This window comes from Magnolia sinica, chromosome 5, assembly GCF_029962835.1.
Source record: "Magnolia sinica isolate HGM2019 chromosome 5, MsV1, whole genome shotgun sequence".
NCBI classification, from domain to species: Eukaryota; Viridiplantae; Streptophyta; class Magnoliopsida; order Magnoliales; family Magnoliaceae; genus Magnolia; species Magnolia sinica.
In genome coordinates this window covers 30924979-30997067 of record NC_080577.1, presented here as the reverse complement: position 1 = coordinate 30997067, position 72089 = coordinate 30924979, and the positions used below count along the sequence as shown (strand labels likewise).

Here is a 72089-nt window from a genome sequence, read left to right as displayed (position 1 = left end):
TCTGAATTGTTTACTGGGGATCCTGGTTCCTTGAGAGTAGCTCATATTGGGATCGTGTCACTTGGATCTGGGTAGAGTCTGATAGAATTCTGATTCAAACCTTTTCTTTTCCTTGTGCTTCTTCACTTTGCTTGTTGCCTTGGCTCTTTGTACCTGCACTTTTTTATCATTTTTGCTCGTAGCGCCCTTTCGAATTTTCACTATGACTAGCTTTCCATCATTTTTGCATGTAGCATCCTTTCAAATTTTTACCACGTCCCAGATTTTTGCTCTTGCCTGCCCCTTGGTAGCTGTGCTCTTTTTACCCATGGCGCCTTTTCAGGTTTTCACCAAGTCCGCTACATGCCTGCGTTTTTACTCAAGACGCCCTTCAAGGTTTTCACCTCGCCCTTTTTGCTTAGACATGCTATATTTTTTTCTTTTAAATATGACTGGAGAAGGGGACTGGTTTTCCTATATTGCTAGCCAATTGGCTACCCTCCTGACTTTGTCTCTGATTACAATCATAAGCTATTGTCTGGGTCCGACTATCCAGTAAGGAAAATGGGGCAGTTTTTTAAGACTCGCATGTTGAGTTTGGGTTTTCTTTTCTTCTCTTTTTTTTTTTACTATATTTGTAACATCCTGGATTTTCACTATTTTGGATCTCCAAAAATCCTTGAATTTTGTTTTAATATAATTAACTTATCTTATCACCTACTAGCCATTTGCACTCAATGTTAGTTTATGCATGGGAGGAACCAGTAAAGAACTGCACAAGTCCGATTAATCAACTGTAGGAAGCCAACGTATCCGCCCGATCACTTGAATATTAAGTTTAGCATCATGATTTACTCACATAGGGCCCAAATCTAACTGACCCATCTCTAATTAATCAAGACTATCATAACTAACTTAAAGATCTAACCGAAACTTAGTCAAATAAAGCCCGGACTTAACTAAAAAACCAAATCAACCCCGTTACTCTTTTAACCTAAAATCGACGATTTAGAGTAATCATGACTAAATCTCTACTTTCACTAGTTATGAATGGGCCACACTATGAACATAGTTAATCCAAGCCCCAATCATTGCCCATGAGAAATCTCAATACCTAATTCATTCCAAAAATACCCCGATTTTCTGAATAAGCTCTAGAACGCTCAATAGGGGGCCACTAGTTCCAAAACTATAGAATAATGTCTATCTTATTTTGCTCGACGTCCATCGCGAGAGGCAGACCAGGGTATTGTCCAGAACCTCTCAACTTGAGTCAAAGGACGAGTGCATGAGAAGTGCAAATACCCTAAAGGAAGAAGCTGAAACTTAAGTGAATTGGGTCATCCACTCTTAGGCAAAGTTGAGGATTTTGGATTGTCGGTTTACGACCAAACTTCACACGTAGAGTAAGGATATTTCCCTACTCATATCCGTATAGCCGCGGCCCCGATCGACCATCTGTGACCGTTGAAAAGACTTCTAATCAAATCTGTCGACCGGCACATCCAAATGGTGAGCTGATCATATTCATACGTAGATCATCATTAGAGCTAACTATCTTACGGTGTATATCAATATGTATGCCCCATAGTGAGGCCTAGAGGTTAGAAAGACCCTCCCATAGGTCTAGTATAGTAAAAACTTAGCCCTTGAGACCATTTACACTAAATCTGGCCCTATATAAGGGTTTCATTTAGGCACCCCTCTCCCCATACGAATTTACCCTAGGAGAAAGAAAGGGAGAAAGGGAAAAGAGAAAGAGGAGAAAGGAAGAGAAAGAGAGAGGGAGAGCTTGGAAGCATGAGGGTTTGTACACCTTCACCCTCTCATCTCCTCTATAGCAACATTGTCCTTCATTGGGGTCAATTCGGCGATGATTAAAGGTAGGTATTGAGTTATGTTTGTAGGTTTATGTCTTGTTGTTGTTGTTCCTCACATGAAATGATTATGAATTGTTGTTGTTCCTCACATGATCGGGCATGAACTTGGTGATTACATGATTCATCTCATACTTGATTCTTGAATAATATTTCCTTGTAGCATGTATGATACATTAACCCTTGTTGTATTTTTATGCTATGAGATATATATATATATATATATACATATACAATCCTTAGTCGTTTCGTTAACCACATACACTATACATACACATTTCTTTCATATTATTGTTAGTAGTTGCAATGGTAGAAAAATTTGAATTTATAGGTTTGATGTATGAATGCATGACATAACTTGTGTTAGATGATGAATTCTGATTGGTTGAAGTGTTATTGAATACCCTCAAATCCTTAATTTGGTCAGGAAACTGAGGTGAGAGAAGGTGGTCCTGTTGGTAAGACTTTCCTGAGGCGAGGCCGGCGGATTTGGGCGGATATGAATGGGCAACAGTAGTTGGACTACATGGGTTGCTTGTACTCGATGTCGTCCGTTACGTACTCGCCTGGACTCAAATGGTCTAGTCCACGTACTGACCAACCATATTTATTAACCCTGTCTGCTCACACCTGTATGGAACCTGGAACACCCTTCAACCATTGGAGCCCATTGATAACAATTTGAACCCGATCCACTGACTCGAGAGCCGGACATGGTGGAATGAGACACTCTGTCTGAGTTGTTGGCCTACGATGGGGTGACGAGCCTCCCCATAGTGACCGCGAGCGATCCCACTTCTCAGCAATCCCCATGTGCTTGAAATCGGGGATGGGGAACCCGATGGGATCAAGGATCATGGGTTCCTGGCCTCCCACGTTGAGGGGCCTTGGCCTCGAAGCTAGTTGAGGGCATTGATATGTGGGGTGTACCAGTTTTCCCAACCTGCTGGATGAATAGAATTAATTAAGAACTCGACTAACACTATCACGTTCTCATCGCATTAGTTTGGTTGGTGACTCAGTAGTTATGGTCGCAATGAGGGAATGTTGGTTATACGTGATCGTTAGACAGAGTCGTTCGAGGGAGTGTTGTTGCAAGGTCATGCATCATATCATAATACATGCATATGCATTAACAAGACTAGTCAGCGATCTGTGAATGTATGCCTTTTATTAACTTCATAATATAATTGATGCTTGTCGTAACTTAAGACTAATAGCACCCACTGAGTTGATCACTCACTCCCACTCTGGAACGGTGTTTTAAAACACCAACTAGACTCTTCAGTAACTGCAGGTGATGCTGAGTCTAAGGAGCCATGCGCCATGAGCATTGACGAGGAGGATGAGCTGTCCTCCTTCCAGCTGATGGCCGGTTCACCATAGGTTTAGCAGACAGATTTTGGATTGCTGAGTGGTGGACTCAGCACACTATTCTTTTGGACGTATTATTCTTTTCTATTTTTGCTGGGCAACGCCTTATGCGACCCATGGATATCATTTTAGACTTGTATACATTTAGCCACTTCCATTTTTGTAGTTTAGATGTAATTGTGACTCATGCTCCAACTAATTCCATGTTGCTCATTAAATCAGATTAAACTTAAAATAGTAAAATTGGTTATAAGTGATACTCGGAAACTTAAGAGTCGAGCATATGCACGACCCCTAATTTTCAAGGCGTTACAAGTTGGTATCAGAGTAATGGTTTGGAATTAATTAGGTCGTGGACTATGAACTCACTAGCACGTCTGCTGACTTGAGAAGAAACACAATGGAAAACCGGACTGTTAGGAACCACCCCATGCATCGAATTGACAAATCTTAAACGAAAGGTAAGACTTCCAGAGAGTTAGGATTGGGGAGTGAGAGAGTGTAATGACGCTAAGAAATGGATCTGAGGGTCTTACAGTACCTCAGCCCATTGATTGGAACGAGCCCCAAACTGAGCAACTAGACGGTCGAAACCATTACCCTAGACCAAATGAGCTAACATCAAGCCAAACTCGATACTTCCAACCCATTTGGGGATAAAGAACTATGGATGAATGAAAATTTGCCGTAAATAGTGAAAATGTAAATAAATTGGATTTTTACCACTAACCAGGAGGAATCTCGTTAATTGACTACGCTCATTGCATAGATCAGCTTCTCCTACCCTAAATTCATATATAGAATGTCCCAGGGGGCATTACCCATGCCCGGGAAACTGAAGAACAAGCAGCCCCTCCTGGCCGGCGTGGCCCCCGGCTAGCCCCCGCCGACGATCCAGGGGACGGCGTGGCCCCCGCCGCAGCCCCTGCCGACAGTCCAGGGAACTGCATGGCCCTTGCCGCAACCCCCGCTGATAGTCTAGGGGATTACGTGGCCCCCGCCACCAGACGGCGTGGCCCCTGCCGGATCGGCGTGGCCCCCCCACCGAAATTTCCTGCAATTTTGGGTCGACTCCAAAAATTCATATTTCCTTCGTTACAACTCCAATTTAAGTGATTCAAAAGTTATATTAAATCTTGATGAGTCTAAATTTATATAAAAATAAGAAAAAAAATAAAATATAATTTTAAATATAATTAAACTTAAGATGTTTTTCCAACTATCCAAAAAATTCTAATTTCAGACAGTTGCTACTCCTAGAATTTTAATAATTTATCTAAAAATCCAAATGAGATAAACAAAAAAAATTTATGACTTTAAGCTTAATTATAAAACATTATAAAAATTTTAAAAATAATTTAGTTACCAAAAGTATAAGAAACCTTATAAGAAATAGAGACATTTTGTAATCATCTAAAAAAAAAAATCATTAGTTTCAAACAACTGTCACTTCTAGAATTTTAATAATTTTTATACAACTCAAAATGGGATGAAATTTTATAATATGAGGATAAACTTACTGAAAACTCATTATAAAAATATAAAAAATAATTTATTTACTTTAAGTATGAAAAACGTTACAAGCAGTAAAGGTATTTTAGAAACAAACAGAAAATCATTAGTTTGGGACAACTAGCACTTTCTGAATTTTTATAATTTTTGTGGAACTTAAAATAAAATGAAATTTTATAAAATAAAAGTAAGCTTAATGATGGATTACTAAAAAAAATATTAAAAATAATATCGTAACAAAAGGTGACGAATATGTTACAAATAATAGAAAGGTTGAAAACAAAAAATTTCTGCAACTTCGAGTTGCCAATAGACTAGTCATGTCTTTTCATATTAAAGTTTAACATTGGATGTCTATTTAGGAATTATTTATAATCATGCTACAAATCATTCCGTGATTAAATTTGATTACATATATGTATTTGTTTAAGTTGTTTTGGTGTAATTAAGTTAGGACCCTTAAGTAGGATTGAGTTTCATAGTTTAATACTCTGTAAGCTCATGTTAGAGGCGGACTACAGTAAAATATATTGAGTTTTCCTATTCTCTTATGGACTCAAGGTTCAAACAACATCGAGAAGATGATATCCTTCATCTTTGCCTTTCTGCGTCCTTATTAGCGTTATTAGCACTCCAAACCTCTAGAATACCTTAAAACTTTCGACTATTCCTTCATTCTTAAAATTTATGAAACCAAAGTATAGTCTGCTCATAACCCACTAGTCATAAGATTGAAATAGTGATTCATATAAAATTTTGTGCCTTTAGAAACTTTTTAGGATAATCTTTGACCATAGGCATATTGAGAGATTTATTAACCCCAATTTGGGCATAAATTAAAATGAGGACTCTCTTAAACTAAGACCCAAAGAGCAACCTTATAAATAGGAGATTTAAACTTTTCAATGATGGTCATTCCCTAAACATTTAGATTGATCGGACTACAGAATTACAGAAGTAAACACCTGCGAAGCATTCGCGGCTTGACCCAATTCTCAATCCTGAGCGACTACCAATGGACTCACTGCTTTGACCAAGCAGAACACCAGGATCCTCAAGGACGAAGAAGGGATACGATGAGCCTTCTACCCTGGTTAGGTAGATGATCAACGTATCGGGTTCAAGCCCATTACAACCGTCTCTCCGTGTTGGTCGAAGATTAAAAATAAATATTTTTACTTTAAATAGAGAAAAATCGTCATCACGAATCCAAATCTTTAAAAATAAATAGATAAATAAATAAATTGTAGTAAACCATCAGGGTGAAAAAGTTTTAAGGGGGGTAGACTAAAATGAGCCAGACTAACATAGATAGTACACACCCTACCACATATATAAACTTGAAATCAATAAAACTTAAGTAAATGAAATAATAAAATCTTTACTTATTACCCTTAGGCAATTTCGGGGATGAAATTGTTTTTAAGGGGGGTAGATTGTAACGTCCTGGATTTTCACTGTTTTGGATCTCCAAAAATCCTTGAATTTTGTTTTAATATAATTAACTTATATTATTACCTACTGGCCATTTGCACTCAATGTTAGTTTATGCACGGGTGGAACCAGTAAAGAACCGCACAAGTCCGATTAATCAATTGTAAGAAGCCAACGAATCCGCCCGATCACTTGAACATCAAGTTTAGCCCCATGATTTACTCACATAGGGCTCAAATCTAACCGACCTATCACTAACTAATCAAGATAATCATAACTAAATTAAAGATATAACCAAAGCCGAGTTAGATAAGGCCCGGATCTTAACTAATAGACTAAATCAACCCCGTTACTCTTTTACCCTAAAACCGACGGTTTAGAGTAATCATGACCAAATCTCCACTTTCATTAATTATGAATGGGCCACGCTATGAACATAGTTAATCCAAACCCCAATCATTGCCCATGAGAAATCTCAATACCTAATCCATTCTAAAAATGCCCCAATTTTTTGAACAAGCTCTAGACCGCTCGTTAGTGGGCCACTAGTTCTAAAACTATAGAATAATGTCCATCTTACTGGGCTCGACGTCCATCGCGGGAGTCGGACCTAGGTACTATCCAGAACCGCTCAACTTGAGTCAAAGGACGAGTGCATGAGAAGTGCAAATACCCTAAAGGAAGAAGCTGAAACTTAAGTGAATTAGGTCATCCACTCTTAGGCAAAGTCGAGGATTTCGGACTGTCAGTTTACAACCAAACTTCACACGTAGAGTAAGGATATTTCCCTGCTCATATCCATATAGCCGCAGCCCCGATCGACCATTGGTGACCATTGAACAGACTTCTAATCATATCTGTTAATCGGCGCATCCAAGTGGTGGGCCGATCATATCCATACGTAGATCATCATTAGGGCTAACTATCCTACATTGTATATCAATATGTACGCCCCATAGTGGGCCCTAGAGGTTAGAAAGACCCTCCCATAGGGCTAATATAGTAAAAATCTAGCCCTTAAGGCCATTTAAACCAAATCTGGCCCTATATAAGGGTTTCATTTGGGCACCCCTCTCCCCATATGAATTTAGCCTAGGGGAAAGAAAGGGAGAAAGGGAGTAGAGAAAGAGGAGAAAGGAGGAGAAAGAGAGAGGGAGAGCTTGGAAGCATGAGGGTTTATGCACCTTCACCCTCTCATCTCCTCTAGCAACATTGTCCTTCATTGGTGTCGATTCGGCGATAATTGACGGTAGGTATTGAGTTATGTTTGTAGGTTTGTATCTTGTGTTTAATCCTTTCCAATTCTTACAAGCTTGTATGCTTATTTAGGCATCTCAATGATGATTTCTTAATACTATAACCCTACGAGCGCCGTGAATCGAGCGGTTCGTCACAAGGTGCGGACTATTATTCTTAGGTGGCCTAGCACCAATTTTAGTGTGAATTTAATGATTATGTATGTTCAGGTGATGTATTTGAATAATTTAAGAGAAAACCTAGCTAAGATCTTGTATGAAAGATCCTCCCAAATGACATGAAATGATTATGAATTATTGTTGTTCCTCACATGATTGGGCATGAACTTGGTGATTACATGATTCATCTCATACTTGATTCTTGAATAATATTTCTTTGTAGCATGTATGATACATTAACCCTTGCTGTATTTTTATGTTATGAGATATATATATATATATACAATCCTTAGTCGTTTCGTTAACCCCATAAACTACACATACACATTTATTTCATGTTATTGTTAGTATTTGCAATTATAGAAAAATCTGAATTTATAAGTTTGATGTATGAGTGCATGACATCACTTGTGTTGGATGATGAATTCTGATTGGTTGAAGTGTTATTGAATACCCTCAAATCCTTAATTTGGTCAGGAAACTGAGGTGAGAGAAGGTGGTCCCGTTGGTAAGACTTTCCTGAAGCTAGGCCGACGGATTTGGGCGGATACGAATGGGCAACAGTAGTTGGACTACATGGGTTGCTTGTACCCGATGTCGTCCGTTACGTACTCGCCTGGACTCAAACGGTCTAGTCCACGTACTGACCAACCATATTTATTAACCCTGTCTGCTCACACCTGTATAGAACCTGGAACACCCTTCAACCATTGGAGCCCATTGATAACAATTTGAACCCGATCCACTGACTCGAGAGCTAGGCATGGTGGAATGAGACACTCTGTCTGAGTTGTTGGCCTACGATGGGGTGACGAGCCTCCCCATAGTGACCGCGAGCAATCCCACTTCTCAACACTCCTTATGTGCTTGAAATCGAGGATGGGGAACCTGATGGGATCAAGGATCGTGGGGTTCTGGCCTCCCACGTTGAGGGGCCTTGGCCTCAAAGCTAGTTGAGGGCATTGATATGTGGGGTGTACCAGTTTTCCCAACCTGCTGGATGAATGGAATTAATTAAGAACTCGACTAACACTATCACGTTCTCATCGCATTAGTTAGGTTGGCGACTTGGTAGTTGAGGTCGCAATAAGGGAGTGCTGGTCATACGCGATCATTAGATGGAGTCGCTCGAGGGAGTGTTATTGCGAGATCATGCATTATATCATAATTCATGCATATGCATTAATAAGACTAGTTACAGATCTGTGAATGTATGCCTTTCATTAACTTCATAATATAATTAATGCTTGTCGTAACTTAAGACTAATAGCACCGACTGAGTTGATCACTAACTCCCACTCTGGGTTAGTGTTTTAAAACACCAACCAGACTCTTCAGTAGCTACAGGTGATGCTGAGTCCGAGGAGTCGTGTGGTGCGAGCATTGACGAGGAGGATGAGCTGTCCTGCTTCTAGCTGATGGTCAATTCATCATAGGTTTAGCAGACGGATTTTGGATTGCTGAGTGGTGAACTCATCACACTATTCTTTTGGATGTATTATTCTTTTATATTTTTACTGGGCGACGCCTTATGCGACCCATGGATATTATTTTGGACTTTTATACATTTAGCCACTTCAATTTTAGTAGTTTAGATGTAATTGTTACTCATGCTCCAAGTAATTCCATGCTGCTCATTAAATCGGATTAAACTTAAAACAATAAAATTGGTTATAAGTGATACCCGGGAACTTGGGAGTCGAGCGTATACACGACCCCAATTTTCAGGGCGTTATAATATTCCTTTTTTGGACTACTTTTTTTTCTTTTTCTTTTTTCCTTTTTTGGGGAATGAATGATGGGTATGTCTCAGGATAGCTTATTTCTTGTCTTTTGATCCCTAGCCTTATGATTGTAATTATTGATGAAGTCAGGTATGGTTATCCGTGATAGATTTTTACGTTGTCGGCGTTATGGGCTCAGAAAGATCTTCTCCTCTCATGTTGGTGAGCCGAAGGGCACTGCCTGGAATTACTTCTCGAATTATCAGCGGCCCATCCCAGGAAGGTTTAAACTTGCCTCTGGGGTCTGGTAAGTGCGACGGTAAGATGTGATTCATAATCATGTCGCCGACCCTGAAGCTCCTCTTTCAGACCCTCGTGTTGTCCTATGTGTTCCTCCTTTGATAGCAATGTGAGTGACTTAGTGCGCGCATGCACTTTTTATCTTCCAGTTGATCATATCTTGCTTGTTGCTACTCGCCTTCCTTAACTTCGCTCTCCAGTAATACTCTGAAAGATAGTATTTTGACTTCGACTAGTAGTACTGCCCCCATTCCGTATGTGAGTTCGAAAGGAGTTGCGCTTGTAACAGACCGTACAGACGTCCGATAAGCCCAAAGTATGGATGGGAGCATTTTCGACCAGTCACGATATGTTTTGACCATTTTTTCCAGTATTCGAATGATTATTTTGTTGGCGGCTTTGACTCCACCATTCATCTTAGGGCGGTAGGGACTTGATCGATGGCGTTGGATTTTAAATTTTTTAAGGAACTCACCCATCCTTCTATTGACGAAAGGCAACCCATTGTCTGTAATGATGGCATGGGAGATTCCGTATCAGCTAATGATGTTGTTCTTCATAAATTTCACCATATGAGACGCTGCGATGGTGCTATAGGATGTTGCTTCTATCCACTTCGTGAAATAGTCCACTACCACTAGGATATATTCGTACCCATTTGAAGCTTTTGGATTGACCTTCCCGATGATGTCAAGACCCCATACAGAGAAAGGCCATGGTGTTGTCAGATTGTATACTTCAGAAGTAGGCGCATGGATTTGACTTGCATGTTCTTACATTTGAAGCACTTCCTGACACATTTGTAGCAGACTGTCTCCATCGTTAGTCAATAATAGCCTAGCCATAGAATATTTTTAATCATCATGTGACCATTCATGTGTGGGCCGCATACCCTTTCATGAATTTCTAACATGATTTCGACTGCTTCTGTCTCATCCATGCAATGAAGGAGGACATGATTGGAGGATCGCTTGTAGAGGATACCTCCACTAATTGTAAATTGAGCTGCCAACCATTAGATAGTACGACGATCGATTGATGTAGCTTCTTTAAGATATTTATGGTGCTTGAGATATTCTTTAATGTCCGTGTACCAAGGATGGCTGCTAGGGGAGGCTTCTACTTCATCAATCTGCAGACAGAAGGCAGGCTCCTCTTGAAGCTCTACGGTAAGCCCCCACTCAAAAATTCCTTTAGGAATCTCTAGCATTGAAGCAAGGGTAGTGAGTGCATCTGCGAATTGATTTTTGGCTCGGGGCATGTATGAGAATGTAACTTCATCAAACTCCTCGCTTAGATTCTCCAGATAGACGTGATAAGGGATCAGCTTTTCATCCTTAGTCCTCCATTTACTGTTTGTCTGGTTGATGATGAGTTGCGAATCTCTGAAGACCCGCAATCTTTTCACATTAAGGATGATGGCTTCTTTTAGACCGGTGATACATGCTTCATATTCGGCCGCATTGTTTATGTAATTAAATGCTAAGCGCCTAGAGATGGGAATCGAGACGTCATCAGGGGAATAGAGAATTGCTCCCACTCTGCTTCCTTTTGAATTGGCGGCTCCATCGAAGAAGAGAGTCCATTCTCCTGCCTTCCTTTCTTCTTTTCCCTCGATCAGGAGGATGTCTTCGTCAGGGAAGAAGGTCTTCAATGGTTGATAATCAGGCAGGGAGTGTACTGCTAGGTGGTCGGTCAGTGCTTGCCCTTTGATTGCTTTCTGAGTAACATAGGTGATGTCGAATTCAGAGAGTAGCAGTTGCCATTTCGCGATTCTGTCTGTTAGTGCTGGCTTTTCGAATAGGTATTTTAATGGATCCATGCGAGTGAGTAGAAGGAGGATAGGAGATCATGTATTGATGAAGCCATTGTGTCGCCCAGACTAGAACAAGGCAAGTTTTCTCTAAGCTGGAATACTTGGATTCGTAAGTGGTGAATCTCCTGCTTAAATAATAGATCGCTTGTTCCTTCCTTCCTGAGATGTCATGTTGGCCGAGGACGCATCTGGTTGCTTCTGCTGCAACGAAAATATAGAGCAACAATGGTCTACCTGGTGTAGGTGGCACTAGCACTGGAGGTTTTAACAAATGACTCTTGATCTTATCGAAGGAAGCCTGACAATCGTTGGTCCATTCTTTTGGGGAATTTTTCCTTAGGAGCTTAAATATGGGCTTACAAATGGGCATGAGCTGAGCAATGAATCGGCTAATGTACTGTATTTGCCCGAGGAAGCCCCAAATTTTTTTCTCAATACTTGGAGATGGCATTTTGATGATGGCTTTTGTCATAGTTTCATCGACCCTGATGCCATCTTCGCTAACGATGAAGCCTAGCAGCTTGCCCCCGATTACACCGAAGATGTATTTCTGCGAATTGAGATGGAGTTTGAACTTTTCTAGTCAATCGAAGAGTTTTTTTAGATCTTCAAAGTGTCCTTCCATCGTGCGAGACTTGACGATCATGTCGTCCATGTAGATTTTCATTTCTTTATTTATCATGTCATGGAACAAAGCAGTCATGGCTCGCTGATATGTGGCCCCAATATTCTTTAACCCAAATGGCATAACTTAATAGCAGAAGGTTCCCCAAGGCGGGATAAGGGATGTCTTCTCGCGATCTTCAATGGCCATCTTGATTTGATTGTATCCAGAGAAACCGTCCATGAATGAGAAAATTATGTCCTGTTGTATTATCTACCAGTGTGTCGATGTGAGGCAGTGGAAAATCGTCTTTGGGACTGGCTTTGTTCAAATCCCGGAAGTCGATGCACATCCCGACTTTGCCGTCTTTCTTCAGAACTAGTAGGATATTTGCGAGCCATTTCGGGTAGTTGGAGACTACCAAGAATCCCGCGTTACATTGCTTGATGACTTCATCACGGACTTTCAAGGCCCATTCTGGTTTCATCCTTTGGAGTTTTTACTTTACTGGCTTCATCTCGGGTTTTGTTGGCAACTGATATACTACCAGCTCTTCATCAAGTCCAGGCATGTCTTCTTAGGAGAACGTAAAGTTGGGTAATCTAGGCTTCAAAAATTCTATCATCCTCTACTTGTATTCCTGAGGCAAGGATCTACCAATACGCACTTCTTTAGGGAGTTTCGATGATCCCAAGTTCATAATTTTAAAATCATTTGCAATGAGGTTGGCCTTTGTTTCGAACTTTTTGAGGAAATCCTTTAGTTTAAGAGCTAGGTCAACATTTTCCTCATCTTAGACTTCATCCAAACCCATGAGTTTGAAGTCTAACTCTAGATCAAAATCATATGAGTTGACTTTGAACTCTAGTGTTGTGACTGGTGTATTTGGCACATGTTGTTTGTGGGTTTTGAAAGGTTTTCTACTATTTTTTTTATTTTTGAAGAGTTTCTGATTTTTTTGGATTTTGACAGATATCTAATTTTTTTGGTGTTTCTGAAGTATCTAATGTTTTTAAATTTTGGGGGATTTTTTGATTTTTTTAAATTTTACTTCCAAGGGACCCCGAACAGGATGGTGTGGCAAACCATGATTGATCTTGACCTGGTTTGGGGTGCCAATTGCTATTTACGGTGGCATTTTTTTTTAGATCGGCACCCTTGGATGGCTTACCGGCCGATTCGAATGTCAGGGGGATGGCTGACCAGTTTTGTTCATGTCCCTTTTTTATCTTGTTGGCATGATCCAACAGCATCGACGGGTTATCTGATCCAATGACCATGATGTCTGTTGGATTGTGTTCAGAATCCGTATCTGACCCATGTTCTTCGCTCAGAAGTTGAAGCTCTTCTGGTTCCTCTGATCCTCTTTCCTATGGAATCCTGACGTTTGTCCAATCAAGGGAAGGCCACTTCCCTTTTTCGATCCAATGGATGGGCTGTTTTTGCCCCTTGTTGCTCTGAGTGGCCAGTGGGAGGTTCTCCCCCTGGCTGATGATGGGTGATTCCTTGTCCTTGTTTGTTGGTTCTGTATAGGGCACTTCTGGCCCTTGGTCACAGTCTTTTGCAGGTGATCCCGCTCTCATGCCCTAGTTTTATCTGATGGGTTGGGTGGTTTTGCCCCTTGTATTGTATGCTTTTTTGGGGCTCTGATGATCTTATCCCATCGTATTGCCAGCCAGATAGATTCCTGACTATGATTTTCTGATAAATTTAGCCCCTAAAATTTCTCCTCTAGGGTAAACACCTTACCTCCACAAATCATCCCGAATTTGACAAACCAAATAGGTGTGTATTTGAATGGCTTTCTCTTCTTGGGCCTTACGGCTTGCTCCTCTGGCGAGGGTCGATATTCCAGTCCCTATCTTTGTTTATTTGCCACAGCTTGTCTGACTATCGTACCTTTTCCATGAAATTCGGTACGGTATTAAGGATTTGATGTTCAGCAGGAGGGATGACATACTCTAGGGCGAGTGGATAGGGATTGGTGATGGAATTCACAGTTTCAATTTTGAAACTATGGTATGGTATGTCGCCCTCCGCTTGCTGGATGTCAATTACCAGGATATCAGGTTCTGGGGTAGCGATCGCTGCTAGTAGGATGATCTCAGGCTCAGCCAGTACAGAGATGACTCTTTTCCCGGAAGGAAATTTAACCCTTTTGTGGAGAGTTGATGGGATTTCCCTAATGGCATGGAGCAAGGGTCATCCCAATAGGAGGTTAAATGAGGTAGAGATATCAAGGACTTGGAAAGTGATAGTTGATACATCTGGTCCGATTTGTATCTCCATGTCTATTTCTACCTCTACTTGCCTTCGGGAGTTGTCAAAGACTCTAACACTCATGTCAATGGGTCTGAAGGTGGATGGTTCGATCCCAAGATGGTCAGCAGTCCTCATGGAGCAGATATTCAAGCTTGATCCGTTATCAATAAGGACCAGAGGGACCTTAGATCCCTATAACGGACAGCTATGTTTAGCGAACACCCATGTTTGCGGCCTTCTGGTGGCAACTTGTCATTAGTAAATGTGATTGCCTATGGTGCGAGGAGCTGCCCTATCATGTGCGCAATCATTTCGGGTGGTACATCTAGAGATATGTGTGCATCATTCCTAGTCTTTGCAAATATTTCTCGGTGTGACCTTGATGTACACAATAATTCCCAAACGAAGATTTATGCAGGAATGGCTTTAAGCTAAGCTGCTACATTGTAAGCAGCTTCAATCTTATTAGCAGTCCCTGACAGAGCTCCTCGGGCTTCATTTCGATTCCGATTGTCTCTCCGGAAGTACCTCCCGTTGGGATTCATGTTGTCGACCTCGGGGCACTTAGGGTAATGTCATGGGACTGCTTTTATGTCATAGGAAGGAACTGACCTTCCTTCCAGAAATACCTAATTTTGAGACGGTGGTGGTGTTGCCAATTTTGGCATGTTCTGTGTTGGGCCTGGCGTCTTTCCTTGGAGCACAGCCAAATTTCTTTGGAGGTTCAGTTATTCCATGATAGGATTCTCCTCCCTTTTTTGGGGTGTGTTTTGTGGGGGAGGAGTCCTTTTGGCATGTGCCAATTGATGGGGTAAGAGAAGAAAACCTGGAGATTGTTCCTAGACAAGAAGTGCCCCTTGTAGGACCAGTGGAGCTAGGTTTGGGAATCCCCCTTACGAGATGAAGGGTTCAGAGTTTGACCTAGTGGAGCTTTCTCTGTGAGGTGCAAAATTTGGTGTTGAAGATGCCCCTTGTAGAATTAGAGGTTCTGTTGGCAATGCTGCTTCCAGGAATACTTAAGGCCCGAGTGAGGACTCCCACGGCTAACTTACCAGGTCGAATATGATTGCATGTATGGATCGATGAGGAGAGGAGTATGAAGGACATCCTTCCTCAATGTTGTTGATGGTAAAGGTGCCCGACGAGCTGGGCCCTGCTTAATGTGATGGTAAGGGATTTTAGAGGATGTTGGCCTGAGGGGTGATCCTAATCTTCCGACTTCCGATCAAATCTTACACCACATGCTTCAAAGCGAAGCAGAGGTCCGTAGGATGAGGGGGTTTGGCGGAGAACGGGATTAGAGTGGTGTGAGAAGTTGTTTTTGCACTAACGTTGTCATGATCTGGCTGTATGTTTGTTCTAATGGAGTGAATTTCTTAGCCAACATTGCTTGTTTGTTCTAGTATGAATACTGTGTATTTCCCCTTGGTTGTTACTGCTGCTGTTGGGGTGGCTGTGACTGATATCCCTGTTGGGTGATATTGCTGTTTTTGGTGTTGCTCTTGTTGAGGAGCATATTGGTTGCCTTGAGTGGCTGCTACGATATTGTTTACTTCTGTGGAGCGTTATACAGGAGCATTGCCATTTCCATTCCCATATCTGATGGGTTTCCCCTCAATTTTATTTCTCTTGATTAAAGTGGCCCGATGTGGCCACGGGGAGATAGTCCCAGCTCTTATCCTGCCCTCTACCTGTTCTCCAACACGAATGAGCTAGGAAAAGTTCACGCATGGGTACGAGATCAGGTATCCAGAGATATTCAGATTTGCCAAATGGACAATCATGGAAATTTGTTCCTCATCGTCAATGGGGTTTCTCATCCTGGTGTCCATGGCCTGCCAACATCCCACATACGCAGACAATGATTCGTCATTTTTTTGTCTCAAGGTAGCCAAGTCTGCTCTTCTTGGAGCCATGTTCAGATTGTAAGAAAATAGATCAATGAAGGCTTAGGAAAGTCGTTCCCAAGTCTGAATCTAATGGCTATCGAGTGACATATACCAATCCAAAGCATCACCCTTAAGGGATTTCTGAAAGAGTCATATTAATGCTCCATCATTCCCTGCAATAAGTTCCCAACAAAAAGCTTTTAAATGTGTTGTGGAGCACCCTCTACCATCATATCTTTTGAACTTCAGTACCTCAAAGTTTTGAGATACCCTAGCTTCTGGAAAGGGACATAAGTCCCTGAATTTAGTGGATGGATGATCCTCTCTTTGCTGCATTTGCAGCTGATTTTGCATCAATTGGAGCTGTTCACGTAGTTCCTCGATCTCTGACCAGTTTTTTTGAGGATATCTTTCCCCTTGCTGCATAGCTTGGGCTGCTTCTTCATCATAAGGGTCCATTTCATCGACCCTATATTTCCATGGATGGGGGGTTGTTGAAAAGAGGATGGGCTCTCAGTTGCGTGAAAAGAGGATGGGCTCCCGGTTGCGGAAGGTAGTTGGAATTAAACGCCTCTCCCTTCTAGGAGAGGGTGTGAGGTTCGGAAATGGCTCCCACCAGGGGTATCTGTCAAATCCTGATTGTGACTCCCGTTAAGGGGAGTATGTTGGACTCGAAATTGGCCCCCTTCATGAGCATCCGCCAATTCTTGTCTGTGGCTCCCGTTAGGGGGGCCTATGTTGTGATCTGATTGGGAGTCCCGGTTCTAGGGAGATGTGCTGAAAAATGTACTAGAAGATATGCTGAAAGATGTGTGGGAAGGTTATTCCCGTTTGTGGGAGGATATTAATGATCTTGTGCTGATTCAGTAGGGAAAGATGGAATTGGATTTACTGCTGGAGGAAGGAGAAAGGCAAGGGGAAGCTGGGATTGAGCTGTTCTGAGCACTGGGCTGTGGTGCCTGCATGCTCGGTATGATTCTTGATACCAGGCGAAGTAGTAGTTCTTGCATTACCTTGAGATTTTGAGTCATTTCGTTCATGGTTACAGTAGCTATTGAATCTATGGGATTTGCTGGAGGTGTTGGCTCTGGTGCTTCAGGAGCTGATAAGGCTATCGGTTCTTCTTCTTGACTAATCATTGTTGCGTGAGATCGGGTAGTCATAGCGGAAGTTGATGCTTTCAAAAGCGAGCCGAAGATCGGTTTTTTTTTAGAATGCTAATGTTTAAAGAAATCCCTTAAGATTGGATTACCACACTTTTTTAAGTTGGGTCTTAGCTAGTGCAAGCTAGCAAGTCCCCAGTGGAGTCGCCATTCTGTGGACGCTGGGAAATTGGTGTCCACGCTAATTTTATGGTTTTATGATGGGGTGATCAGACTGATTTGGATTGATGATGCAATAGATTTGGAGTCGCCACTAGCCAATTAACTCAAAATCCCGTAGTCGGCTAAAACTTGTAGAATACATAAAGATAGAGAATCTGAAGACTCTCTTGCTTTAATATTAACTCTTAATCTGCAATTTGAGATTATGAGTAAGGGACCTTGATTATAAAGAAGGAAGGTGTTAAGAACCCTTTCTACCCGTACGGGTGTATGGTCTTTACTTCGTGTGGTAAAATATTCTTAAGAGACAAAATGACAAGGTTAGAGGGAACTAGGCAGACTTAGATTTCTAATATGGCAGGGTTCGGAAACCCGGCAAACCACAGCGCATACATCCAGGAATGTCTAGAAGAGTTTTAAGCAGATGATGATGGTGATGGAATATGGACTAGATTACCATGAATTTCTGATGCGACAGGATCCAGGGTTCTGGCAAGTTACGGAACATACATTCAATAGCGATCTAAAGGAGCAGAGGGGTTGAGAAGGGAAGTAATGATGCGAAATATGAATGTTAATGATGATTTGAGTGATCTTTGGCTAATGCTTGAATAGATTTGGTTATTTGGATGCACTATGATTGGGAGGTTTGGCTTGAGGAGGCTTAAGAAGATGGGAACTTTGAAACTCAAACACTCCTTTCTCTCACTTACTCACTCTCTCTTTCTTTCCCTCTTTGTAAGGTTTCAGTTAGTTGTTTGTTGATGAGAAATGAGAAAAAGGGAAGGGTATTTATAACTTCTTAGGATGGTCTTTTGGTAATTCTTAGGATCATGGAGGGTAAATGATGATGTGGTGGCTTATGATTGGTTGAGGGAGGGGTAATGCCATATGGCATTCCTTTATAGGCTCTTGGTCTTGGTAGGATGGTAAATAAGGTAAGCTTTGGGGCCAATTGTATTGGAGAGTTGACTTTGGGAGGGTACAACAGCTGTTTGCTCAGAGGACACATTTGTCGAGAGAGGGCGATAATTGGATTACCGCCGGTGGTAGTCCGATTACCGCCTGGCCGCCGTTGACTCCAAACTCCAGCTTGTGGGCTTTATTTTGGGTTCTGGGTATGGGTTTTTGGGCTTTTTGGGTTTTGGGGTTTAAAGATGTTTTGGAAATGGTTTGGTTATGGCTTGGAATTGGTTCAGAAATGGTTCAGAAATGGGTAATAGGGCGACCTAGGTTTGATTTGGTTGCGGTATAGGGTAGGGTGTATGTAAGCCCTGTATCTTAGACCGTACCTTTCCATAGGCTTCCGCGGTCTTCCCGGTCGAATTCTGGCAACCTTCGACCCTTAACCGGTATTTGCGCGCGACCTGGATTCTCGTGCCGTCAACCCGAGTCGACTCAACCCAGGACTTATACCTTAGCGACCGCATCGTCGCCGCGGTTCCGATGCCGCGACTCGCGCGCTGATGCGATGCTCTGGTCGGGAGTTGTGGGCCAGCGTTCGGTGCGAGGAAACGCCGCGCGTGCGAATCCCGAGAGAATCTCTACAAGGTGTCACATCAATCCCATCAATCCCATCATGTCAAGTACACATCACTTTCACCATTTCCCAAGCAACCCCCAAAGTCAAAAAGCTCTTACACAACCCATGCTTTTCTTACACCTTTAGCCAAAAAAGTCCAAAAGTTCTTACACACCCATCCCTCTCTCTCCCATCCATCACTCCATCACCCATCACTCTCTCTCTCTCTCTCCCTTACAAGTCTCTCTCTCATTTCAACTCTCCCTTAAGCAATTCCATACGTATGAGACCCTCTCCCATTTCTCCCAAGTTTCAAGTGTGGCCCATTTCCTACCCCTTCATCTCTCATCTCAACCATCCATTTCTCATCTTCCTCCATCAAAGAGGAGCTCAAGGAGCTAAGGAAGCCAAGGGAGCAAGAAGATCAAGTGGTGGGTGCCTTGATAGGGTAGATTTTGATATTTTTAAGATGGGCCAAGTGAGGCCAACCGATCAATGGTTTGGATCTCACTTTAGACCCTAAGATGTGGCCGATGGCCCACTTAGATCATCATGATCATTCCATGATGGGGCCATTCTCCATGGACCCCATCATGATGTTTATTTCCTTACATGCTTAGGGTCATCTAGACCGTTTATTTAAGTGGAGAAGGGATCTCCACCGTTAGATTTCAATTCCATGGACCCACTTGTAATGGGACCACTTGATGTATGATTTAGTGCAAGGGAGGGCCCATAGTGCCGGGGTCCCTCCATCACACGGTCTCACTCTCTATCTCTCTCCCTTTTATCTTATTTATTTATTTTTATTTTATTTTTTTTTTGTAATAATGAGGTTATGTGGCCCACTTGAATGGACCCCACCAAGAGGTAGGTATTTTATCCAAATCATTTAAAAGTGGGGCCCACCTTATATGTGTAGTTCCATGCCATCCATCACTTGGTGGCCCACCTAAGCAGGGCCCATCTCCAAGGAATATGGAACGTCCAGCGTCCCTAGACGCTTGCTGGAAAGAAACACAAGTATCAGCTTTTTTCCCAAACTTTGGGGTGGTCCATTCATGTAGGCCCCACCTTGATGTATGTATTAAATCCACACCATCCATTCCTTTCCCAAGCCCTTTTTAGGCGTTGACCCGAAAGATGGGATCAATCAGACCTTCGGGCGGGCCATACCATAGCAAATGGTAGTCTTCACCATTGAATCATTCCCTGTTGTTTCTATACGCCGAAACAGGCCCAATATTGGGCTTGTTTTGCTTGGCAGGAGCTATGAAAGGCCGTCGGATGAAGTAGATTATCTAGATGTGGACCCCACTGATAAAAACCTCAGATATATCAAAAAATTAAAAAAAAAAATAAACTAAGCAGCAGCAGCCGCTGCTGCTGTGTCAGAAGCGCAGCAGCGCTGCCCCGTGGCTGTGGGCCCCACCTTGATGTTTGTACACCATCTAAACCGTTCATAGGGTGGGCCACCCCCTGACGTGGGCCCACCCCAAAAATCAGCTTGATCCAAGACTCAGGTGGCCCACACCGTATGAAACAGTGGGATTGAACATTTACCTTTGAAACCCTTTTTGGGCCCACAGAAGTCTTGGATCAAGGTGAAAATTTTTATCACCCTTCATCTAGGTCTGCTTGACCTTATTAATGGTTTGGATGGAATATAAACATTATGGTGGGCCCCACATGGAGCCCACACAGATGTATGTGTTTTATCTCCACCGTCCGCCTGGACGGTGGAGCCCACTGTGTGTGTGTGTGTGCGCGTGTGTTTGTGGGTGCGTGTGTGTGCTGGTGTGTGTACATATAGATTTATATATAATATTATATTATATATAATATTATATGTTATATGTATATATATAATGTTATATTATATATAATATTATATGTTACATATATATATATATATATATGTGTGTGTGTATATATATTATATTATATATAATTTATTGATGGTGGGAGGCCCACCTCAGTACTTGTGACCCATGGTTGAGGCCCACTTTGATGTATATATAAGGCCCATGGGTCGAGGCCCATTTAATGTATTAGGGGCCCATGGGTCGAGGCCCATTAAGATGTAATGGGGCCAATGAGTTGAGGCCCATTTGATACATATAAGGCCCAGGTGAGTAGGCCCATTTGATGTACATATGGAGCCCAACTGTCGAGGCCCATTTGACACGTGTAAGGCCCATAAGCTTAGGCCTATTTGATACGTTCTAAAGCCCACGGGTTATAGCCCATTGCAATGAACATAAGGCCCATTGGTGCGGCCCATTGATGTGACCCACTTAATGAATATAAGGCCCATGTGATTTGGCCCATTTGATGTATTTAAAGCCCAATGGGATGTACCTAAGGTTCATTGCAATGTGTAGTCCCAACATGATTTATGTAATGATGTTTACGTCGGGCTATGCCTTGGGAGCAATGGTGGTTTGACGTCCACATTGCAAGTATAGTGTGGTTAAATGTCCGCATTATGACTTTCCCTAAGGCCCATTGTTAGGCTCGTACGTCTAATGTGTAGGCCGCCTAGGCCCATCTTTGTTATAATTATCATCTATCTTATATAGCATGTTTAGTTCCATGATTCATGACCATATGCATCATACGTATGCTTGATATGAGAAATGACTGATCATAGCATATGTCTTCGGACAGATTGTCTAGGGGCCCCGTACAGGGGTGTTGCCCTACATGAGCGCACGATATGCGCAGGATTGTTGCATGACTGGATAGTGTGATTCATGCATTCGCATTGAGTGATATGGTTACTATACGCCCTAGTGACATCAGGGTCGTAGCCTTCACAGACGTATCGTGGTTGGCAGGATTGGATACCGGAAATACTGTTCTACATGGGGTGCGATAGATATCCCTGGGTGAAAGTCCCTAAACCCTTATGGTACCAGGAGGTTGCTCCAACGTCTAGACCGAGTGGATGCATGAGTGCTGAGTGCCGATTACCAGACGGTTGCGCTTTCCACTGTGTCGTGGTCGGTTGGAAGGGGGTGCGGCCTTACCCGCCCGAGAGTAGGGGGCAATGCTAGGCTGAGTCTGACCAGCTCGAGGAATGGGTCCGCTATTGACGAGCCGAGCCCGATATTGGCAGGCGGATAGCGAGGTCTTTTCCACTCACCTTATTGCGCGCGATGGGGAGGCAATCTGGCTTAGAGTGTACTAGACCCCGGTGATATTCCAGATTTGAGCCATATTGACATGTGGACTTAGACGAGGATTTGTATGCTTGACTTGCATTTCGCATTGCATGGCCTTGGTATGGCCGACATCATTCCTTGCACTGCATGGCCTTGGTATGGCTATAGTATTCTTGGCATTCATCAGCTTGTTCCGCATTACTCTGATACTGTATAGCTGCATTAACACCTTGAGCATACACTTTCACCACCCTCTAAGCTTTCTATAAGCTTATGCACGACTGTTGCGTGCAGGTGACGTTGGATCGCAGCAGCGCTGAGGCTTAGGCGCGTGGCAGATCATTTTTGGAGTTTTGTTCATCTTCATTGTATTTCCCTTATGCTCATTGTACTTGTAAAGTTTTTGATTATAGTGGAAATGTGATGGAGTTTTTGGTTGTTGTGTGTGGGTTATACCTTTGGTTATGCTTATTACGAATTAAACTGATGTTGAAAATCCTCCTTGTAGCATCCTAGGATCGGAATCTGGCGAATGGGAGCTGGGAGCCGAGAATGGGGTTCTACGGAGGCTGTCGGCGCCAGATTCGGCGATCGGGAATTTTGTGAGCCCGGTCTCCGAGTTTGGGGCGTGACAGTGTAAGGTTTAGGTTCAACCTGACTAACCTGTGACCGACCTGACATTGGGTTGGGCTTGGGTAGAATGTATTGGGTTCAGTCTTGATCTCAGGCTATACAAACATCAACCCGATAAAATTTCAGTCGGGCACGAGTTGAGGTCTCGGGTTGCCCGACCCAACCCAAACCTAATCAATATCTAAGTTATTTATAAATTATAATTGAGTGTGGATTGTTTGTGTTGAAGGCACAGGAAATTCCAGTGTCGTGACTCAAGCTAACAAGATACACCATATTTCTCTCTGAAATAGATTATGTGTGACACAACATGTGGAACTTCTCTAGGCCCCATAATGATTTGTGCTTTAGATCCACACCATCCATCAATCTTTATAATCATTCTAGAGCATGATCCAAAAATGAGGCACATTCAAAGCTCAAGTGGACCACACCACATAAAGTAGTAAGGATTGAACAAACTACCATTGAAACTTTCCTACGGCCAACTGTGAGGCTTATTTTCCATCTGACCTATTCATAAGATCACACATACCTGGAGGAAGTTAAATACAAATATCAGCTTAATCAAATCCTTTTGTGGCCCCAAAAAGTTTTCAACAATAGCATCAATTCCTACTGTTTTCAGTGGTATGGTTCACTTTAGCTTTAGATTTGCATTTTTTGGCTCCACTACACCAAAATCATCATTTAGGAACGGTTTAAAACCGTTCCTAAATGCTTCAAGAACGGTTTAATACTGTTCTTAAATGATGCGTCACAGAAAATCAGGAATGGTTCAGAACCGTTTTGGGTACCGTTTTAGGAACGGTTTTAAACCGTTCTGGTGCTAACGGTCACATTTAAGGCACAAAATTTTAGAAACGGTTTTGAATGCTTTTAAAAAAAAAAAAAAACAGAGCCTTCATTCCATTGTAAAGAAACTGTACATGAGACACTTCGAGCTGGCATCAGGCCAGAAAAGATGCCTGACGCCACCTATCATATGATTTACAGAGACGCTGCATACCTATTTTATTTTTATTTTTTACAAACCAAAATTTTAGAAACGATTTTGAATGCTTATTAATGTTGCCAACGGTCAAATTTTAGGACGGAATTTTAATAACAATTTTAAACCCCTTTGTTCATTGTATGAGAGATAGTGGGGTATGTTACATCTCTAACAGGCTTAGTTTATTAAGGATGGCTCAGTAATTCTGATCTTCTCCTCTACTCAAGATGATTATCTATGAAAAGACTTGCATATCGTTCAGATGCAGTATTGAATTGCATTGCACTGATTCACCTTCACCGGATTCATGTCCACCTCGTCTCCAAATTGCAATTACGCTAATGAAAGCAACTACGATTAGAAGGCTACTTCCTGAATGTCAGACTCCTCCATCATTTCCTGTTTAATGAACTGAATTTATGCAAATCGTTAGATTTTACATCCAAACACAGCCATACGAAGATGGATTAAGATTCAGGATGTCATCAACAGCTTCTGAACTTTGATAAGAATACAAAATCATATGTAAAACTGAATAGGATTTTGTTACATATTCAAATTTTCAAAGCAGACTAATCAGTCAGAATTCTTCTTACCTCGATTCATATGCAAATTTCCCATGGAACCCAAGTGAATCCACCTTTGATCACTAACTATGATAAAATACGAGGGTCCATGGTGGAATGTAAATGGGCCCAAAATGAGCATGATCGGACGATCAAAACAATAAGCTCAAGGACATGCAAAATGGACAGTAGTAATTTACAATGGTCTTACCTGAGTGGAATTAAGGATCATGTGCAATCTAAGGTGGTAGCCATGATTGTAGGCAGCCCGCCTGAGTCCAAGAGTGGAATTTGCTCCATAGTAACGTAAGATGGAATTCTAACCAGTCTTTCAAAGCAATAGTATGAAAAGAAATGTACCAGAGAGATAAAAGTTCAGCAATGGATTGAATACACGTTCCATCAATGGCCATAGATGAGTAAGTTCTCACATCCATGGAATGGATTGAATCCACCAACCACATCCATCCACCCGTCCACCGATCTACTTCAACATCCTGTCCCTCCATCAATATACCCCACCTAAGATAAGTACAAAATACAACATACAAGATCTCCCATTCCCAATTTTTTAATTCCATTTATGTCCTTCTTTGCTCCTGGAATCTTCTCAGTACCCCTACCAGAGAAACATCAAACGCATCCTTCATACCTCTATACTGTGATACCGAGTCTCCTTTAACTTTGCCTGTAACATTGAATGTAAATACAAGGTCGTATTAAAAATCTGTAAAAGGATGCTAGCTAATTGATGTAAATACAGGGCCGATTATGACACACAGAAGGGCTCACCTGATGAATAGCTTGGATCTTACACAGATACACCACACTAGCACATCAGGTAGAGTGAGTCTTTTGAGTAGACATCACATTTTTCTAGGTGATTTCTATTATGTGAAAAAGGAAAAAGTGAGGGAAAAGGACAATCATCTCTGTCACTCGATGAAAAAGACAATTTAGCATCATCATTTTTCAGAAAGAAATGGCAGCAAAGACGGCCACAGCGTAAAAATACAAACTAAGGCCCTGTTTGGTCATCTTCATAAGCAAACAAAGGCCCAGTTTGGTAGACACCTAAAATTGAGATCATCACATTTCGGTTAACAGTAATTATGTATTGGAGATCTGGACCTCTAATACATAATCACAGCTAATATGAACTCCTTATGCATCATTTTAGCTAAGGCCCTGCTTAGTATACGCCTAAAAAAAAGCGCATCTCATTTTAGTTAACAGTAATCCTGTATTTGGCATCTTGATCTCTAAAGGACAAAATCACCATTAATACAAACTCAGTATCAAAGATCAAGATCTCTAATAAATAACTACTGTAAACTAAAATGAGATCGATGCATTTTTTGGCATCGACCAAACAGAGCCTAAAATCGGATTGAAATCAGATTAACAGTGCCTAAAATGAGATCATTACTATCAACGAGAATAAAATAAGAGGGGCACTAAACCCATATAAGAAATCAAAAAGCATAAGGAAAAATAAACTTGAAGTTAAGCTTAAGATAAGGTAACATAGTATGGTAAACTCACAGCTAGGTGTAGTTAGCTTGAGAGTCCTGAAGCAGATGTCATATAAGGCCTCGTTATCAAGCACCATACATTCGTCAGCATTCTCCACCAGCCGGTGGATAGAAAGAGTAGCATTGTATGGCTCGACCACTGTGTCAGAAACCTTAGGCGATGGGAATATAGAGAACGTAAGCATCATCAAAGGCATGTTTGGTTGCACCATATATCATGATTTGTTTCATGATTATCAATTCAATTTGGTGTAAAAATATTTCATGAAATATGGCATGACCAAACACGCCCCAAGAAAGCAAGTGCCAACATTTCAGAATCAACATGAAAAAGATCCCACTGATCAGCAAAGTAAGATCATTCAGAATACCAATTCCTGCTGCCTAGCCCATACACAATGGGCCCTACAGACCTATAAATCCTATCACAGGAGGCATTTGGGGCCAGTCACCAATTGCAGATCTAACCTTAAAAAGACCTTGAAAAAAAAACCCACCACAGGCAAACAACAAATCCCTAATCAATGCTGCAAAACTAAAAGATCCCTACTAAAGCTACAACAAATACCCCATTAGATTTCAGTGGCATTACAGACAACTGGGAGTAAAGGGCCCCACCTTGTGTTTCCATCTGAGGAGGAGCTAGAAAGAAGCTGGTTAAAACTGCAGGAGAAACCGTAGCTGCAGCTTGTGTTTGATGATAATGATGATGATGTTGCTGACGATGGTGGTAATGCTAATTGGAACTGCAGGAGAAATGCATTCTATAAAAGCATTTAATGCACCACATTAATCCATTGCACTCTCTAACAAGTAATACCATTTTTAGCAAGGAATGTAACAATCATTTTAAAAATAAACTCTCCACCATCACTAAGAACATTCTTTTGGGTATGCAAACCATTCATTTGTAAAGAAAATGAGTTTACAGGAACAAGTGGGAAGTACAGTGGAAGAACAGGGAGATTGGCCTGGTAAAATGTCAATAAAAACATGTACCTCAGTGTGTCCTTTCACTGCTTTTGGGTATTGGTCAGATCAGTCAAGCCCGACTATCCAGTTGCATAGAATGTTGTGGAACCTGCTGTGGTGTTGCAGTTTAAAATTAGATTGGTTGGATTATGCTAGCCTTGAATTCAGTAGGTATACCTTGAATTTAAATATGCCAAACACCTAGGCCAAATTCCTCATGAGATCTATTTGTCAGCATGCATGTGCTTATGTCTACAAACACTTGCTCGACGAGGTGCTGGAAATGGAAATGGAAAGAGAAGAAAGGATTTCAATGATTTGCTACCTTGTGTCTTTTTACACACAAGTAGAATGCAGTGGCTGTGAAAACAGGCCGACTGAAGTCAGCACTTGCTCGACGAGGTGCTGGCAAAGCAGCAAGAAATCGATCCTTGTAGCTAAAAATCAACATTATTATTCAATTACATACAGATGAAAGATTACACAAAATTGCATACATCCAAGCAGGCTGACTGGCAAGCATGAGTGATTTATGTTTGTTCACATCTTATATAAGGGTGAACTCCCTCACATAGACAATGAGAACATCAAATAATAATAATAATAATAATAATAAAAAATAATAATAAAATAAGGAGATATCCAAGAGGTGAATCATCACACATGTGCCAACATGACACATTTATGTGACATCCTTCATCAGGTTGATCCCACCAATAACATTCCAGGCACAAAATAATGTTGGTCTACTCATTGATGGGCCATGCAATCTAGACTGCTAGTCATTTTGATCAGAATGTTCCCCACCTGGTGACTGGCACAAATCTCAAGGGCATGTGCCCAAATCACACATTCAACAGTCCTAGAAAACACCTGCAACAGGCATTTCTCACATAAAAAAATCAATAAATTACTCAAAAAAATTAAAAAGAAATAAAAGAACATCACCAAATCAACTAGATTTGCTTAATACTAGGCTGATAGAAAAGCATTACTTAGTAAATAAAAACAATTCAAAAGAAATATTATTATACCATGCCCAGAAGTTGACCCTACTGATTATTATCAAGCTGGAAGAAAAAGAAAATATACCATGGTCTGATTCGAGAATGTCATGTAGTGTTAGCATACCTATACGAGTAGTTGGAAAATGCAAAGTTTTGACCTACAAAAGATGCTCAATGTGATATGCTCATGAAATACAACTGAAACAGGTAAGAGCAACGTTTTCTTTCACCCACATATTCATAGATGACTCGACCAGGACCAGTTGGCTGAGGCTGGCAAAAGGCACATCCAGATGACTGCATAGTGGGTGCTTAGTTGCAGAACCCATCAAATTAGGCGTCGCTCCTGCTTTGAACACACTTTGGACTTTCACTCGCAATGCCACTCCCTACCCATTTGCACTTGTTTACATTTTGAAATGGACGCTTCCCTGATCCCGCACCCGAATCTATTGTCAATCCATGCAACCATAGATGGGTGGCATGGGTCTCAAGTATGGCTAAATTCAGAATGACCCAACCACAAACAGAATGCTGAAAGACATCTTTTCTTTCCTATGAAAAATAAAATAAAATCAACCAATGCAGATATCCAAATAAATGGAAATAATAAAGAACTAGAAACATGAGAAACGACTAAAATACTCAAATCTACAGTTGGCAAGGACAATCATGGAAAGTTAAAATGCAGTGTGAACAGAAAAATAAAATAAAACGGTTATTCAACAGATCCAAAAATTAAATCCGTGTTCCTTCATGCTAGGATCTAAAAATCATGAAAATCTACAGCCTCACAACCAAAAAATCAAAAAAAAAAATGCTAAATAATCCATGTATGGATCAGATCAAGAGATGAGATCTCGTCCATGACTACAAAAAACAGAAACTACATTGAGAAAAACATCAAATAAAAATCTCGCATCTACGACTACAAAGCAGAGCTAAAGCAGAAAGAACGAAAAATCTAACAAATCCCAGCTTCGAGAGATGTAGAACGAGATCTGCGTCCTTACAAGCTAAGATCTGCTGGAGAGACGGTGACTGATATAGAAGATAGAAGAGGTAGATGAATTACTTTTCTAGGAATTCGTTGTTGTTGCTACTGCTACTGCACTCACTCCCTCCCTTCAGTCTTCCCCATTCAACCATGGACGATAGATCACACCCCATATGGAGCTGCTGCTGCTGCTTCTACAATATTAGATACCCCATGTGTGGGGACTGTCGTGGGATGGTTGATGTTGCAGGGAGAGGGAGATCGAGAGAGAGGGTTGAGATCGGGAGAGGGAGATCGAGGGAGGGTTGAGATCGGGAGAGGGAGATCGAAAGAGAGGGAGATCGGGAGAGGTAGAGGCAGATCGCATTTTGGGCGTTTTGGAGGGATTAGGGCGTTTTGGCGACGGAAATAATCCAGTAGTCTGCGGCATTTTATATAAATGTGACTCTCAGGACATATGGGGTCCACTTAGAGGGTTCTAATAGAATCCATTCCGTCCATCTGTTTCAAAATAATACGATAAACTATATTAGTAAGAAATGAGAATATAGAACACTCAATCAGGACACACCAACAAAAAAGTGAAAGTAACAACGTACAATAGTTACTGTTCAAGTACGGTTCACTACCGTTTCAAATCAAAAACGGCTTAGAGTCATTTCTGAACCAAACTACGGACCATACTTAATTGACGATTTTGGTGTAGTGCTCATATACTAGAATGATCTAAAAAAATTAGATGGACGGTGTGGATTTAAGAAATGCATTATCACGGGGCTCATGTAAATTTCACACGTCAAGAAATTTTGTTGCTTGCCATGTGGTGCAAGGAGCGGATTAGGTGAGACCCCGGCCTCATCCAAGACTTTACAGCTCTTAGCATGGGGCCACCTTGATTGCGTATTATGTATCTACTCCGTCCATCCATCTTTTTCATATCATTTTAGAGCTTCATTGTAAAAAACTAAGAAGATCCAATTATCTAGTGGACTGTATGGTCTAGGAAACAGTGGTGATTCAACATCCTACTATTAAAAACTTCTTAGGGTGCAAACTAATGTTTTCATAGATTTTATTTGCCATCCAATTTGTTGATAAGTCCACATAAGCCTTAGATGAAGGGAAAACACAAATATAAGCTTGATTGAAAACTTGTGTGGCCTATTAACGGTGAATCACCATTGTTTCCTATGGTATGGTCCACCTGATAATTTGATCTACCTTATTTTTTACATAATAGCCTAAAATGATATGGGAAAAAGGATAGACGGGGTGGATACGGAATACACACATCAAGGTGGCCTCCATGGTTAGGGTCGCACCGTCTCGGGTGGGGTCTCACCTAATCCGCTCCATGATGCATCACATTCCAAGTGAGAGAAGAAAACTGGAAGTGTTGACATGTGGAACTTTTATGGGCCCTATCATGATGTATGTATCAGTTCCACACCACCCATCCATTTTTCCATTCCATTTTAGGGAATGGAATAGAAAAGGAGGCAGATCCAAGGCTCAAGTAGGCCACACTACATAAACAGTAGGTATTGGACACCTATTATTGAAAACTTCTAAAGGCCACGGAAGTCTCTGATCAAGCTGATATTTGTGTTTTTCCTTCATCTAGATCTGTGTGACATTAGGAAGAGGTTAGATGGAAAATAAACCTTACAGTGGACCCTAGGAAGGTTTTAACGATAATTGTTTAATCCCTACTTCTTTTTGTGGTCCCCTTAAGCTTTGGATGTGCCTAATTTTGGGCACATGCTCCAGAATAATCTGTAAAACTTGATGAATGGTGTGATCTAAAACGTAAATCACTATGGGTCCCAAGAAGTTTCACACACTAAAACTCGTGGTATATAGTAGGCAATATATTTGGGAGAGAGAAATCTGGTGTATTTTCCAGAGTCGTCGATGATGTCCTGGAACAACAAGAAGCCATGGCATTGAATTTTCCTGTGCATTCAACACAAAGGATCCGCACTCATTATAATTTTATTATACTTTAGTTGTGGTCCACCAGAGATTTGGATCTACTTAATTTTTTGGATAGTATCATTAAATGATATGAAAAATGGATTGGCGGTGTTGGTATAAAACACATTTATCAAGGTGGGCCCACCAAAGGCGACACCAAATCTACTTGGATTTGCTTCATTTTTTCCAGGAAATTTGCATCCAGTCATCCATCAATTCCGCTTCCAGAGAGAACGTTTTAAAGGGGTAGTTGTCCTGCATTATAGCTTGTTTTTTAAAGAAAAAGTGAAGTTTTTAGCTTGTTTTTTTTAGAAAAAGTGAAGTTCTTTACAATAAATGACTACATATATAATTAATAAATTTATGGGTTAAAAAAAATAAAATATGTATTGAAATATAATAAACTAATGTGATAACGAAAATATTAGCATGAATCCATTTGGCCAACCTGACCGAGCCCGCTTGGGTTGGGCTTGGGTTGAGAATTCTCAACCTGAGGTTGGATTGGGTTGGGTTGGGTTATGGAAATGTTGGGTTGGATGAGGGTTAAGTGCCCACCCGACCCGACCCGACCCTACCGACTTTCAGCCCTAGGCACAATGCTCCTGATTGGATACTTCGACCCTCATCTTAGTCTCATTTTTCATGAAAACAAGATATGATGCTCTGGTATTTACTTTGTTAAAGAACTTCGTGGGAGCCTTGGGGAATGCACATGCATAAATGGCTTTGCCGACGGCAAGAAGGTTAATCAAAGCACAAATGTCTAGTATTGTCAGACTCATTAACCCATGTCGGAAATGGAAAGAGTTGGTAGAGCAGCTCCCTCATCTTAGTCTCATTTTTCATGAAAACAAGATATGATACTCTGGTATTTACTTTCTTAAAGAACTTCGTGAGAGCCTTGGGAAATGCACATGCATAAATGGCTTTGCCGACTGCGAGAAGGTTAATCAAAGCACAAATGTCTAGTATTGTCGGACTCATTAACCCATGTCGGAAATGGAAAGAGTTGGTAGAGCAGCTCTAGAAACAAATGAATAAAACCACAAGGGAAGAATCCATAGGGTGCTCATGATGGAAAAGTTGTATACATTCTAAAATCCCTATTTCTTTCCATAGGTTACCATAAGAGGCTTCTAATCGATTAAGCCATTTTATCTAGTCTGAATGTGACTTTGGCCATAGTTTAAACATTTCGGGCATTTGCTTCCAAATATGTTAGTTAAGGTAACCAGCATCAAGTAGAAACTACTCCCCATGATAAAACGAAAAGAACGAAAGACAAGAAAGGTCATCGGAAAATGATGGTTGGAAAGATGGGCCTAAGATCAAATCTAAACTAATACATGAACTGGATGTAAAAGGTTCGAATGTGAAAAAAACCTAATTCGAAATCGACGTCTATAGATGGTAAAGAAAAGGGGAGATGGAGGAAGAAGCAGGGTTCGAACACACAGCTAGTACGACTTCCATTTCAGCCATTTGAACTTCTAGAAAAATGACCGACGAGAGGAATGAAACTTAGAACAGGATACAGAGAAGATTTGGTGGGTCTAGGAAGAGAGAATGATGAAGATAAGAGAAGAAAGTGAGGACACCCTAAAACATTACTTTAAAAGGGTGCTGCCGCCACGTGGCAACTGCCAGTGCCAGTCTCTATATGTGATATGCAATTTCTCTTCACATTCTTTGAACAAGCAGAGACATGGGGCAATGTTTACACCGGATCTACTGTAACCAAATCCAATGGATGAGATACCGCCACATGTCAACATCATCATATGGAATATCAGTAGAAGATACTTGTAGATCGACAGAAGGAGATCGTAAGGATCAAGAGACGTCTTTATTAGGGACACACGTTACATACCAACAGACCAAAAAGGCCAGAAGTGCTAAATGCAGTCATTTTCCAAGCGACACATGGCTGAAGGATATATGGAGGCCACACAGACACAAAACTCCTACAATAATGTGAAAACCAGCAGAACGCTAAGGCGGTGAAGCGTAATGGCACGTGGCCATATGCGATTGGCTATACACAGCCAAAAACTAGTGAGTAGTACGGTGAGAAAGAAAGGCCATTGCGAATTAGAATCATAATAATAAGCCAAGATTACTAATTATTTGGCCGAATAATCCCATGAGCTACGGATATCATATGTAAAGAAACCGCCCATCCAAGTTTATAAAAGTAACTGAGAATGAAAAGTTCTGGATGCTCAGCTACTCCAAACCCATAAATCTCTTATTCAACGTGATATTGCCTATCTACTTTAGCTTAGTTAAGCCTCTTCACTTTTATCTAGCACAATGTTGTAGCAAGTTCAAAGAGATTAACTTAGTTTTAATTTAGTTTTCATCCACTTCTGTCCAAAGCATCGATGCAGCAAGTTGGGATTAGTTTTAGCTCATATCTTATATCTTCTTAGCAAGTTCACCAGGCCACCCCCAGTTGGCCAAACCACGACATCTCTTGACCACCCATGTTTTATAAGACCGTCAACCATCTATGGCCGCTTGCGAGATATTCAAACCTTTTCTCTTTCACTTATGATACGACGCTGTCAAGGGATCGCATGAACTTCCTGGGATGGTAGGTGGGGCCACTGTAATGTTTGTGAGAAATCCACCTCGTACATCCATTTTGCTGGATCAAGTTTGAATATGGACCCAAAAATGAAGCAGATCCAAAACTCAGTTGAGCCACACAATGGTAAACGGTGAGAATTGAACATCCACCATCGAAACATTCCTGGGGCCACAGAAGTTATCAATCAGGGGGCCACAAAAGTTATGGATCAGGTTAATGTTTTTGTATTTTCATTTCTTCCCAGTAGAAATGACCTTATGAACAGCACGGATGGCATATAAACATCACGGTAGACCCAGGGAGGTTTCAACAGGGAGACATTTTCCTACCTACCCACGTTTTCCTGTCGTGCGGCCCACTTGAGTTTTGGCTCTGCCTTATTTTTAGGCATTTTCCGACCCACTTGAGTTTTGGCTCTGCCTCAATTTTGGGCCCATGTCATAGCATTATCTGGAAAGACGGATGGACAGGGTGGATTTCTCACAAACATCACAGTGGGCCCAGCTAATATCCCGTCATAGCAAGTTACTGCGTCACAGGAAGTTCCTGCCAAAGGCCTTTGCAGTAACTTGCTGTGACACGATCCTAGGTAGGGCCACCCAAAAGGCAATGGCACTTCCGGAGCGTTGGAGTCGTGATTGCAACCGCCTCCTATAAGTTGTTAATGCACACGATGCTAGCATCTTTGCATGCATGAGAACGGGCATGCATTTGTTAGATGGGCGTATGAGTTTGCTTTTGCTTCTGTAATGGCTTTTTATATTCCATCATCTGATGGCTGGGGATGATATACAATGCCTAAACCTTGTTTGTGTCTTGTAAATACTTGTATTGAATCCCCGTTTGGAGGCACATGTATAATTAATTGAATTTGCCAATTAAGGAGAGGCAGAACTCAAATCGCAGTTGCAATCCTTTGAAATACAACTTGAACTCAATGCAAGGAAAGAAGGAAAAGAAGGGAAAATAAATACATAACTAAACATAAAGCACGTGGACCCCACCATATGCATAATGAAGACTCATCCACTCCTTTTCCACTCAGTGGTACATCATTCTCCTATAAAGAAGATAAAAACCGGCTGCTTGAGAGCATGGTTTCAGGACCCGGCGACTCGGATCGACTTTGTTCAATCTCAGTTGAGTCACAACTCACCAGACTCAGCCAAGTTGGGGTTGACTCAAGGGGATGACTTGTGATATCGAACCATATCAGGTGATATTAAATCCAAGTCAAATTCACTTGAGTCAAATCAGACTTGTCCAAGTCTTAAAACCATAAAAGACCCAAGAGATGGGTTCTCTATGTTCACATAAATTTCCTCAAAACACACTGCATAATTATCCATTATTCTTTTTTTAAAAATATGAAAGATATAATTATCCATTATTCTTTCAAAACAAAATTGGAAGATTCCGGCGATTTTTTCTCTGGAAGTAAAAAAACATGACCCAGAGAGACATTCCATCCCTCACATATTCTTTCCGGAAACAATGATGACGACAACAACCACAACAAGCCACGTGCTTTTTCTGCTTACTAAATGAGGGCCTGAATGCCAAGTTGCTGCATTTCTCTTAGCCTCCATATTGGGTAGATCGCACCCTCCCCAAGCTCTTCTGCATCAACTTGCTGCATGGCCCACGCATAATAAACCGTGTGGATTGTATCCTGAAGAATGAAAGTAAACTATCAGCCTAAGAATAATATCATATATTCTCATTGGCGGAAAATGGAACAAGGAATTAGGTCATAGTTCTAAAACTCCGTGACTCACCACATCACTAGGAAACTCATTCTTGCAAGTAGCTGTCTCGACTTGGTGTGACTCATTGAGTCTAAGTCGATACAACTCATGATGACTCAAACCGAGTCATCCAGGTGGAAAAAAACTCTTAATACAAAGTAAAGGGTGATGTTTCAACCCCCTCACCTGTTGATGTAGAAGAGAGCACATGTAACCAGTTCCATTTGTTGGGCTTGTGACATATACAGCTAATCTTATATCTTTAAATGCTCATTCATCTCTACAAGCTCGTTAGATGAGCTAATAGAGAGTAATGTGTGTGATTGATCCGGGTTTCAATCCCTGGTAGTCTTACCTTTCCAGGAAAAAAAAAAATCACTCATTCCTATTTGAATATTAACAGTTTAATTATGGTGTATTGAGTTGACCCAACCCAGCTGGACATCAAGTCACGTTTTCAGGTTCTTGAACTAACAAGCACATGTGCAAATAAAAACATGCATGTGTATATGCACAAAAACAGTTTTGTTTTATGGGCAAATTGGAATTTGACACATGACCCCAACTAGGGCTGCGATCAAGATGGCACAAGGTTCATACCATAATATATGAATGCATGTGCATATATGGGTGGTGTTAATGCATGCATGTTTTCTGCTTCTGTGACTGCTTCTCATTAGCCTACTTGTCTGCCAAATGTCTGCCCTGTAATGTGCATGCATGCCCGTTTGTAAGATTGCAAGTGCTTGCCGGTGTATGTCTACAGAGGCCACAATTTACATCCATGCAGATAAATATACCGACCCATTATGCATTTTGCAATACAATAGTACAAATTTGTGCTATCGTCTTACCGCCAGTAGCTAATGAAAGGGTGTATCTAACAGTCAGGTGGGTTCCAATATCAATTCCCTGTATCCATGATTCTTAGAGTGCATTCGAATGCATGTAGGTACACCGTCTGTGCATTTCTCTGTAAGGATGTCTATATGCTCGTGAATGCATGTCTATATGCCTACCTGCCTCTGATTCTGTCCATCTGTCTGTGAGTGTGTGCATGTGTCCCTACCCATGGATGGGCATGCATTCATGCCCAGCTGCATGTGTGCGCAGCATGCATACATCAAGTATGGGTGCATCTGATTGCTCCAACAAGTGTGGTTTTTACCTTTCCCCCTTCGGTTATTGAACCATGTCTATCTCGCACGCAATAGACCTGCTGAGTTTGGAACTGAGAGAATTCAAAGTAGAAAAGAGAAGGGGTAAGGTTTTGCTCCAAAGATGAATTTGCCCAACTTCATTGAGTCATAACCACCAATGAGATGCTTACAGCTATGATGATTATCGGAGAGGTTCCCATCAGCTTGGTTTCTCTGACCTCCACATCTGATATATGTAGAATCTGCAACATGAAATAGTGTATAAGCAAATTAGTAATGGTGGCATGTCATAAATTATTAGCCGGCCATAATCCGCATAATGGTGTGACTGCCAGATATGTTGAGCTGGCATGTCTCCCACCATCAAGTTTGAGCCACAGAAAGAGAGGACCACAAGATTTGGTTTCATTATCCACACTTCATAAATAACATTTATGTGGCAGTTGAGATGAAATAAAACCCCAAACAAAGAGATCTAAATGCATATCAGAGTTGGGAAGATTAAGTGAAATGGAATTAGAAGCATAAAAATGTGACTGTATGCCACTTGGGACATTGACTTTCATCCCTAGATACAGGGATGCAAATCGGGCAGGTCGGGTCAGGTTGAATGTCAACCTGCTGAGCTGGACAACGAGATGGCCCAACCTGACCCAAATTCCAACCCAAGGTGCCCAACCTGGACACAACCAAAATTCCTCTATACTTGACTCAACTGACCCAAATAAATATGATTATCCCCAACCCGACCTAATCCAACCCAAATGCAGCCCTATCTAGATAACTCCAATTTGTCTCCAAACCACAAGAAGATCAACAAGAAAATACGATGCCACACCAAATAAGGATAAACATGAAGAACAGCTCCACACAAGTCACACCAAGGGTTGTAGAAGAATCGATCTCCCAAGGCTTTGAATATCACTGCAATAGACTAAGAAACCCATCCTTCGAAAAAATTACTTTCCTAAGGAATCCTCGTTCCCAAACCACCCCTAAATTGATGTAGGATGAGACACAAATACATTCCTAGCATGGCTGGACCAAAAGAAGGCCAAACAAAAATCGGCCATAACTTTTGATCCAAGTATCATTACGAGATGCACGACCAGCAATCTTTACTGTAACGGGCCATCCAGGGTGAACTGGCCCACAAAGTGGATCGCGTCATTCCATTTCGCAAGAAAATGCGCAGTTCCAGTTAAAAAATTGGATTTTAGGAAAAACTTACTATTTTTAGTAATTGCAATTTATCTTTTTTCTTTGTTTTTAGAGTTATAGATTTTTTTCTTCTTTTTAAAAATTACTTGCAATCCTGCTAGCCCTCTTCTAGTTAGGTTTATTTAGACTTTCTATTTTGACAAATTAAGCTTTAGATGAGTTTTACTATTTTGGGTAACTTTTATTAGAATTAGAATTTTGCTATTTTTGATCATTATGAATTTTGGTTTTTTTTTTTCTTTATTAATGGTGTAATTGAGAAAAATATACATTACACACATTATTGAATAAAATTATTCGAGTTTTCTCTTTTTCTTGTGGATTCAAGGTTTTGATTACTTGAGAAAGACAGTGATCTCTCTCATTATCCATTCACGTTCTTCCCCTGCATCATTCACGTTCTTCACCTGCATCAGTTGGTATCAGAGAGAGGCTTTTCCTCGGCTCAATGGCATCTAACCAAGGTTCGGGCAACAAACCCGCGGATAATGCTCCAAGGGATTATCCTTTGACAACAGCAGCGTTTGAGGTGGCGTTTGGGACAGCGCAACGGGAGAATCTGCGAGACATGCAAGGATTGTGGGTAGCGATCGACCGCATGACGAGAGCTTTAGGACGAGCCCAAATTAGTGATGGAGCTTCCAGTCATCATGTTCGCAGTGTGACACCGGTGATGAATCGCGGGCCACCATGCAATAGTGGTGAATCACAAGCCACCACTCTAATCGTGAGGAAGTTGTTACATACGTTGAAGGAGGAAATATATCTATAACGACACAACATCTTTCGAACGAGGTGCACCATGTACAAAAGGGTTTGTGATATGATCATAGATAGTAGTAAGCAATGAGAATATTGTGTCAAAGTTTATGGTGGAAAAGCTGCAACTAGAAATAAAAAAGGCAGCCCGGATGGATCAAGGAGATTGGCGAGACAAATGTAACTGAACGATGTCGTATTCCTTTCTCCATCGGTAAATACTATAAGGACGACGTAGTGTGTGGCATAGTTGATATGGAGGCTTGTCACATGTTACTTGGTCAACCATGGCAGTACGATCACAATGCCACGCATAAAGGTCGGGATAATATTTTTATTTCTGTCAAAAACGGTAGAAAGATTATCCTCGCCCCTATGAATATGGATTACCAACCCAAAACTTCTAAAGTGAATGGGTAGACTCCTGTAACTGTACGAGAATTCGTCAAAGAATCTGATGAGACGAGAGAGATCAATGTATTAGAAAATGGAAAAGAAGTAAAAACCACAAACATCCCAAAGATAGTAATAAAAAAAAAAAAAAAAAAAACTAGGGAGACGAAGGAGATCAATGCATTATAAAGGAAAAGGAAGAAAAATCCATGGACATCACAAAAAAGTTAAAACCAGTATTGAAGGAGTCCGATGGAATTATGCCCGATGAACTTCCTGACGAATTGCCCCCTATGCAGGATAGTGTTCTTACTTAGGCAAGGTATTCTGTTGCGGTAACGGTGGGCGTAACGGTCCCCACCGTTACCGATACGGATACACCATGTATCGATCGATAGGGGGCCGTAACGGCCGATACAGGGTGTGTAACGGTTGATTTTATTTTTATTTTTTTGTCAAAAAAATCTGAAAAAATATCCATTAAATTCAGAATATTCTAAATATTCCAAATATGCATTCATTTATAATTTTGAACATGTTTATAGTAGTGTAACGGTCCACTCTTTGATGAGAATGTTGTATCGGGTTGTCTGATGAATTTATTAATTTGATAAACTAGGATTAACTGCAAACATTTTATATTTAATTTTCTAATTATATAATATCAATGATTAATTTAATAGAATTAATTTAATACCAAAACATCTCACATTTACAGGTTTGACAATTATTTAAAGTATTGGTATATTACATACCTCACAAATCGTGTACATTTTATTTCAACATATAGAGTCTAGAGACTTTTAGGCCCTATTATGTAATTTATATACCTAACAATTTGATATTATTAACTCTAAAAAAAATTGATATCATTTCCCCAGTAGATCCTAAGAAAAAAAATGGAATTAGATTTGAGTGAATAGTGTTGTTAATTTGGGGCTGATTTGGCTGACCACTCGATGTCACAAATCAGCCTCAAATTTATGCAATTTATTAGCTCTTATCCCACTAATGATTGATGGACATTTATTGGACAGTGAAAAATGCAAAATATCAAATGGTCCTATTTCAAAAAACAAATGTCTACAAATTAATGGTTAAAATCATTCAAACAATACAATGGCAACAACAATCCCATAATTTAATTGGTTAATTTTGAGTTAATACATGCCTCATGTACAAATTTTTATGGCCCTATACATGTGGTCTAGCCCGATGTATGTATTACATATACATGTTATCCACCCATTTTACCAACTCATTTTAGGACATGGTCCAAAAATGAGGCAGATCCAAATCTCAGGTGGACTACTGGAGGGTGAGCCCTAAACGTGGGGCCACCTCAATGTCTTCCCAACCCATTTCAAGGCATGGTCCAAAAACTGAGGCAGCTCCAAATATCAGGTGGACCACAAGTGGGCGAGGCCTTGAATGTGGGGCCCACCTCATTGTATTTGTTGTATATCCATGCCATCCATCCTTTTTGCCAACTCATTTTAAGGTATGGTCCAAAAAATGAAGCAAGTCGAAATCATATGTGCACCACACAATAGGAATTGAATTCCCACGATTAAAAACTTCTTAGGACCAAAAAATGTTTTGGATCAAGCTATTACTTGGGTTTTCCCTTCGACCAAACCTACGTGACCTTATCAATAGGTTGGACGGCGTGGATATACAACACATGCATCAAGGTGGGCCCCATGGTCAAGGAAGCACCAAAGTGGACCGTAATTATGGTCCAACTCACTGGACCTTTGCTAGAAAAAAGACATGGTTGAAAATAAGCCACGTTGGCTTGTTTTGAATTGAAAAGGGAGAGAGGGTTTCCCTCATAAATGACAAAAAGAGAGAAAGGGGTACTGATTGTTGTGTGGATGTGGCAAAGTTCTGTGGGCCCCAACGTGATGTCTGTGTTATATCCACACCATCGATCCATTTTGCTCTATCCTTTTAGGCCATGATAAAAGAAAATGACGATCCATTACTCAAGTGGACCACATTGTAGAAAGCAGTGGGGACAATGATGTCCACCATTGAAAGATTCCTAGGGCCCACCATGATGTTTATTTGCCATCCAACCTCTTCATAAGGTCATAAAGACTTAGATGATGGGAAAACACAAATATCTACTTGAACTAAAACTTTTGTGGCCCCAAGAAGTTTTCAATGGCAGGCATTCAATCACCTTTTTTTTTGTGTGGTCCACGGGAGCTTTAAATCTGGCTCATTTTTGGGCTTGTGCCCTAAAATGATATGGAAAAATGGATGGATGGTGTGGATATAACGCATACATCACGGTGGGGCCCACAGAACTTTGCCACGTCAACATAACATCGTGGCGTGCTAAACCACGTAATCCGAGACCTCCTTGGGCTTCGAAATCGAAAAGAGAGAGGGGGGTTCGTAAATGGGCAGAGAGACCAAGAGAGGGAGAGTCACACACGACGGTCTCCCTCCCTTTTGAGTTTGAAACCCAGAGAGAGAGAGAGAGAGAGAGAGAGAGAGAGAGACGCACGGCTGTCTCTCTACCCCTTCAATTTCAAAACCCTAACCAAAGAGAAACGCGTATGGTTGTCTCTCTCCCCCTTCGATTTCAAAACCTTAACCCTAAGCGAGTGAGAGAGAGAGAGAGAGAGAGAGAGAGAGAGAGACGTTGCTGGCAGAGGAGAAGAAGAAAGAAGAAAGAAGAAAGAAGAAGAATCATTTCCAAGAATAGGTCTCTTTTTCTTTTTTCCTTTTTTTTTTTTTTTTCCTTTTAAGAAGATGGAGGAAGAAAGTTTTTTCAGGAGGGAAAACATTACGAGGTAATGGCCGTTATACCCTATAATGGCAGTTATGGCCCATGTAACGGCCATTATGCTTCTTTTTCTCGGACCTCACCAATTCGAGACCTCGAATCGCGTAACGGTCATGGCCGTTACCGTTACGTATCGGCCGTAACCAATTTGGAACACCTTGTTCTCAGGTGGAATTCGCTTTCAACAACATAGAGAATTGATCCACCAACATGTCCTCATTCGAGGTTGTGCATGATCGTATTCCCAAACATACACTCGACCTTATCCCTTTGCCTAAGTTACCGGTTAAGAGTATTGCAGCAGAAAACATGGCGGACCTAGTTCCCCTGCACAAGGAGAGGTTTCCGAGTGGGACATAAAAAGCAGAGGAATAAGAAGATCGACGCCTATGTTACTGATCCTCCCGAGGGCATGAAGATGTCATGGAATTTCATTATGGCAGACCAGTATGAGTATTATGAGCCGAGTCCATTGAATAATTCAATGATGAGTTTTTTCCAAGTGGAGGGGAATAATGTAGGACAAGGCACAGATACATTTCTAGCATGGCTGGACCAAAAGAAGACCGAACGAAAATCGGCCATAACTTTTTATCCGAGTATCGTTGCGAGACGTACAACCTATAAATCTTTACCATAACGGGCCATCCAGGGTGAACCGACCCATAAAGTGGGTCACGTCAGTCCATTTTGCAAGAAAACGCGCAGTTCAAGTTAAAAATGGGATTTTAGGGAAAAAAAAAACTTACTATTTTTAGTAATTGCGGTTTTTTACTTTTATCTTTGTTTTTAGAGTTTTAGACTTTTTTGAAATTACTTGTAATCATGCTAGGATTCTTCTAGTTACGTTTATCTAGACTTCCAATTTTTGACAAATTAAGCTTTAGATGAGTTTTACTATTTTCGGTACCTTTTATTAGGATTAGAATTTTGCTAGTTTTGGTAATTACGAATTTTAGTTTTTTTTTTTCTTTATTAATGGTGTAATTGAAAAAAATATACATTACACATTATTGAATAAAATTATTCGAGATTTATCTCTTTTTTCGTGTGGATTCAAGAAACTACCTTGTGGATTAGGGAAAGGCTTCAGCGTGAGCGAAAAAGCTTCAACGTGATCGGCAAACCATCAGCGTGACCTGAAAAGCTGCAACGTCCTCGCGACCGATATGTTTCACCAATGAGGAGAGCAGAAAAGAAACGAGGTCACCCCGACCAAAATGAATGGACGGAAATCCAAAATAAAAAAAGGAAAAGGAAAAATAAAGGAAAGACCAATCTTCAGAAATCTTGCCAGCTATCCCACATTGTATGCCAAGGAATATCCAGAAGGATGGCTGCCCATCAACGTGTCAAGAGTCTTTGGCAGGGCAGGGGTGGTCATGCATGTCATTATGCCCAGGGACCGTGTCACCAACATTTACAGAGGCTTCGCATTAATCAGAATGAGCTCAGAAGAAGAGATATCCCTAGCGATTCAAACCCTTAATGGGGAGAGCTTTGGTGGCAACATAATGCTGGTCCAGAGGACCAGGTATGGACCTGATCGCAAATCGAAAAGCCTCATCCCACCTCCCTCGACTATCCAGCAAAAAGCTCCCAACATAACGCATAACCATTCCCCCATTCTCACCCCTCCTCACACGGAAGGGGTCTCTTTCGGAGATGCTTTGCTCAAACCTATTGAGCAGGTGAAGTCCCAGAAAATCCATAAGTCCAGCTCTCGAAACAAGAAGAAAAAGGGCCATCCCGTGTAGAGAAGAAGGAAGAACCTGCCACGACAAAGCAGAACAAAAAAGAATTTCAACTGAGAATCGAACAAAAAGTCATCTCCAAATCTATGGATGAAATGCAGGACACGCTTGTGCTCATCACGAAGGAAGGAATATCCATTCCTAAAGCCACAAACTGGATCAACGAATGTACCAGAATCCGACCAGACGTACACCATCAGACCTATTGGGTACAATTAGCTATGGATCAAAGGAAACACGGGAGTTCAACTGGAGCCTATTATCATGGCCGGATAGCTATTCTCCGATGGCCTAATCTCATGTGTGAAAAGATGGAATGAATATTCTATGTTCGGTATAGAAGAAATTTGGATTCTCGTCTGGGGGATCCCCTTAGAACTCTAGAACGAAGATTTCTTCATATCGGTGGCAACTCTGTTAGGATCTTTCATCGAAATCAATCAGAAGACCAAGAGTGGAGAAGAAATGGCAGTCATCAGGATCAGGGTCAAGAAACAGAAGGGGAATCCCCTACCAAAACAGATACAGATCAGCGTGGGCAACAAAAGTTTCGACCTCAGGAATCCAAGGATTAGATGAGGAGATCTCTGGAGATCAAGGGATTCAAAGAGGTGCTCGAGCTCGAATCCAGCTGCAGAGAGAGATGAAGGAGCACGATTGCAATGCACCTCAGGACCACCGATCACCACCCCCATTCTTCTAGCTACGACTACCGTAGATCGCTACAGCCGGCAGCAGTCGAAGGTGACACGTGCGCCTCTACCTACTACTATTCCGAATCCCAATTTGTCCCTTTAGAAGCAATGGAAACACGCCACGTCTTCTTTTCACCTCTGAGATGTCAACGCATCAAGACGTGCACCCATCCTTTACGACCATTCAGAGGGCGACACGTAGCATCGTCTCTCCCAAAGCCTCAGAACGGTTGACACGTTGCATCGCTCCTCCCGAAGCTACAAAGCGGTCCCTTTCGCATAGGGTCTTCAACTCTCGTGCCCAGCTCGACACGAGAAGGTTAGCTATGTCTGGGCCTGACCCCATCTCAACGTCTGCTTCTCCTACAGAGATAGACTTTCGTATCGAAGTTGCGGTCCCGCCCTCCGACACTCCTCAATCGCAACCTGAGGGACCCTTCCACCCGCTTGATCTCAATCTCCCCCTTGTTCCCGCCCAGCAGAGAAGGAAAACGGCACCTAGCACGAGCGACAGAAACCCCTCTAAAGGACTCCCCTCTCGATTTCTCGAAGATCGGGTGGAATATCCCCCATCCCCTCCCCGATTCAAGCATGGGAGTCACAAAGCTGCTCTGCATGGGCCCTTCAGACAATGAGATGGCCAGCCTCAAATACTTTAAGGGCAGCGATGAAGATGAAGCACTTTCAGATATCCAGCCATCCTCCGAATCGCAACCAGTTTCTCCCCCATCGCCCTTTTCCACATACTCCGACCACAACATCATCTCCCTCTTCCAAGACAATTTGGGAGAGGAGGTTATCGAAGCAGAGCCCCTGCAAGTCAGAATAGGGCCTTCAGACCTTCAGGTGGGCCCTCCAGATCACAATAAGGATAACGAAGACAACAGATCAAGCCTTAGCGATGAACTACACAACAAGAGATGGATCAGGGATGCCATGGGCCACATCGGTAGATCCCTTGGGCTGTCTTTCAGAGATTGCCCAGAGGACTATCTGGCTCTGTTTCAATGTGTTGAAAATCGTGGCAAGCCCATCTCAAAGACCAGGACTCACAGGAAGAAGCTTGCCAGATCAAGCAGCTCCAGGGAACTACAGCATCCCCAAAAGACTTCCAGCCTGCCAGAACAGTGAATTTATGAATATTATCTCCTGGAATGTAAGGGGTGTGGGCTCAAAACAAAAGAGACGATTAATAAAAGATTTGTATGGTAGATACAAGCCTCAAATCATCTGCTTCCAAGAAACGAAAGTTCCGCATTTCGACGATCGCTTGATGAGGTCACCGTGGGGGGCTAAAGACATCAAATGGGTCTCGCTAAATGCAGTGGGCAGCACAAGGGGCATTCTAGTAGCTTGGAACTATGCCCACTAGATGCTGCAACAAAGTTGGTCCGGCTCCTATTCCATCTCAGTCATTCTACAAGAATTTGCGACAAATGCTTCCGTTCTCATCAGCTCCGTTTATGGCCCCTCTGTGGAAGTCAACAGAAGAAACTTGTGGGACGAACTGTCTGCCTCAAGGAAGCGATTCAACGGTCCATGTTGCTTCGTAGGGGACTTCAACTCCATCAGATATGCGGATGAAAAGTCAGTCGGATCCAAATTCACCCCTTCCATGAGAGACTTCTCATAATGGATTGACAACAACGACCTTGTCGACCTCCCTCTTTCTGGCACAAAGTTCACTTGGACAAACGGGAGACTTAATCCCATTCTATCCAGGTTGGATCGTTTCCTCCCGTCCTCTGAGTGGAAGGAAAAGTTCCCCTCTGTTTTTCAATCTATCTTACCCAGATTCACATCAGATCATTGGCCCATTTGCCTATCAGCGGATGAGCTTAACTGGGGCCCAAAACCTTTCAAGTTTGACATCTCTTGGCTTCAAATCCCAGGCTTCTCCAAAATGATTGCTGAATGGTGGGCTAGCTTCCGGGTACAAGGATTTGCAGGATATAGACTCGGTTCCAAACTCAGACTGCTGAAGAAGAAATTAACACAATGGAAACAGGATGAATGGAGCATCGGAGAAGGTGAACCGGTATCAATCATTTCAAAGCTTCAGTCTATTGACTCGCAGGCAGAGGTCTATCAGATGACAGCTGAAATTCTAGCCAGGAGAATTCAGCTTATACAGAATCCCTCCTCCAGAGCTCTCAAAAGTGAAACCCTCTTGGAGGCAAAAATCCCGATCAAAGTGGCTAAAAGAGGGAGACAAAAATACAAAGTTCTTCCACAGCTTAGCTAGCATGCGGGCTAGAGTGAACAAAATCAGCAGCATTCTAGTAAATGACTCCCGCATTGAAGACCCAAAAGACATCGGCCTTGAAGTTGTCTCTCACTTTAGCCAACTACTCAAATCCGATGAATGCAGTAGGCCTCGTCTCGACCTCTTGGAAGTCGACGGATTATCCCTCATGAAATTGCGGTAATGACCGCTTTAGTTGAAGTGGGAATATGCCAATATGTCCTAGAGGGGGGTGAATAGGACTTTTTAATATTTTATGGTAATTTAAAATCCTATCAAACTTATCTTGAGAAAATATGCATATATCAGGATTTCTTCAAAGTAACTCCAATGGCTTCCAAGCCAAATAGAGGATCCAGTCATAATACTATTTGAAAGATGAACAAGATGCAAATCATAGTTTATGATGGATGGGACTGTGTGTGAGGTGTGATCTCAGATAAACAAATACGAAAACATTTAGGGAAATCACACAAGTAATCAAAGAGAATATCAATCTCAAACACAGTTGTTTTTATAGTGGTTCGACGTTCGACTACTTGTCTACTCCACTTCCAACAGACGCACTCAACCCTTGAGTGTACTAGATCTCACTAAAGGAGGTTTCACAACAGGTTCACCTCAAACCGGAGGTTTTAAATCAGGTTCACATCTAACCAGTACAACCTACACTTGGGCTAACATAACGTGTCTACACGACACAGTTTATGCCCCACACAAGAGCAAGGGTCAACACACAGCACTCGAGTTTTAGGCCACACAGGCCAAGGATCCACACAAGAAACCTCACCAGTTTATGCTCCCATGAGCAAGGGTCAACACAGCACCCAACTTTCAGACCACACAGGTCAAGGACCTACACAAGGACCTAAGAGTTTATGCTCTCCACAGAGCAAGGGTCAACACAAAGCACCCCCACGTACACTCCCACCGGAGGCCTCCTATGAGGACTTGCAAGGGGTGAGAAACACCTTAGACCCAATCCTACAGAAGGAATGATCACAAGGGTCCTCTGGACTCTAATGACTTACAGATAAGTAGATGAGCCCCATTTAGCGCGTTGATGAAGATCTCCTCCTTTGATGACGAATAATCTTCAGCTCCCTTGAACCGCAACTCGGAAGATGTACCAATACAAGGCGACGGGTTGGGTCAAGGTTATGATGGAATCTTGCTCTATTAAATGTTTTCCTATAAGGGAGATAAAGTCATTCCGATCATCTATGCATTCAAGGCATCCCAGCTTAATGATTTGCTATTAAGGTAGTAACTGCAGGATCCTTGAATATGAAAGTTCATTCCCCAATCCACTCTATTAAATGTCAATAATGAAGGTGGATTAGAGGATGAACTTCCATGAGAAAAGGCTTAGGGTATATGATCTAGGGTTAAACACACAAAAGCACTCTCTATTTTCTCTCAAGACAACCAAGGGCAAGCTCTCATTAAATAGGCAAAAGGTTCCAACGGATATAAAACAGTCACGTTTTTTACAGAGTTCGATATCATCGAGCAGGGTCGATATCATCGAGTGTACTCTCGATAACATCGATTGGCCGCTCGATGATACAAACTCAACTGTCAAACGCTTTTGAAATCTTTTGCCAACTGGTCGAGGAAATCGAACGTGCGTCGATGTCATTGGATTTCGAACTCCGATTTCATCGACACGAGGTTCGATTCCTCGACATTTGAAAATGTGAGAGCACTTGCCTTTGAAATATTTCAGGTATATGATATGATCGAGCATCACTCGATATCATCGGAATTTGAATATCGATGACATCGAGGGCAGTGTCGATTCATCGATAATTCCAAGAAATTTTTCTATAAGCTTTCTGGATAGTTTGTCCACTTTCGATGACATCGAACATGCCTCAATATGATCGATATTTGAATATCGATTTTATCGAGTGACCCTCGATCCAAGAAAAACAACCTGAAAACTTGCTGGATAAATTTGTGTCCCAATCCAATATCATCGAAGGGCTTCCAATATCATTGAGATTTGAATTCCGAAGATATCGAGCTCTTCGATATATCGAGGATTACATGATTTGTCTTAGTAGTACTTTGGACGCAACAGACCAAATGTCGATTTCATCGAGTCGGCTCGATGGACTCGAGATTCAAGCTTCGATGATATCGATGAGTCCATCGATTCATCAATAATTCAGTCCAGATATCTTTGTGGTTGTTGGACATCATAAGTCCTCATTTCGATAATATCGAGTGAGCTTCGAGGACATCGATAACATAGTTCAATTTCATCAAGCCATGTATCGATAAATCGACAAAGGCAGAAAACTTAAAGATTTTTTTGTTCTGTTTGAAAAAGTTTTCTAACTAAAAACCCTAGGATGATCTATTCAATTTTAAGGGTTTTAATTACCTGGTGTTTTGGGACATGGGATGTGAGGCTAAGTTTTACCTGTGATGAGTTCGGGCACACATCCAGTTAAGGCAAACGCTTGATCAATCTTCCTATGGGGCTCCTTTGTCCTACTGACTCAACACTCACACTAATTGACAAACCAGGGTACTTTTACCTCGCAGATTCCAAATCTCTGGAGGCCCCCTTCTTTGAGGAGGAAATCAAGTTGGCAGTGGCCTCCTTAAATGCCAATAAGGCCCTAGGCCCCGATGGTTTTCCAATGCGATTCTTTCAGCATTTTTGGAAAACCATTAGAGTCGACATTCTGGATTTTATGACAGAATTCCACGAAAGAAGCAGACTCTCCAAAGATCTTGGATCCTCCTTCATTGCTTTTATCCCCAAGACATCGGAAGCAACCTCCTTCAGCGACTTCAGACCGATCAACCTTATCGAGGGCTTGTACAAAATCTTGGCAAAGGTTCTGGCATCTAGACTGAAGGGAGTCATAGGCACCATCATTTCCCCCAACCAAAGCGCTTTTATCCAAGGTAGACAGATAATTGACAACGCTCTAATTGCTAATGAATGTCTGCACTCCTGCCATTCAACGGGAACCAAAAGCATTTTCTGCAGTTTGGATGTCGAAAAGGCATATGATCACGTCGACTGGAATTTTCTTCTCTATATGATAAATCGAATGGGCTTCGAAGATAGATGGAGCAGGTGGATAGCCGAATGCATTTCTTCGCCTTTTTTCTCAATTCTCATAAACGGGTCTCCGAAGGAGTATTTTAAAAGCTCAAGAGGCCTGAGGCAGGGAGATCCCCCTATCTCCATTTCTTTTTCTCATAGTGGGTGAAGCTTTCTCTAGAATGCTCCACAAGGGCCAAGAAGCTTGCATTCTCAGTGGGGTCTCAGTTAGGGGAATGAGCAGTCCTATCTCCCATGTTCAATTTGCGGATGACGTTCTCATATTCTCAGACGCTAACCCGGTAAAGGTGGACAACCTGCAAACCTCAATTTGTTGTTTTGAGGCAATATCCGGCCTATAAGAATCAATATGAGAAAGTCAAGATTATATGGGGTGAATCTGGAAGAAGAAGAAGTATCTCAGTATGCTTCACGCATCGGCTGTTCATCGGCTTCATTCCCAACTACATACGTAGGACTCCCTCTCTGCATTGGTCCTCCACCTATTTCCCTATGGAACAAGATCATCCTAAGGTTCAAGAAATTTTTAGCCAACTGGTAGTGCCGGTTTCTTTCCCTGGGCAGTCGGCTCACCTTAATCAAATCAGCCCTCTCAAACCTCCCCCTCTACTATATGTCCTTATTCAAATACCCGGCAACTATTTTGGCCTCTATTGACAAGCTAAGAAGGGACTTCTTATGGCATGGGAAGGAGAACCTTGAGAGATTCCATCTGATGGATTGGAATCAGGTTTGCAAGCAATATAAAGAAGGTGGGGGGGGGGGTAGTATCAAAGACCTCAAGCAAATGAATAGGGCGCTGCTAGGAAAGTGGATTTGGAGGCTAGGATCCGAAAAAGACAGCCTTTGGATCAAGATAATTAAGAGCAAATACAGTACTTCGCCTGGGGGTTGGTGGACTAAAGAGTCGTCTACGCATAGGGCCTCTGCCATTTGGAAGGGCATTCTCCGTCTCAAAAAGGTCATTCTCAAAGACATCAGTTTCGATCTAGGCAAAGGTAATCGTATCCGTTTTTGGAAGGACATTTGGGTAGGGGACAAAACTCTTAAAGAATCCTTTCCTTCAATTTTCCGCTTGTCTCCCAATCAAGAAGCAGTAGTGGCAGATTTTTTTGTTTCTAAGGAAGACGGACCAGTCTGGAACCTGCGCTGTAGAAGAAATTTGGAGGACTGGGAGATCCCCGACTATGTCAGCCTGCTGGACCGCATATACAAAATCAATCCTAATCAGGAAATGGAAGATAGAATCTCCAGGAATCTTGACAAATCTGCCTCCTTCACAGTCAAATCCTTCTACAACCAGTCTCAGCTTTCCAGTAGCCAGTTTTCTGATTTTTTTTCCAGCCCATGTTTGGCGTTACTTGGCCCCCCCCCAAAGATAATGGCCTTCGGTTGGTTGGCAGCAAACAAAAAAAATCCTCACGATCAACAAATTGAGGAAGAGAGGAATGGTGCTCCCCAAAATCTGTCTTTGTTGTATGAGGACCGCAGAATCGGTTGACCATTTGCTGCTGCATTGCCCTTTCATCTCTCTTATCTGGGCAGAATTTTCTTCAGTCTTCCAAGTTAACTGGTGCTTCCCAGATTCAGTGGACCTCCTCCTCAAAGCGTGGCATGGTATTAAGATAGGAAAGAAGAAGACGCAGATTTGGAGAATGGCTCTCCTAGCCATCCGGTGGACAGTTTGGGGAGAACGAAACGAGAGGTGTTTTAGGAATCTCTCAAATTCAGCCAAGGTCGTAGCTTCCAAAGCTAAACGGGTGGTGATCGAATGGGCCGCTAATGTTGCTGGTTTAAAAGATGAAGATTTTCTTTTCCTAGGAGCATAGCGTTCTCTTCGCTAACTCAGCGATTCATTCCCTACTCCTTTCTTTTTCCTGTTTTGTTTTAGCGTTTCTGCTTTGTTTTCGTTTTGTCAGTAAGTTTTCCCTTTTCCTCTTAATATAATTCAGTTATCTTTCAAAAAAAAAAACTACCTTGTGGATTCAAGGTTTTGATTACTTGAGAAAGACGGTGATCTTCCTCTCATTATCCCTTCACGCTCTTCCCCTGCGTCGTAAATTTACCCAACTAAATGGGTAAATTTAAGTCAAAATCTCATGGTATTCTCCATATACCAACCATATGGCCTATAGGACTGTACAGTTTGTGCAAAAGCCCAATTTTCTTCCATACAGTTTGTACAAGTCCCCTATGGAGCTGTATGGTTATGCTTGTGGGCCCCACGGTCACACTTAAGGTTGATGAAGCCTTCCAACTGACTGTGGGCCCCACAGTCTAATCGAACAACAAATCAGGGCGTGATCTTGCATCAACTCGCAATGGAGTGCACAGTGGACCCTAACTGAAGATCTTACAGTCCTCCATTAGTCATCCAATCTCCTCGTAGGTGTATTGACATGAGCAGTGCTTATAAACCTTCTCCTCAATGAGGTATGATAAGTTAATCTCATATTTTGGTATCACCCCTTAACAAGCACTAGATAGTTGCAAAATCACACACCTCATTTCAGGAAAATGAGGCAGGGGCTAGATGACTCTATATATATATATAGTAACGGCCTCCTGCAAGCAATGCCGCAGGAGACTGCAAATGCATGGTGATGTGGACACAGGTGCATTCAAGGTGTACCAACGAAGAAAGCGCCAACCACAAGTGCCGTCCTTGTGGATAGGCGAATATTGAGGAGCTGAAGACCTTTCACATGTGATTGGACATATAGAAGACCCCACTTAGGGAAGACACATGTGAAGGAAGATTGGAGAAAGAGGACCGAGCGCCCAAACTTTCCCATACTTATGTTATTTGCACGTTTTTTGACTTAGTTAGCGGTCTTTTAGTAATCTTATATCTTTATTTGCTTATCCTAGGGGTATTTTAGTAATTTTATGTCTTTATGTGCTTATTTAAGTGGGGTAAAGCCCTAAACACGAATTTCAACTATTGATGAATGAAAAGCAAACCCTTTGGTTGCCTCCTTCCTCTCTTCTCTCTAATGGTGCTTCTTCTCTCCCCTTGATCTTCTTCTTCTAATTTCTTCTTGTGCCCCTCCAACTTCCTCAAGGTAATAACTTTCTTTCTTCTATTTTTTTGTTTTGGCTAATTCCTCTTCGATCAAAATCTTGAGAACCGATCTAAACCCTAAATCCCCAAATTCTCAAATCCCTAATCCGAGAAACTTCTTGGTTCTTCGGACTAGTGATCTTCATTGATCGATTGGGTGTGACCATGCAAGATCGGGAGGTCTCATCCCTCGCCGGATCCAACCCAAGTAGTAATTGAATTCCATACTCCATGGTTGTAGTGATGGCCCGCTCCATTGCATGTTTCCTTTATGATTTTCTCAATTATGATGATTATTGTTAGACTTTTAGATCATTTATTCCTTTTATTTCCGCTGTTTAATTATCTCCATGAGCATGCATCATAATTAGGGCTGTCCTGCGTCAAATTTGGTATCAAAGCCTAGGCTTGCATGGTTTTTGTCTAGATCGAGTTATCAAATTAGGGTTTTGATTTTTAGGTTTAACTTGGGAAAGTTTCAAGTTTAGAAAGTTTTCAATTTTCAAAACTTTCCAATTTTAGAAAGTTTCTAATCTGGAAAATTTTCAGATTTGAGTTGTTTCCTGTTTCAACTTAATTGTGTCAGTTCATAGTAGTTTTGCATTCATCGCATTCATCTTGAAAGTCATAACACCTAGTAGTCTAGTTAGGTAGAGTTTGGTTCAAGTCTTCATTGTATGCCCACGAGAAGAGGTAGAGGTTTCGGACTTCAACCTACCATGAATAACGAGCAGTTATCTGAGCAACTTGCTCAATTGATACAAAAGATAACCGCCCTAGAAGCGGGTCAAAGGCGTGAGTTTGCCCGCCTTGAGAACCAAATTACCACTACCATGACTAAGGTGGAGCAACTAGAGGCGTCCCAAAAGGAAAACCCCGCTGTAGGGGAAGATGCGCACTCCCAAGTGGAAGGAATCATTGAAGAACGTGCTGCCACACGTGGTGGTAGTGAGGATAGAGATCGTGGTAACAGTCGTGGTGTGGTGCGAGAGGCACGAACCACATGTGGTCATCAAGACCGTTATGATCCAGATGAGCGTGCGATGAAGAGTGTGAGAGTTGAGGCCCCGAGTTTTGATGGACGCTTGGATCCCAAGGCATTCCTTGACTGGGTTGCTGACATGGACCACTACTTTGAGTGGTATGGCATGTCAGAAAACCGTCAAATGCGGTTTGCTAAGATGAAGCTTGTGGGTCAAGCCAAGCTCTTCTGGACCAACACCGAGCGTAGGGTAGAGAGAGTTGGTAGAACCCCTATCACACATTGGTATGAGATGAAAGAGAAGTTGAAGGAGAAGTACCTTCCTCTCTCATACCGTCAGAAGCTCCTTGACCAATGGCAATCCTTACGCCAAGGGTCAATGCATGCCGCTGACTACATCGCTAAATTTGAAGAGTATGTGATGCGATGTGATATCCGAGAAGACCCTCTAGTAACGCTCTCGCGTTTTAAGACGGGCCTTTGTGCGGATCTTCAGCGCGAGCTTATCACTCGGCCCTTAACGGACTTAGATGAAGCATATCAAGTCGTGCAGGAGTTAGAGCAGTATCTAAAGGCTCCTGTCGTTCGTCGTTTTGAGTCCCGAGACTCCAATACTAGATCTAGTTCCCAAGGAACTAGACCTAATATTGGTAATCAACCTAGGGCACAGGCGACCATTCCGCCTAGGCCTAGGGAAGACAAGGGCAAAGGGGTTCTTGATGCCGGTCCTAGTAACATGAGCCAAGTGAGGTGCTATGAGTGTGGCAACCTTGGCCACATGTCTAATCAGTGTCCTACGAAGAGCCGTGGGAGAGCCTTAGTTATAGGCGAATCCCACGAGGGTGGAGATGACCAGGGTGATTATGAAGTTGAAGAGTATCACCCTGAAGGAGGACTTACTGATGAAGAAGTGGATGGAGAAGCAACGCTTGCAGTAGTCAGGCGTGTGTTAGCTCAATCTAGAAGTAGTGCTGACTGGCGTCGAAGCACTATCTTCTACACTATTGCCAAGTGTGGTGAAAAGAATTGTAAGGTGATAGTGGACAGTGGAAGTTGTCAGAATGTGATTTCCACTAGTACCTTAGATCGCTTAAAACTGAAATCCACACCTCATCCAGACCCGTATAAAGTTTCTTGGGTTGACAAGACATCCCTACCTGTCACCCAGCAATGTCTAGTCCCCATCGAGTTTGGGTCATACAAAGAGTCCCTGTGGTGTGATGTTTTACCTATGGATGTGGGGCATGTTATCCTAGGTAGACCGTGGCTATTCGATAATGATGTCACGATCTTTGGCCGTTCGAATGCGTGTACTTTTATGTATAATGGTAAAAAGATCAAACTTAATCCCATGCCACCTGAGAATACACTAGGAAAGAAGAAGGATGAGAAGGCAAGTGAGCCTAGAGAAATGGGAAAATCCAAACCTAAGTCTTTACATATAATCAGCGCAAGAGAGTTTGAAAAAGAGGCTAAGGAGGATTCTATGGTGTATGCCCTTGTGGCTAGAGAAATTAAACATTAGGTTCAATCAGAGTTGCACTGTGAGGTGACCTCGGTCATGAAGGAATACAGTGATGTATTTCCTGAAGACTTACCGAATGAGTTGCCACCTATGAGGGACATACAGCATGCCATTGATCTTGTCCCAGGGTCTACTCTACCGAACCTTCCTCACCACAGGATGAACCCTGCAGCGCATGCAGAGTTGAAGAAGCAAGTTGATGAGCTTCTGCAAAAGGGTTTTATCCAAGAGAGTATGAGCCCGTGTGTCGTGCCTGCATTGTTGACGCCAAAGAAAGACGGCACGTGGCGCATGTGTGTGGATAGCCGTGCCATAAACGAAATTACTGTCAAGTATAGGTTCCCTATACCTAGACTTGATGATATGCTTGACATGATGGCCAGGTCCACTATATTCTCTAAGATAGACCTCAAGAGTGGATATCACCAAATTCGTATACGCCCAGGAGATGAGTGGAAGACGGCGTTTAAGACGAAAGATGGGTTGTATGAGTGGTTGGTCATGCCCTTCGGCTTGACTAACGCACCCAGTACTTTCATGCGGGTGATGACCCAAGCTTTGAGGCCGTTCATGGAAAAATTCCTAGTGGTGTACTTTGACGATATTCTTATTTATAGTACCACTAAGGAATCACACCTTGAACATTTAAAGAAGGTCTGTAGTGTCCTTAGGAAGGAAAAGTTGTACGCTAATCTTAAGAAATGTGCATTCATGTCTAACCAAGTTGTGTTCTTAGGATTTATAGTGTCATCTGAAGGGATGCAAGCAGACCCTGAAAAAGTCAGGGCCATAGTTGAGTGGCCAGAACCAAGGAACATTCATGAGGTGCGAAGTTTTCACGGCCTAGCAACTTTTTATCGTCGGTTCATTAGGGGTTTTAGCACGATCATGGCTCCCATTACTGAGTACATGAAAAAGGGAGAGTTCGTGTGGTCTAAAGCCGCCGTCAAGGCTTTTAAAGAAATTAAGGGCAAGATGGTGGAAGCTCCTGTCATGCGTCTACCTGACTTTTCTACAGTCTTTGTAGTAACGTGCAATGCGTCTGGTGTCGGTATAGGTGGAGTGTTGAGTCAAGAAGGACACCCAGTGGCCTATTTCAGTGAGAAACTGAATGAGGCAAAACAAAAATACTCCACTTACGACAAAGAATTTTATGCGGTAGTGCAATCCCTGAGACATTGGCGACACTACCTCCTACCGCAAGAATTCGTTTTGTTTTCTGACCATGAGGCTTTGAGATATTTGCATTCTCAGAAGAAACTTAACCCAAGGCATGCCAAGTGGGTAGCGTTTCTTCAGGAATATTCGTTTGTTTTGAAACACAAGGCCGGGGTTGAAAACAAACCAGCGGATGCCCTTAGTAGGAGAGTGGCGTTGCTCAACTCTTTGAGTGTAGAGGTAGTCGGATTTGAGCAACTGAAAGATGAATACCCCATATGTCCTGATTTTGGGGGTACTTACACGTCGCTCTCTAGTGACCAGCATATTATGGGTGGATATGTTCTTAAAGATGGCTTTCTTTTCAAGGGAGACAGACTTTGTATTCCCCATATGTCCCTTCGTGAATTCCTCATCTGGGAGCTTCATTCAGGAGGGATAGCTGGCCATTTTGGTCATGATAAGACCATTGCCCTCGTGGAAGATCGTTTCTATTGGCCAAGCCTCAAGCGAGACGTAGCCAAAGTTTTAGGGCAGTGTCGAACATGTCAGCTGGCAAAGCAAAGAAAGCAAAATACTGGGTTGTACACGTCATTGCCAGTGCCACATGCTCCGTGGCAGGACATTAGTATGGACTTCGTGCTCGGGCTTCCCAAGACTATAAAAAAGCACGATTCCGTTTTTGTCGTTGTGGACCGTTTTTCTAAAATGGCGCATTTCCTCCCATGTTCGAAGACGTCAGATGCGTCTCATGTTGCTCGTATCTTTTTTGATGGTGTGGTGCGTCTCCATGGGTTACCTAAAACCATAGTGTCTGATCGTGATGTTCGATTTACTAGCTATTTTTAGAAGACACTGTGGCACATTATGGGAACTCGTTTGTAATTTTCTACTGCTTACCACCTACAAACAGATGGTCAAACTGAAATGGTAAATCGTAACCTTGGAAATCTTCTACGTTGTCTAGTGGGTGAACATGTTAAGACTTGGGACCTAATTTTACCAACTGCTGAACTTGCTTATAATGGGTCAGTTAATAGATCTACAGGGTTGAGTCCTTTTGAAATTGTAAGTGGTTATAAACCTAGAATGCCCATAGATCTCTTACCTATGTCTGTTACCCAAAGGTCTTCTGAGTCAGCCGATGCATTCGTACGCCATATTCATGATTTGCATACACATATTAGACAGCGGTTAAATAAGAGCAATGATGATTATAAAGTTTTAGCTGATTCTCATCGTAGAGTGCAAGAATTTCAAGAAGGAGACTATGTAATGGTGCGAATAAGGCCAGGGCGATTCTCTCAAGGATCTGCAAAGAAATTACAAGCGCGTAGTGCTGGACCATTCAAGATATTACAAAAGGTTGGGTCCAACGCGTATCGGGTTGACCTTCCATCTGAAATGAGCATTAATCCAACTTTTAATGTGGAAGATCTAGTCCGTGCCCATACTCCCATTGTTGATACATCATCCCTTTCATGGCCTTTTTCTGAGTTTGCTACCCAACCCCTTCCACCCCCTCCTCCACCCATTACCCATAAAGAAGCAATTGAGGAAATCTTGGATGACGAGATAGTATCCACGAGAGATGGGGGTTTCCAAAGGTATCTTGTCAAGTGGAAGAACAAACCATCGTCGAAATCTACGTGGCTGTCGGGCGACGCATTGCAGGGTATTGATCCAGATCTACTTGATCGTTACAAAAGTTTCAACTCTTCGGGGTCGAGTTTTTGTCACCCGAGGGTTTTTGATGCGGACACAGGTGCATTCAAGGTGTACCAACGAAGAAAGCGCCAACCACAAGTGCCGTCCTTGTGGATAGGCGAATATTGAGGAGTTGAAGACCTTTCACATGTGATTGGACATATAGAAGACCCCACTTAGGGAAGACACATGTGAAGAAAGATTGGAGAAAGAGGACCGAGCGCCCAAACTTTCCCATACTTATGTTATTTGCACGTTTTTTGACTTAGTTAGCGGTCTTTTAGTAATCTTATATCTTTATTTGCTTATCCTAGGGGTATTTTAGTAATTTTATGTCTTTATGTGTTTATTTAAGTGGGGTAAAGCCCTAAACACGAATTTCAACTATTGATGAATGAAAAGCAAACCCTTTGGTTGCCTCCTTCTTCTCTTCTCTCTAATGGTGCTTCTTCTCTCCCCTTGATCTTCTTCTTCTAATTTCTTCTTGTGCCCCTCCAACTTCCTCAAGGTAATAACTTTCTTTCTTCTATTTTTTTGTTTTGGCTAATTCCTCTTCGATCAAAATCTTGAGAACCGATCTAAACCCTAAATCCCCAAATTCTCAAATCCCTAATCCGAGAAACTTTTTGGTTCTTCGGACTAGTGATCTTCATTGATCGATTGGGTGTGACCATGCAAGATCGGGAGGTCTCATCCCTCGCCGGATCCAACCTAAGTAGTAATTGAATTCCATACTCCATGGTTGTAGTGATGGCCCGCTCCATTACATGTTTCCTTTATGATTTTCTCAGTTATGATGATTATTGTTAGAATTTTAGATCATTTATTCCTTTTATTTCCGCTGTTTAATTATCTCCATGAGCATGTATCATAATTAGGGTTGTCCTGCGTCACATGGCCCACTGTGATGCCCCATGATGGCCCACTGTGATGCCCCATGATGACGTGCATTGCCATGTCAGTCCCAGGGCCCAAAAACCTGGTCGATCCATGATTTGGGTGGAACACACCAAGGGAAACGGTTGGGAGGCAGGATGACCACCTTCGATTTTTTTTACAGGGCCTACTCTGACTATCCAGTGCGTCACCCCACATTAGGCCAAGGGATAAAAAATCAGGCCCATTAGTGATTCAGGCAGGCCACATGGTGGGCACTCACTGTTTACTGTTCCCGATAGTGTGGTCCACCTGAACTACAGATAAGCCTGATTTTTAGGCCATAGGCCTAACATGGGGCGGCGCACCTGATGGTCAGAGTGAATTTCACAATACACATGGGGTGATGCACTGGATGGTCAGAGCGGATTTCACATACACATGACAGTGGGTCCACCTAAGCTGCTGATCCTTTGACCACCTGATGGTCAAAGTGGATTTCACATACACATAACATAGGGTGACGTGCCTGATAGTCGGGGAGGATTTCAATACACATCACGGTGGGCACATCCAAGCCACCAACCCTTTGACCATCTCTACCTACCCACCTATCTACCTATCTATAGAGCTTTGCTCATTTCGAGAGTTCTTCTCATTGGTACTCTTAAGTTCCTTTTCTTTTTTTTTTTGAGGGGTATACTAAAAAAGATCCAAAAAAAAAGGTAGTGAAACAAGGAGAACTAGTAGTTCTGAATGAAAGTCCAAATCAAGTACAAACAAGGCTCCAAAGAAAGCCTCTTTGTTTTTTGAAAGATGATGCAAATTTATTAAAGGAAAAGAAAATAGAAGAAAGAAATGAAAAAAGGCAAAGAAATGAAAAAACTAAAACTATACATAAACAAGGAAAAAAGAAATATGTATAAATCGAAACCGTCATGGTTGCTAATTTATATGCTTTGTTGTATGAGATTATATGCACCCTAGAGGCTTTCTTATTGAAGAAGAGAACTCTTTTTATATGGATGGCCAAACATAAGAACTAAATCAGTAAAGGGGTGCTACATACCTTATTATCAAAGAAGATACCCTGGCTTTCATAAGCTCTATGCTCTGCTCTGCACCGCTCAATCACTTCAGGACTACAATTCTTTTTTAATTTTTCTACATCACCCTGGTTGACATTGTACATTTGTCATAGGTATTTAGATTTCATAGCCCACCAAATGACATTCCAATGCAGATAATAGGAAGAAAGATATTATCTATTCTTAAATGGAATCTAACAACTTGCCTTGAGGTAAGCATTAAGGGTGGGCCGAATTGTTTCCTGAACTTCAGCTACGAACTCCGGTAAAGAGAAGGACCTTTTCATGCATAATGTTATACGCCAGAAGAAAAAAAGAAAGAGAGATAATAAATAAATAAATAAAAAGAATTCATAAGGTTTCTATAGTGAACCATGGAAGTACTGAAACTGATTCCAGAGATACTAAGTATCTTACGGGTCCCGACGACGTATTTCCTTAAACGATAGAGCAGCAGCTGTTTCTCCAAAAACGGTTTCATTCAAACTGTAACAGGAACCACAACAAAGTAATATAAATAACATAATTATAACACATGAAATATGGTTAGGCAATAAAACTTCCATTTGATGTCAATCAATAGAGTAGCATAAGCAATAGCAACGGCAATTGTGTCGTCAGTTTTCCATTTAATTGACAAGATGAGTATAATGGATCCATATTTAGTTTCTAGTTTTTATAGAAGACTGAACACATGGTGTTGATGTCCTGTGTTAGCTGAGCCAGGGTTAGTACTGGGTGGGACAGTGTTGGCATGAGAGTGTTGTCAATGTGAACCTCTGCCATGGCAAGTTCCAGTGCTTGGGTAAAAGAACAGCAGTGTCATGTGGGCTATCAATCATGAAAATTTGTCAACCTACCATACATACGAGAGAGAATTGCTAGCAGAAACGCTAAGATGACGACGTAGCCTTGCAAGTCTTAACATGTTAAAAACTAGGGAGACACTATTTACACCCGCCCTTTTTGATAGATACACCCTTTCTTTCTACCTTTAGTAATAAAATAGTACAAAGTGACCTAGTGTGCAATAATTTCTTATCATTTAAGGAAAAGGTGTGCTAGTGTCAAGTGGCAGGGTCTTGATAATCCCAATCTGAGACAGGCTGTGAAGGATCTGCTTAGACGAAGGAACATTGACATTGTTATCTAGTAGAATAAAAATTGGAAGGGTCCAGTGGTAGAATAAGCACATAATTATGGGGATGTTGTAATAATCAGAATTCAAACGGGTTGATGACAGACTATCTCAGAATTAGGGATACATTGTAAGAATCAAAATTCGAAAGGGTTGATGAGAGAACAATCTCAAGAATTATGGGGTATCACTAATAAAAGGCTTCTTCATCTTCACCACACAAGTTGCACTGGGGTGGCATTATCATCATGCAGAACAACAAGGCAGTATTTGCCAAACACAAATGGAAAGCCGTGTTGGTTTATTTCTCTTGTTCTTCAGTAAGGGATAATTTTCACCGATTGTTTTTGGTCGTCTATGGCCCTAATGGCCCATGGTTAAGGCAGATTTCTGGACCAGACTACTGACCACTTATGGTAGTGGAAGATCCCATGGTGTGTGGCAAGGGACTTCAATATTATTTGATTCCCTTAGTAGAAGTTGGGTGGGCAACTGGGGATCAAATCACAACATCCATGAGGCAATTCATAGAATATGTGGTCAATGTTACATGGACACTTCTACTTTTTGGGATTTCACTAGCTGACACTTGAGGAGACTTGAACACTCTAGGACACGACATGACACTTCAAAAACACGTATGGACAAACTGTCCAAGTGATGTCATCAGAAAGTGCTGAATGGTGGATACTTCAAGTATCATCCTTTTTTTTTAATTTTGTTACATGGATCTCTTTTGTCAGGCCAAAGATATCTCACTCCCATCCCTCAAGTGTGCCTCCATTCTCTTATTGTTGAAGAAAATAAATTGTAAAATTGTAAGGACTTCCTCTCACACTATGTTAGTTCAATTTCAATATAGATCATGGATATGAATATTGGTATTGTATCAGCCGATACTGCCATATCATATCCGTATCGGCATGGGACGATACATGATACAGGGTCGTATCAGCCCGATACGAAAAAACTAACCCGTATTGGTCTGTATCAGCCCATATTGGCCGATATGGGGCATATCGGCGCTGATACGCCCATAAAAGCCCAATTTTGAAACAAAAAATTCAAAATTGCATTCATCTCCTCTTCTTTTTTCATTTATACCATGGAAGAAGCTTAAGAACTCATTTTAGGCTAGATCTAGACCTATTTTGGGATCAAAACGAATGAATTGAATGGGATTCTAAAAATTGAAGCAAAGTGGACCATTATGGGAAAAATTGGAAAGAAGGATAAACCCAAGGCATCCCTGTATCCGTTATGATATGGCCCTATTTTGGGATCACTTTCTTTTTTATATTTTCATTTTCTTTTTGTTGTATTTTAATGTAAAATGGGGCAGTTGTTTTTTGGGACCGTAACAGCCGTTACATGGGCCGTAACGGTAAAAAATGGCACTTTTTTCTATATAAATCCATTTTTCCTCATTTTTCCACTTTTCTCATTCCAAAAACTTTTCAGATCATTCTATAGCAGATTTCAACCATTTATACTATAGTTTGTAGGATTAAAATAGTAGATTGAAGCAATTTGGGCGAATAGAAGCTCCAAGGGCCATTTTTTCAAAATATCAAAAAAGTAGTATATATGCTTTTTTTTTTCCGAATTCTAATTTTAATGCTTGATTGTGATGTGTAAACATTACAAATATATTATCATGTTCATAAATTCACCAGACAACCCAATACGATACTCTCACGAAAGAGTGGATCGTTACGCTACCATAACATGTGTCAAAACAAAAACAAAAACAAACAAAAAAAAAAAAAAAATTTGAATACATATTTGGAATATTTACATTATTATGGGTTTTTTAGGTATTTTTTTTAGAATTTTTTGAGCAAAAAATTTTTCCAACCATTGTGGGGGTTGTAACGGTCGTTACGCCCCTGTATCAATAACGATGGTGACCGTCACAGCCACCGTTACCAATACAAAATACCTTGGGTAAACATTCACTTTCTTTTTTATATTTTCATTTTCTTTTTATTGTATTTTAATGTAATGGACCATTGTTCACCAAATCATGCTTGATTTTTGTTTAATTAGGGTCCATTTAGTTGACCTTCAACAAGTCAAATCGACAGACAACATTCTCATCAAAGAATAGTTCGATACACCATTGAATACATAGTATTTTAAAATTTTAAAAAAAAAAAAAAAAAAAATTGATAGATTCTTGGATATCTCATTTTTCCTATTTTTCCCTCTTTTTTTTTTTGCTTTAAATAAAAAATTTAAAAAAAAAAAAAAAAAATCTGACCAATGCGAACCAATACGGCCCCAATAGGCTAATACCAATACGTAATGCCGTATCGTATCATTTTTTTGTCTGGTCAATAAACCGACAAATACCGACATTTAGAACCATAATACAAGTACTCTGACCCAAAAAAGCACAAGCTTTGTTGTTCTTTTAGGGAAGAATCTTTCAATGGGAAGAAGGTTTACTCTTGTTAAGTTTCTGGTCTCCGGAATATTCCAGTTTGCTTTATGCCTCTCTTCAGCATCTTGTTGGTGGTACTCTTCAAATATATATATATATCTATATATATGTGCTGCCGGTGGTGACTAGGAAAGTGGGTCTGCCGGTGGTGACTAGGAAAGTGGGTCATTTGCTTGGAATCTCCCTTGGGAAGAGAGAAATTGTCACAAATTCACATTATGAACAGGAAGAATGTGCAAAAGCAAATGAGAGAAAGGGTCATAGGGTTGGGAAATAATTGGAACCTTTTAGGTAAATGATGGTGGAGGTACAAGGAAGATTTTGTCTTCATGGAGGGAGTTTATTTTAAGTACAGGAAGTTCGATGGGGGTTGGTTCCTAGTTTACCATCGAGAAGGTCGCGGTTAAAGTTTGGAGGGAGGTTATTAGGCTTTAAAGGTGTTCATAAAGCAAATAGGGATCTTTCTCGTTGGATGGGCAACATGTTTGTTCAAGTAGTCTGTTATCTCATTGGCAAAGGTGATAATTGTGCTTTTGGAAAGATATTTGGCTTGATGAGACTCCTCTACCTGATTCTGCTGATTCTTTCCAGTACATGTTTCAGTTATTCACTACTAGAGTTGTACACGAACCGAGTTAGCTCAGTTAACTCCATCGACCCGACTCGGAAAAGCTTGACTTGACTTGACTCAACTCGAAACTAGGTTCAAGCCAACTTGAGCTGGTTTTTTTTAGCTCGAAAAAATTTCGAGCCAAGTTCGAGCTAGACCGAGTTCGACTCAACTCGGTTCGGAACTTGACTCGAACTTGACTCGGTTCAAATCGATTCAACTCGGATCAGGTTCACTTAATATAAATATTTATATATTTAAATAAATTATATATTATATATATTAAAATTTCTAAAACCTAAACTCCAACTCAGCTTGTAGGCTCAAACTTGAACTCGGCTCGAAAGATCAAGATCGATCTCGGCTCAAGCTAGCCCGAGCTATTGACCGAGCTAAGCTGAGCTGGCCAGTCAAGCTCGAGGACTGAGCCGAGTCGAGTTCGAGCTAGGTTAGCCAGCTGGCCGAGCCGAGCTAGGTCAAGCTAGACTCGATTCAACTCGTGTACAGCTCTATCCACTACTAAAGATGCTAAAGTGAAGGATTGATATGAATTTTTTTGGGGATCTATTGTGTAGACCATAATCTCACAAATGATGAATTATTATTTATGAGAAATTCCAATGTATTTTTAAAGATGCCATCATCAATGCAAGAACCGAGGACAGGAAAATCAGGAAATTAACATCGGACGGGTCCTTCAACACCATATATTCCTTCCAAGTTATATTTTCCTCTGATGGTGTTTCCTCTCCATGTACCAAAGTTTGGGGGACTCAAATTTCACCTAAAGTTCAAGCCTCGGCCTAGATTGCAACTCGCAACTAGGATTAGCGGCATCTTAGGAATGATTGAGGGGAAGTGTTGTTGGCTTCTTTTGGGCCTTGTGGGGAGATGGAGTTCGGCATCTCAAAGAAGCATGGACTAGAGAAAGGTTTCACATTGTTAATCACTGAAGGGAACTCTCTCCATAAAATATCTCGTGGGTTAGGCCTTGAAAGTTTACTTCTTTCAATGACAGATTAAATCTTTAGCCGCCTCTTTGGGAGCTCAATACTCATTGATGTTGGGAGATGCCAACAAGATGGTGGATAGAATCGCTAAGGAGGCAGCAAACCAGAGGGTCACTCACTATTGGCCACTAGATGTATATCTTTTTCTTCTTCTTTTCTTCTTTTTTTTTTTTTTTTTTGTTCCGTGTGTCTACAAGTTTAACAAAAGTAGCCAAGAAAGGGTGTGTCTATCAAACAAGGCAATGTTGATATCAATTCCCTAAGTTTAATAAGATTATAATATCCACAACAAAATTCTAAATAGAATCCATTTATATCATTTCATAAGAAACACAAAATCTTCAGGAAGTATCTCAATAGCAATATTAGTATTATGTCATCTCACACCGACACTATCATGTACACATAGGTCTCCTAAGAGGCTAGGCCTAGAGGGAGATGAAATTGTGAAGCGAAAGATGTCAAGCCTGAATTTTTATGTTGCATAGACACAAAAACAAGTGTTAGAATCCAATGCTGATATGGAGTACTAGACTTGCTAAGCTTGAAAATTGGATTTGTGGATGGACGGCTCCCCAATCCAACCTCTTTAAGCTCAATTTCAATCGGTGCTCTCTAGACAACCCTCACCCCATTGGGATTGGCAGCTTCCAGAGAAATGATCAATGGGAAGTGATGTTGGCTTTTTCTAGGCCTTGGGGGGAGGTGGAGCTGAATGTCATGAAGATCCTTGCACGAGAAGAGTTGCAACATGTCCATTACCATCGTCATCGTCGTTTAAGCCTTAGCCCAATTAATTGGCGTCAACTAGAATCTTGTTCCACAATTCCGCTCTATCAAGGATCATTACGTCAATTAGACCACAGGTTGTCAAGTCTTTTCTTACGACCTCCATCCATGTTAATGCAGGGGCATTTTCACACCGAGCTCTGAGTAAAGTAGCCTATGTGAAGCAGGGGCACACTCAGGGTGGACAGCCCATGTAAGGCGAGTGGCTCGTGTGAGGTGGGACCCATTTGAAGCAGGGCCAACGAGGGGGGTTCGGCCGAGGGCCTAACTCGAGCTATGAGATAAAGGGATTGATTCGCCATGCTCTATCAATTCGAGCTTTTAGAGCAAGTGATTAGTTGTCCTACATCAAAAGTGGTATCAAAGCGGGAGGTCTCATGTTTGAGACTCCTCATCGGGGGGCCACATGTCCTTTTAGGTCTTCGCCTTACCCTTTTAGAGCCTTCAAGTTGTACCGACTCCTAACTAGACTCCTAATCGGCACAAGGGTTGGACCGCGTTGCCTCCTCTTATTCCGGGATGTTAATGATTGGAAGGAATTAACTACATGCTATCCAGTGGATTTTGGCAACAAGTTGGGTCTTGGAGGCTTGCTTCTTGTACCAAGAGATTAAATCTTTAGTTGCCTCTTTAGGAGCTCAAAACTCCTCCATGCTAGGAGATGCCAATGATATGGCCGATAGACTCACTAAAGACTAAAGAGGGCAGTGTTGTCAATGCATAGATGCACCCAGACCAGGCAGGACCCAAACCTGGCATACCCAGACCCGATTAGTCTGGGTTTGGGTAACATGGACCCAACTTGTTGACAGCCCTAAAAGAGGAAGTGACGAGAGGGTCAAACAAGGCGATGTGAATATCAATTCCCTAGTTTTAAACAAGCTATAATATATGTACCATTCTTTATAGAATTCATTTCCATCTTTTCATAAGAATTGCAAAGCTGCTAAGAAGTTTATATAAACCTAACAAAAGATCGGTCAAGTTTTATCCTACTGGTACTTAGGAAGTATCTCATACCAATATTAGTATAATGTCGTCTCAATACCACAAAGTGAGTAAGATATTGAGCCTGAATTTTTATGTTGATAGATACATAAACGAGTGTCAAAATCTGATGCCAGTATGGACTTTCGAACTTGATGAGCCTGAAAATTGGATTCGCAGATTGGGTAATTTGTTCTTAAAAAATAAATATTCTATAAATGAATAAAAGGGTCATTTCCAATAGGCCATGATGTCATAACTCATTGTCAGATTTGCTTCTTTTATTCTTTTCTCTTTTTTTGAGGAATGTCAAATTTGCTTTTTTTTAAGAAGGCGTAATATGATATGTGAATTTTTTCTCGTAACAGCTGTGCCATAACGATTGATGTATACATAAGGTGTTCCAAGGTAGGTATATCCATACAATCCTTTGGAGTGTCACCCAAGAATCCAATGCAGGTCAGATTCATCTGACAAGTGATACATCTCCTACTTATGGAAATCCATGAAAGTCTTTACAATGTGGGACTGGTTTGGATGCTCCCAAGAGTTCGGTTACAAATAAACACAATGAAAAGTTACAAACAGACTAAAGATTTGCATTGGAACGTTAGAATTTGGTTGATTAGTTCATATATTAGTCTTCATAGATTGAATGTTTGTATCTTTCTCAATTTTTAGAAGAAAATCATTTTAATCAATTTCTAAAAGAAAAATCTTTTGTTTACTATCCAATTTGATCCAGCTCACCATAATCACACTGCTTGTTTCAATTTCAGAACATTGTTGTTTTCAATGGTGATCATAAAAAGAAAAACACAGGTGACGGAAAGATACTCTTGGATTTTGTGAACAACAGGATGATCACTTGTTTCCCACCGCTCCCGCATGTCCTCTGCTAACTGCCAACCAAGAAGCAGCAACATGTAATGATGAATAAACCACTATGAGGTTTGCTACGGATGCTCTCCCCTACTGCCTCACCACATGGTGATGCAGAACATTCATCTAGTAGATCCCACCATAAATGGTCAACATGTAAAAACCATGCTTATTTGACAACCTCACCATCCATGCATTGAAATTTGGACCACTGTTTCAAATTCACCTTTGAATGAACAGTGAACATCTCTGATCAATGAGATCTTTGCCGTGTCTCATCTACAGTTGGACCCTCTAGATGAACACAGCCTGGTAACAACAAGAAAAGGGGGCACGCTTCCCTGATATTTCACAACTAATATAACTGTGAATGTGTCGATGACATTTAAGCAATACCAACCTCCTGGCCCTTTGTTACAACTGGTTCGCTGAACCCACTTAGACGCTTAAAAACAGGATGGCCTTGCATCTGCAAAGAATTGCCAACTGATGAGCTACTCAATGAAAAGGAAAGAATGCATTTCCACAAGCATGACATGGAAGATCTAAAACAGACATGCCATTTACCTTCTCTTTGAATGCTTCCCATTTCTTACCCCAGCGCGACTGCTTTGTCGGTACAACTACCATATCAGTTTTCGTACTTGTACCTTCTTTTGGAGAAGAAGCAGCCGCATATTTCATCTGCCTTCTCTTACTTGGGTTGCTGCTTATCTCGTCCTTTACTATATCATATCCCTTCTTTGCTATGTCTATGACTTTTGCTTCCTTCAATTTCTGGAAGGCCGAGGAAACTTTTGGAGAGGTGGAAGAAAAACCAGATCGAAACCTGCCAAATAACGTATCAGAAGCCCCAGATGTTTCTCTAGACTCAGAACTCTGAGAACTTTCGGCTCCTGATGTGGGGTGGCTTCCATCTTTTACATTGGCACTGGAGTTAGTTGAAGCACTGGTAGATCCTGCAGAATCTTGCTTTCCGAGTCCAAATGTCTCTTTGACCTAAATCACATGATGAGGGAAAGTAAGAATGGCCAACAATGGAGAAAATGCAGAGCGCCCTCATTAGATTCAAGCATAAAAAGGTAGTCAATTCACCTGTTCTGTAGCAGCTGCTATCTTCTCTGTCATGTTAGCCGAAACCTGTGAATGATAAAAGGATTGGAACTCCAAATACAGAAACACGTATTCTTAGCAGTAAGTTTCAGAAACACCCTTCAAAACCTCAGGCTGTATTTGGAGATTTCAATCTAACCTTCTTCGCCGCAGCTTCAGCTTCTGTCCAGACACCATCCACTTGCTTGTACAGCTGCTCAGTTTTCTGCTTCGTTCTGCATTCAGCAGTTCACCATCTCTCGTAAATCAGGACCTCCGTTCAAGCATCTGCGAGCCTTGACATACACAGTATGTCTCAAACTCTCAACCTACAACTAGAAAATTTTGAAACGTAAAATGATGTGAAGCAACTATATTCTCATATTACCTAACTTTCAAATCTTCTTTAACTTCTTTCAGTTCTTCTGCTTTCTCCTTGAACTCCTTGATTGATTGTTGGAATTCCTGATTACTGACATAAAAAATAACAAGCATATATGTCTTTTACCATGAAGTTACGTGAGTGTTTCAAAGTGGAAAAGTGAGCAAATAAGGGCAGGCCTATTCTCTTTGCAGAAAGAAAAAAAAAATGTTTCTTTTTGTGATTTTGATTATGAAAATCACCTTTTAAGGTTTTAAACGTGTTTGGTTAGCCACTTAATCAAATTTTGAAAAACAATTTTCAAAATAGTACTTTTTCCCACAACGCCTAGCCCCCCATTTCCTGCGGACGTTTCCACTTCTACAAGCTTGCAAAAAGTACTCATCAAATCGAAGATCTCTCTGTTGTTGGAAGATCTGTCTGTTAATTGCACAGAGTGTAGAGCCATATCATGTATGGGTATGGGTCGAAAAAAGAGGTACATCCAAGACTTAAGTAGGCCACACCACAAGAAACATGAGGGATTCAACGCTCACCATTGAAACCTTTGTGGAGAAATTGTTTTTCACATGCATGTTTACAAACATGCACATTTTCACATAAGCAATTCTCAAGAAACAGGTTCAAAGAATTGTTTCTTGAAAATCAATTCTGCATTTGCTAGAAGCAACGCCAAACAGTCCCTAATATGGAGGCAGCAATTTTCACCCAGAACAGCAGCAGCAGCAGCAACAACAATAAAAAGACAAAACAAAGGATTTTGTTTAAGAGTCTTTTTTTTCTCTATAAGCTCAGATCTCGAATTCGATCAAGTCAATAAACATGACAGACAATCAACCACAACATCGTTGTCATTGTCATCATCGCCATAGCCATCTCCCAGCTTTTTTTCCCTCTTTTTTTTTTGATAATTTAGCCATGTCCCAGGCTATTTTGGGGCAATTAAACAAATCATGAACCGTCAATAAAGAATAGAAACAGGAATTTCATGGCATCTTAAAAGTTCGATGACCGGCCGCCCAGAAAACATCAACCCTCCTTTACCCAGGCTGTAAGCCAGCTAGAGCCATTGCTATGAGGCAGAATTCATTAATCAATCAACTACCACACAAAACATAAGAAATCATAATAATCATGAAAGCAGAAACCCCTATGCAAAATACTTCAATTCTTTCACAGCAACCAATAGATTTGGAAAAAGGCAGGAATTCTAGAACTTGTCATACCTTTTAGCTTCTCCTTTAACTTTTTTGGAGAATTCATTAAAAACGCTGAACCGACGAACACCCGAAACTCCATTCGCAGCAACCAATCGCAAATGCATATTCATGGTGGCCTAAAACAACAAAATCCAAAATAAAACACCACCCTTCGTATGGTGACATTGCTAACTTCTCCATGATTCCTTATATGGATGGGGAAAAACACAAAGAAAGCAATCATTTACACATCTATTTCTCCGAATCAGTCCCCCGGTGAGCCGGATTGGGTCATTTGCTTAGAGTCTTGATTTGCCAGATTTTGCCGAATTACACAATTTTTATTGTTTTTTTTTCTTTTTATCATAGCCATTGGATGTGGCCCACTCATCATAAGGGCATTTCCATCATAAAAGGCCTCGTAAGAGCACATCTCCTGGTATTCTTCGTAGTCGGTTCATTAACGGGCAATTTTTTCCTTCTATAAAAAAAATGGGTTTTCTCGATTAAAAAAACACACATACAGAAAAAATGCAAGCACAACTTTCTTCTGCTTTCAAAAAAAAAAATCGATTTTCCTCCATCTTCTCTTTGAGCATTCAAAGGATGAGTAAGGAGTGGTTGTGTAGGGATTTTCCTCGGCCTGTGCATGCCAGAGAATATCCGATCATTAGGTGTTGTATCCTAGAGATAACGCATCAGGAGCCTCTGCACAGGCCGAAATCGTCCAAGGGGAGTAAACTATCTCAAAGAAACGACGACGTCCATGCCTTGTCCCGACGGCAGATTGTTTCGATAATCATCATCCGATCAGGTGTGGAGTTCCAAAGAGTTTGCCATTCAATTGTTTCCTACATCTGTTTAATACAGTAACAACAGGTTGCACCAAATATAATGAAATATCATGATATTTCACTATCAACCATTCTAACTTGGTGTAAATTTTCAGATATTTCATGAAATTTGGTGCAACCACACACACTCTGAAGGAGAAAAACAAAAAATACCAAGATACATTGAAGAACCAAATACAGAAAATGCGGTATCAGCAAAACCCAGAAAGGAAAAAAGAAAAACGAAAAGAAGATGTCTTTAGGGGGTGTTTGGATGCCTGTAAGTTCTGAAAGTGCGAAATGAGTTATCGGTAAGTCACTTAAGGGCCGTTTGGATGCCTGTAACTTCTGTAACATGTAAGAAAGTTACAGGTGACTTTCTTACGGTTTGTGTTTGGGGGAGAAATGTTACAGGTAACAAAGTCTCAACCTGTAACTTTCTATCAGGTAAGATTGCAAGAAATGCAACAGTGGAATTAGATGTTTTTCAAGTCACAGGTTACTTTGTTACAGGCAACGGCCATCCATTTCGAATTTGGGAGAGTTGGTGGGAACGCAGCTGCATTGAAAGTGCACCTACCTGCTCTGACACAACGTCTCCTTCTCCCTCTCTCAGCGTCTCCTTCCCTCTCTCTCAGCGTCTCCTCCTCTCTCTCAGCGTCTCCTTCCCTCTCTCTGACCTAGCAAGGTAAGCCCTAACCCTCGTTTGTTTTTCTTTTTTCGTTTTTCTTTTTTCTGTTTTTTTTATTTCATCATTTTTTTAATTTTGCTTAAGTGCGGAACGGCCGGGGCGGTTTCGGGCCCCCAAGTGCGGGGCCCACCGTGATGTACTTACCTTACAGCCGCACCGTCCATCCTTATTGAAAGCTCACTTTAGGATATAATTTATAAAATGAAGCTGATCCAAACCTCAAGTCGGCCACACCACAAGAAACAATCTTAACTAAATCCCTACCATTAAAAACTTCATGTGGTACACTG

At 41.5% G+C, this 72089-nt stretch overlaps 2 protein-coding genes and 2 long non-coding RNA genes across 6 annotated transcripts; all 4 read right to left on the bottom strand.

Moving 5' to 3' along the window:
• Positions 1–10630: 10630 nt before the first annotated feature.
• Positions 10631–11437, bottom strand: LOC131247010 (uncharacterized). Its single transcript, XM_058247456.1, has one exon. The coding sequence runs from the start codon at positions 11435–11437 to the stop codon at positions 10631–10633; it is 807 nt and encodes a 268-aa protein (XP_058103439.1).
• A 12881-nt stretch (positions 11438–24318) lies between these two features.
• LOC131247277 (uncharacterized) lies at positions 24319–26052 on the bottom strand. Its single transcript, XR_009171595.1, has 2 exons — positions 25186–26052; positions 24319–25081 (listed from the first exon to the last, which is right to left on the bottom strand). It is a non-coding gene; the product is annotated as an uncharacterized LOC131247277 (long non-coding RNA).
• Positions 26053–27224: 1172 nt separating this feature from the next.
• On the bottom strand, positions 27225–28372 carry LOC131247276 (uncharacterized). The gene is made up of 3 exons (XR_009171594.1): positions 28142–28372; positions 27993–28031; positions 27225–27337 (listed from the first exon to the last, which is right to left on the bottom strand). It is a non-coding gene; the product is annotated as an uncharacterized LOC131247276 (long non-coding RNA).
• A 6375-nt stretch (positions 28373–34747) lies between these two features.
• LOC131245894 (mitochondrial import inner membrane translocase subunit TIM44-2-like) lies at positions 34748–71792 on the bottom strand. Of its 3 annotated transcripts, XM_058245644.1 has the most exons (14): positions 71689–71792; positions 70303–70412; positions 69083–69166; positions 68855–68930; positions 68698–68742; positions 68170–68601; positions 68003–68071; positions 67558–67622; positions 60158–60226; positions 59947–60019; positions 59722–59826; positions 36556–36627; positions 36394–36456; positions 34748–35149 (listed from the first exon to the last, which is right to left on the bottom strand). In XM_058245644.1, exons 2-14 carry the CDS (start codon positions 70404–70406, stop codon positions 35018–35020), a joined length of 1389 nt encoding a protein of 462 aa, XP_058101627.1. In that variant the 5' UTR covers positions 70407–70412; positions 71689–71792; the 3' UTR covers positions 34748–35017. The 3 variants fall into 3 exon arrangements, with proteins under 3 accessions (XP_058101627.1, XP_058101629.1, XP_058101630.1); XM_058245646.1 differs by lacking the exon at positions 71689–71792 and having other exon boundaries at positions 68855–68990; positions 70303–70358; XM_058245647.1 differs by lacking the exon at positions 71689–71792 and having other exon boundaries at positions 68855–68982; positions 70303–70348.
• Positions 71793–72089: the final 297 nt, after the last annotated feature.

Excerpts from the sequence above, each read along its gene's own strand:
- LOC131247010 (XM_058247456.1), bottom strand. The coding sequence starts at position 11,437 with ATGGATCCATTAAAATACCTATTCGAAAAGCCAGCACTAACAGACAGA.
- LOC131245894 (XM_058245644.1), bottom strand. The coding sequence starts at position 70,406 with ATGAATATGCATTTGCGATTGGTTGCTGCGAATGGAGTTTCGGGTGTT. Across the intron at positions 59,827-59,946 it reads CCCTTAATGCTTACCTCAAG|GGTGATGTAGAAAAATTAAA; the intron begins GCAAGTTGTTAG and ends AATGTCAACCAG. Across the intron at positions 36,628-59,721 it reads GTATCTTCTTTGATAATAAG|ATTCTACATATATCAGATGT; the intron begins GTATGTAGCACC and ends TTCATGTTGCAG.